At 39.9% G+C, this 68,280-nt stretch overlaps 7 protein-coding genes across 18 annotated transcripts in view; 4 read left to right on the plus strand and 3 right to left on the minus strand.

The window, feature by feature from the left end:
* Positions 1–662: 662 nt before the first annotated feature.
* Positions 663–10,037, plus strand: nme9 (NME/NM23 family member 9). 2 transcript variants are annotated; one of them, XM_034886556.1, is made up of 17 exons: positions 663–998; positions 1,099–1,156; positions 1,426–1,529; positions 1,712–1,783; positions 2,249–2,365; positions 3,196–3,280; positions 3,443–3,525; positions 3,611–3,703; positions 4,189–4,343; positions 4,674–4,870; positions 5,236–5,380; positions 5,451–5,558; positions 5,999–6,150; positions 6,258–6,402; positions 7,363–7,625; positions 7,828–7,911; positions 9,276–10,037. In XM_034886556.1, exons 1-17 carry the CDS (start codon positions 966–968, stop codon positions 9,344–9,346), a joined length of 1,965 nt encoding a protein of 654 aa, XP_034742447.1. In that variant the 5' UTR covers positions 663–965; the 3' UTR covers positions 9,347–10,037. The 2 variants fall into 2 exon arrangements, with proteins under 2 accessions (XP_034742447.1, XP_034742448.1); XM_034886557.1 differs by having other exon boundaries at positions 7,828–7,921; positions 9,276–9,381.
* A 139-nt stretch (positions 10,038–10,176) lies between these two features.
* On the minus strand, positions 10,177–21,658 carry smarcal1 (SWI/SNF related, matrix associated, actin dependent regulator of chromatin, subfamily a-like 1). 4 transcript variants are annotated; one of them, XM_034886528.1, is made up of 18 exons: positions 21,099–21,658; positions 20,860–21,050; positions 20,419–20,773; positions 19,875–19,925; positions 19,478–19,738; positions 19,319–19,369; positions 19,049–19,232; positions 18,641–18,791; positions 16,122–16,283; positions 15,943–16,008; positions 14,610–14,750; positions 13,596–13,814; positions 13,087–13,157; positions 12,771–12,873; positions 12,043–12,225; positions 11,122–11,222; positions 10,803–10,899; positions 10,177–10,638 (listed from the first exon to the last, which is right to left on the minus strand). In XM_034886528.1, exons 1-18 carry the CDS (start codon positions 21,208–21,210, stop codon positions 10,522–10,524), a joined length of 2,616 nt encoding a protein of 871 aa, XP_034742419.1. In that variant the 5' UTR covers positions 21,211–21,658; the 3' UTR covers positions 10,177–10,521. The 4 variants fall into 4 exon arrangements, with proteins under 4 accessions (XP_034742419.1, XP_034742418.1, XP_034742420.1 ...); XM_034886527.1 differs by having other exon boundaries at positions 20,860–21,658; XM_034886529.1 differs by lacking the exon at positions 13,596–13,814 and having other exon boundaries at positions 20,860–21,658.
* An 823-nt stretch (positions 21,659–22,481) lies between these two features.
* Positions 22,482–32,257, plus strand: march4 (membrane-associated ring finger (C3HC4) 4). The gene is made up of 5 exons (XM_034886577.1): positions 22,482–22,794; positions 23,171–23,893; positions 29,198–29,353; positions 29,723–29,915; positions 31,410–32,257. Exons 2-5 carry the CDS (start codon positions 23,477–23,479, stop codon positions 31,829–31,831), a joined length of 1,188 nt encoding a protein of 395 aa, XP_034742468.1. The 5' UTR covers positions 22,482–22,794; positions 23,171–23,476; the 3' UTR covers positions 31,832–32,257.
* Positions 32,258–38,410: 6,153 nt separating this feature from the next.
* Positions 38,411–49,484, plus strand: LOC117953457 (collagen alpha-2(VI) chain-like). 3 transcript variants are annotated; one of them, XM_034886522.1, is made up of 29 exons: positions 38,417–38,597; positions 39,648–39,687; positions 39,924–40,086; positions 40,937–41,547; positions 41,643–41,663; positions 41,754–41,819; positions 41,922–41,975; positions 42,068–42,112; positions 42,216–42,242; positions 42,338–42,364; positions 42,488–42,532; positions 42,630–42,683; positions 42,918–42,980; positions 43,913–43,975; positions 44,069–44,122; positions 44,226–44,261; positions 44,353–44,415; positions 44,968–45,030; positions 45,243–45,305; positions 45,448–45,510; positions 45,599–45,649; positions 45,727–45,825; positions 46,860–46,922; positions 47,023–47,058; positions 47,165–47,210; positions 47,293–47,445; positions 48,034–48,483; positions 48,573–48,611; positions 48,693–49,294. In XM_034886522.1, the coding sequence occupies exons 3-29, from the start codon at positions 39,927–39,929 to the stop codon at positions 49,292–49,294; spliced, it is 3,117 nt and encodes a 1,038-aa protein (XP_034742413.1). In that variant the 5' UTR covers positions 38,417–38,597; positions 39,648–39,687; positions 39,924–39,926. The 3 variants fall into 3 exon arrangements, with proteins under 3 accessions (XP_034742414.1, XP_034742413.1, XP_034742415.1); XM_034886523.1 differs by lacking the exon at positions 39,648–39,687 and having other exon boundaries at positions 38,411–38,597; XM_034886524.1 differs by lacking the exons at positions 38,417–38,597; positions 39,648–39,687 and having other exon boundaries at positions 39,927–40,086; positions 48,693–49,484.
* On the minus strand, positions 49,451–58,400 carry xrcc5 (X-ray repair complementing defective repair in Chinese hamster cells 5). The gene is made up of 21 exons (XM_034886544.1): positions 58,111–58,400; positions 57,697–57,810; positions 57,429–57,612; positions 56,358–56,406; positions 56,097–56,219; positions 55,656–55,832; positions 55,386–55,500; positions 54,963–55,101; positions 54,763–54,875; positions 54,568–54,630; positions 54,338–54,475; positions 54,151–54,241; positions 53,607–53,728; positions 53,178–53,374; positions 51,476–51,566; positions 51,245–51,314; positions 50,992–51,101; positions 50,632–50,728; positions 50,402–50,469; positions 50,013–50,087; positions 49,451–49,872 (listed from the first exon to the last, which is right to left on the minus strand). The coding sequence occupies exons 1-21, from the start codon at positions 58,123–58,125 to the stop codon at positions 49,858–49,860; spliced, it is 2,166 nt and encodes a 721-aa protein (XP_034742435.1). The 5' UTR covers positions 58,126–58,400; the 3' UTR covers positions 49,451–49,857.
* Positions 58,401–59,209: 809 nt separating this feature from the next.
* tmem169b (transmembrane protein 169b) lies at positions 59,210–63,554 on the minus strand. Of its 2 annotated transcripts, none has more exons than XM_034886586.1 (3): positions 63,535–63,554; positions 61,756–62,147; positions 59,210–61,452 (listed from the first exon to the last, which is right to left on the minus strand). In XM_034886586.1, exons 2-3 carry the CDS (start codon positions 62,027–62,029, stop codon positions 60,821–60,823), a joined length of 906 nt encoding a protein of 301 aa, XP_034742477.1. In that variant the 5' UTR covers positions 62,030–62,147; positions 63,535–63,554; the 3' UTR covers positions 59,210–60,820. The 2 variants fall into 2 exon arrangements, with proteins under 2 accessions (XP_034742477.1, XP_034742476.1); XM_034886585.1 differs by lacking the exon at positions 63,535–63,554 and adding an exon at positions 62,757–62,939.
* The window catches only part of LOC117953478, a 5,468-nt gene continuing 526 nt past the window's right edge, over positions 63,339–68,280 (plus strand). Inside the window, exons 1-15 of one of the 5 annotated variants that reach the window (XM_034886571.1) lie at positions 63,339–63,425; positions 63,544–63,650; positions 63,989–64,045; positions 64,169–64,295; positions 64,439–64,528; positions 64,626–64,813; positions 64,904–64,946; positions 66,509–66,620; positions 66,688–66,829; positions 66,902–66,966; positions 67,439–67,638; positions 67,720–67,855; positions 67,936–67,977; positions 68,061–68,088; positions 68,169–68,280. The exon at positions 68,169–68,280 is cut by the window's right edge and continues 526 nt beyond it. In XM_034886571.1, the coding sequence (XP_034742462.1) occupies positions 63,593–63,650; positions 63,989–64,045; positions 64,169–64,295; positions 64,439–64,528; positions 64,626–64,813; positions 64,904–64,946; positions 66,509–66,620; positions 66,688–66,829; positions 66,902–66,966; positions 67,439–67,638; positions 67,720–67,855; positions 67,936–67,977; positions 68,061–68,088; positions 68,169–68,280 (1,400 nt within the window). In that variant the 5' untranslated portion in view covers positions 63,339–63,425; positions 63,544–63,592. Of the gene's footprint in view, positions 63,651–63,988; positions 64,046–64,168; positions 64,296–64,438; positions 64,529–64,625; positions 64,814–64,903; positions 64,947–66,508; positions 66,621–66,687; positions 66,830–66,901; positions 66,967–67,438; positions 67,639–67,719; positions 67,856–67,935; positions 67,978–68,060; positions 68,089–68,168 lie in introns of all 5 variants that reach the window. The other 4 variants (XM_034886573.1, XM_034886575.1, XM_034886574.1 and 1 more) reach the window with 4 other exon arrangements.

Consider the following 68,280-nt stretch of genomic DNA (forward strand, 5'->3'; position numbering starts at 1 on the left):
AACTCCCAAGAGAAGACGGAGGCTACTCCTATAGTGTATTTTTTGGGTGAAATTGCCTAAATTACTTCAATACACTACTATAGCACTTGTATCAACACAAACAAGCAAACATCACACATAGTGCTTTCTTTAGTAGCTCAACACGTGCAAAATTGTAATGGTAATTTGTTGTGGCCTTGACCAAGACTGGGCAGAGATTAGGGCTGCGCAAAGACTGTATGTAAACTTATGAGCACCACTGTATCTTGAATGCTTTTTGTACCCAATAATCAACAGTGGTGGTTAACCTGCAACACGGCCTTTAAGTGTGAACTAATCACAAAAGTTATACAGACTTGATGATTTGTTGATGAGGAGCAACAGGAATTCATGATACGTCCTGCATTAAATCATCTTGATATATATGCATTAGTTAAACAAATATTTGCATATAGTATTTGATTTGTACCATTTTTATAAAGTGTTGACGCATAATCTTGCCCCAAAGAACGAACACATAATTTATGCAAGAATTTAAAAGAACTCGAGTCGAACAGGGATAAAGTAAGAGGTAAGGTTTTGTTTCCTGTAACGTTCCAGGAATAGTTTTGTAACAGCGACCCATGGGGGCGGTTGAAATAGAGAAGAAGAAGTGTAGCTCCCATCTGATTAGTTTAATGGCACACGGCAGTCAACATTAGCTCAACTGCGTGGCAATAAGGAAATACGAGCTGCTTTGGTGATAATTAATAACGACGCCAACAACACAATCTTACGTAGGTTACTGTCAGATGACAGATCCCCTGTGAGATGGCTCCAGAACCGGAAAGCGCCGTTGCTTAGCAACCAAGGGTCTAAACAAGCGCGAGCTGCATCTGAGTAGTTTAATTACGTGATCAGCAACTCGGCATACTTTATGTTAATTAAACCTATCTTTAAAATATCGCTTGCTCTTTAAAAAATAACCATTTAATTTGACCAAACAAATGGCGGGCAAGAAGAAAGAAGCGAGTCTGCAGGTTGGACAACACTGTCGTCTGTAATGTTAACATGAGTCCTCAATGTTTCACGGTAACTTTATGAAGCCCTGATATTAATTCGTTGTTTATTTTTGCCCAGGCTTCTGTCACAAACCAAGAGCAGTGGGAGGAGATGCTTGCAACCAAAGGCTTAACAGGTAAGAATTTTAGAAATAAAAGAATTGATGATATGTCAAATAACAAAAAGAAAATGTTTAAAGTGAATACAAACTGCCACAACACTAGGCATCTGTTCAATTAGTTACCGTTGTAACGTTATAGTTGTAACTTTAAATAAACAGTATGTGTGACTAACCTGGGTGTTATTTATTGTATGCTGCTGCCCCACTGTGTTCATTGGGATAACTGCACATTAAATGCTTGTACCACTCTTCCTCACACTCACACATGCACACACTGTCTATAGTTGTAGATGTGTACCAACAGTGGTGTGGACCCTGTCGAGCTGTGGTTAGTCTCCTACGAAAAATAAAGAACGAACTGGGTGATGACCTATTACATTTTGCCACAGTAAGCCCCAAGTAAACTTCATATGTGAAGAATTTAAATTCAAACCAATATTTGTGAGGTGGCAACCTTAAACTTGTGTCTGTGCGTGTGTGTGTGTGTGTGTGTGTGTGTGTGTGTGTGTCTGTGTGTGTGTGTCTGTGTGTGCGTGTGTGAGTGCATGTGCGTGTGTGTGTGTGTTGCAGGCTGAGGCAGACAACATTGATGCTTTGGAGAAGTATCGAGGGAAATGTGAGCCCACCTTCCTCTTTTATGGGGTGAGTGTGTGTGTGTGTTCATGCTTGTACAGTAAATGTGCGTGTGTATGTTAATGCTTCAGTATACATGAGCAATCAGCTATGTGTGTTATGCCTTTTTGTCCTTTTGTATAAAAATTCTGTCTTAATAATTTCACTCTGTGGTTATTTCTATCTATATTTTATATTTTATTTTCCTCTTATCCTAACTATCATGCTCAGAGGTGTGATGTAGGGGAGGAAATAGGGCCATAAATAGAGCTGTGATCACTCTGCTGGTGATGCAATTTACCGCCCGTTAATTCCTTTAGGTTATTAATCCTGTTTTATCAGAATTCCTATCCTTGAGCCTATTTTGTTGTTGTTGCAGACTTTTTAGCCAGGCCTGCTTTAGTCAAAGCATCTCTGTATGTCACTGCTTGTCAAGTTATATGTGATATAAAGAATGGTTAAAAAAAACAAAAGGTCCATGTGTTGAATGAACAGGGTGGGGAGTTGGTGGCTGTGCTGCGAGGGGCCAACGCACCTCTTCTTCAGAGGATGATTGTGGAGGAACTTGCCAAGGAGAAATCGGTCCTGGAGCAAGGTGGTGAACGCAAAGTGGTGAGCAGTAAGATACTCGGCACACGGTACAGTTAACCCTTCATACATACACTCATTTTAGAGCTGAACAATAGTTTTATCTCACAGCAGTTTGATTTGTTGTAGTAGGAAATGCAGGTGTTACTAATAACACCAGCCACGTAAGTCATGACAATTTTTACAGGATTAGGCTCTTGAAGGAGCTAAATGAAATTCAACCGTCATTGATTGTATTATTTACACCTGTACTTTTGCTACTGTAACATGTAAAAATGTATTGCTGGATAAGAGGCCCTCTAGTTAATTATGTTATTTATAAGTTAATCGGCTAACTACTTAGGCTAGTGATACTTGTTTTTTGCATTTTATTATGTTGTAGAACAAATATATACAAAAACGGAACCAAAAGACAACAAACTCAAGTCAAAAACACCTACTCTGATACACCCCCGTTGCTAGAGTTGCAAATAGTTGTCCATGCATGGCAAGATGAACTGTATAGACAACCGCACTATTAGATTGCAGTGAAGTCCATTTGTTTACTGATAAATGGACCCATTTTTCAAGCAAAAATGACAAACATGCTGTGTGACCATTTACTGCTTTTCTTGTCTTGAAAGAAAAGGAACTTTCTTTGGACTGTTGGTGGAACAAAATGTAAAAAGAAATAACCATGGGAAACACTACAATTACAGAAAATAACTGGCATATTAATCAATATTAGTATTAGTTAGTAATATCAGTAGTTGCAGCTGTATTTTATTCATTCATGAAACTAGGTATGCAAGTGTTTGTACACACCCATGTTTGACGGATTAAGTGTTTTTATTTGGTTTTGTTGTGTCCGTCAGGTTGAAGATGATGGTCTGGTGGATGGTGAGAAGAAAGACGAGGAAGGGACGCCACAGCAGTCAGAAAATGAAGAAAGCATAATTGGTAAGGTGGAAAAAAATGTAATGCTATTAGAGCTACGTGAGCATTATTGCTGGTAATGTTGTTACTGCATTTACCTTAGTCATTTACCAGCATCATCATGATTCCGTTCACCATTTAACCTGCATTTTCGTTCATCACTCAAGCGGTTCTTTTCTCTTGTAGTTCCTGCCGGGAAATCCTACACAGTTGCCATTATCAAACCAGATGCTGTTGCTCACGGCAAGGCAAATGAGATCATTATGAAGGTACACAGAGACTTACACTGACAAGATTGTCTCAAACCATCCTTCTGACATTAGTTCATTCTCTTAACATTACTCCCCTGGCTAGATTCAAGACGCTGGGTTTGATATCCTGGCCCACGAGGAACGCACGCTAACTGAGGTTGAGGCTCGGGATTTTTACCAGCACAAAGCAGAAGAGGTGTGGTGAGAATACCTAAAAAGATGTAAGAAAAAGCATTTGACAGATACAGAAACATTAATTGGCATACTAGTCAAACTGCTGATCAGTTTAAATTTAAATTCTGATATAACATTCTAATCGGAGAGCAAAAATCATTTCAATTAGTTTGCAATACATCACACTTCCATCTGCATTTTTGCACAGAGCTCAAAATAGATCTGCTGTGTTAGCAGCTTTTTCTTTTCTTATTCCCGCTGTTTGTGATAAGTCTAAATGCTTAGAGATTCAGAAATACAAAACATGTGAAGAAAAGGTGGCTAGGTGAAGCAAAAATGTTGATGAAATAATATAGTAGTATGGTATGAACCGTACTACTATATACTACTTTGTCACCTTGTAAATCTAAGTCCTGATTTATGACCGAAAAAAAATTCTAGTTTTATGTGTTCACTGTACATATGTGTATGCTCCTGTCTCTTTCTGTGTGTGATGGGGGTTTGTAGGCTTGCTTTGAGGACTTGGTGCAGTTTATGTCCAGTGGTCCATCCCGTGTTCTGGTAATCTCTCAGGTTGAGGGCTCAGCTAATGTGTTGCCAGCATGGCGTGAGTTCATTGGCCCAGCAGACATAGAGGAAGCCAGGACAAATAAACCAGAAAGGTTAGTTACTGAAATTACACACATGCTACATTTAGAAAAAGAGTTGAGAAAACAACAATGGAATTTAAACTGTAAGATACAGTATGATGAAAAGATCATTCTTGTGTCTTTGCATATAAGAAGACATGTTGATAGCATAGACATTTATTGACGCACCATTGATTGCAACAGTGTGAAACAATCTCAGGCTTAAGTCTGGGAAAGCAAATGGACAGCACTTTCTCGCTTGTTCCGTCAGACACACCCAAACATTATGCCTCTCTCTGGTTGAGCACCAGCTGAGTAACCATCTGCTTTCCTCTCCTTTCTCCCCCCCTTGGTTTCCTGCAGCTTGCGGGCACAATACGGCACACAGACACTGTTCAACGCAGTGCACGGTAGTGAGAACAGCGACCAGGCCAGCAGGGAGCTTGCCTTCTTCTTCCCCAACTTTAGGACAGCCTCTATAACAGAGCAGGATGGGGAGGAAGCGCATGTGGAGAGGACACTGGCTCTTATCCGGCCTGACGTTGCCAGAGAAAACAGAGGTGGGGCTTGTGCCAATTACACAAGCACAAGTACACATGCAAAGGTGGTTCATATTAACATGGTGTTACCGCAAGTCCAGTTTAGATTTTCTTAATTGATCACTGCAAACCAATGTGTCACACTTTCAAACTACAATATGTCAATATATCTATATTAAAACTGTGTGCCAGTTTATTAAGTACAACTAGGTATCTAATAAAGTCTAATACAATGCAATAAATAAACACTGCTAAAACAGTTTTTGAACATTATAACTTTCATGAAGGTAGCACATTTTTGCAAGCATGTTGTATTATACCACATTAGCTAGTTGTACCCAATAAACTAGCAAATGAATGTATATTGTATATCTATTGTTCTGCAGAGGAGATCTTGGCTCAAATCCACAAGTCAGGCTTCGTTGTGGCTCTCCAAAGAGAAGTTATATTAACAGAGGAGCAGGTCAGACAGTTTTACTTCCAACATGTTGAGGAGGACTACTTCCCTGCATTGCTCCGAAGCATGACCAGGTAACTATCACATGCTCTACAAAAACCTAATGAGAAGAATGTTACTGTAAGTTTACATTTATATTTCCAGTGGGCCAGTGCTAGCTTTGGCTCTGGCGAGAACGGGGGCTGTCCTTCATTGGAAGAACATCATTGGTCCTTCTGACGTTAATAAAGCCAGAGAGAAGAGCCCTGAATGGTAAGTGATGTGTGGCTCAATTTCTTTACACAGTTAAAAAGAGGTCACTGTGGAATAATTAGCAAAGATGAGTTTCCCTGTTATTATGCTTCTCATCCTACAATCACACAGAAAAAAAACTAGATGAAATTTCCGACAGAACTTTATCTCTAAAATGTATCTTTGTCGTGTGACTACACTACTTGTAGTGTCATTCAGCCTATGATGCACAATGTTCACTCCAGTTTCAGGGAATTCTTAAAGGCAGTCTCAAAATTATAGAAAATCACTAGCAGTAGAAGCAGACAATGCAGAATGAGCCAAAGTGAGAAAAAAGTACAATACAGTACACTACTTCGTCCAAAAATAATTCCTAGAAAAATGTTAGCTATTAGACATAGATGGTACATAACAGTCTAATCATACCTGTAAAGCTGCCTTGTGTATCCCTCATCACTCAGTCTAAGGGCCCAGTTTGCTGTGGAGAACGAGCCCATCAACCAACTGCATGGCAGTGAAAACCATGAAGAGGCAGAGCGAGAGATCAACTTCTTCTTCCCTAAACAAAAAACACTGGCAGTGATCAAACCTGATGCCATGGAGGAATACAGAGGTCCTTTCTGCTCATTTTAAACAATGTAAAAATGTACTTGTGTTTGTTTAGATGTGCACGAATAATAATATAATCTTCATAATGAATTTTCTATTCACTCTTAACAGAGAAAATTTTGGATGAGATCAGAGACAGTGGTTTCTCTGTAACGCAGCTAAAGGAGACGGTGCTATCGAGGGAGATGGCTGAGAAGTTTTACAAAGAGCACAGAGAGAAGCCTTTCTTCAACCAACTGGTGGAATTCATGTGTCGGTAAGTCAACACCTGTCCTGAACACAGCAAAAGGAGAAGAGCAAAGTGACGGCAGCAGACCTGCCCTAATTCCTGTTGCTGCTGGAAGTTCTAACAGCACTTTGTACAGTAATCTTAGCTGTTTAAAATCAAGGCAGCCTCAAGCAAGTGGGCAGGAAGTCCATCTCAATTTCATTCTTTGTTCCACCGCACATCAAGGTTTTAGAGTTATCTCTTGCTCCGATTAGTCCCTTCACTTGGTTGTTACACAACTGCTCGGATACATGGCCAGAGAGATGTGCGCAGCTGGGCACTTTGTCTTGAAAAATTTACTTCACTGTAGTTACATTTGTGAAATGTGTGTTCGTATAACTAAGATACCACTTTACATCCTACAATGTACTGTATTTAAGGATTAACATGAAGAGCAGTGTTTTTTTTGATACCCTTAATAGAAGATGTCCTGTTGTTGCTGTCGACAATTTAATTGCATTATCTGTAATAGAATTCAGTGTAAAAATTGTCTTTTGTCATGTGTGTTAATGTGTTGCTACATTTATATCTAAAGCATCAATGAGCACACTTTAGTAGATTGTTGAACATAGATGCCATTGACCAAAATTAATTAGTTAAATTAATAAACAAACACACAAAATAAGAAGGTGGGCAGGTTCATCACTCTTTCCTTCTAAGTTTGAAAGGTGTTGAATACACTGACAATGAATGGGTAAGGTTCATAAATCCTACAGTTTGTGTTAGCAATCACTGGCCATACTAGCCAAGCATGTATCATGAGTATAACATAATCCAACACAATATATTTGCAGTAGCACAGTCCCCTGAATACATAGTCAGACTTTACTAGTCTGAATAGTCAGACTTTACTAGTCTGAATACTCAGACTTTACTAGGAATGTCTTAAAATTAAGTTGTTATAACACAAAATTCAGTTACATGAACATCCTGTCATTGTTTCTTCAGGGGGCCATGTATGATGCTCGTCCTGACCAAGGAAAATGCAGTGGAGGAGTGGAGGGCCACTATGGGCCCCGCAGACCCTGACCAAGCTAAGGTGACCTCCCCAAACTCTCTGAGGGCCCGCTTTGCCTCCGACATCCTCCACAACTCAGTCCACGGCTCCTCCAGTGAGCAGCATGCAGAGGAGAAGATCCGTTTTATCTTCGGTGACATCGGCTCAGAGGCAGAGCTCACCGATGATGGAGAGACTGACACAACCATTTCAGGTAATCATATGACATGTGACATTTCCATCTGGCACACTATCTTGTTCCAAATAAATAAAGGAGATTAAAAATGTACAGTTTTTATTCGTTTTTTTAGCCTATTTCTGCTAGAAACAATATTTCATGCAGCTATATTTCTCATTGTTGAAAAGTAAAATACTGTAAACTTGAGACTTCAAATAAAGATACATTTTATTTGCAGCACAAGCCCAAGACTATTCTGCTGATGAAAACACAGGAATGGCAAGATCTTCAACTGAAGAACTGTCCAATGACCATCATGAAGGTATGAGTAAGTGAGTAAATGATTAAGTGGGTAAATTAGAAGAAAGTATTTCACTGACATGTTAGCAGTCCCAATGCAAGAACTTGATCCTTCAATGTCTGCATTTCTAGACTGAATACGTCATAAACAAACAACGGCTCATGTAGGCACACACAACCAATATACATTTCTTTACACCCCCAGCCCATAGTAACCCACAATCCATCCTGCACCAGTCAGTTTGAGCACAGGCAATCCTCATCAGTTTTGTAAGTTATTGGTCATCAGTCATCAGTAAATATATCACATTAATAAGACCAATGAAAAAGCCTCTGCGAGATGTAAATAATGGAAACTAGACAACACAGCTACTTTTGGTCTTTGTTCATGCTAGAATTGTACTTTGGGAGGAGATGCGGGTTTGGCCAGACCTTCTCTGTGTGGGCATCTTTCAAAGGATCCAGCTCCTGAACTGGGACACTTCAATTACTGCAATACTTCCTGGGATGTGAGAGTAGCTAGCAAGTAGATACGTCTCTCGTCTGACAATTCAGATAGCTTCCATGAGCTCAATTGGGCATCTCTTCTGATTCAGATTAAAATGAGGCCATTGATCTTCATAATCTTACTAACATCAGCTGAAACGGAGATGTAAACTGCTCTTCTAGTCTAGCTCTTTGGCAAGTATCACAGCTTGAAAATGCTTCTTGTAGCCAGCCAAGAGTCTTTCAAATCTTGTTTGCCCAATTGTCCTTACAAAAGTCTTCCAGTTCTTTGAGATTTCTGGGCTGTCTGTCATACACTGCTCTTTAAAGGTCTATCCATAGATTTTCAGTTATGTTGAGGTCAGGAGATTGTGAAGGCCATGGCAAAACCTTCCGTTTACGCCTCTTGATGTAATCCACTGGGAATTTTGAGGTGTGTTTAGGATCATTATCTATTTGTAGAGGCCATCCTCTCTTTAATTTCAGCTTTTTCACACATGGCATCAATTTAGCGTCCAAAATTTGCTTAAATGTTTATCGAATCCATTTTTACTTCTACTCATGAAATGTTCCCTCTGCAAATAGCTGCAATACAACCCCAAAGCATGTTTGATCCCCCCCCATGCTTAACAGTTGGACAGAGGTTCTTTCATCAATTCTGTTCATTAACGTTTGCAGATGCAATTTTTTTGTCTTCTTTATGAACATTATATACATTTTTACCTAGGGCGCCCAAACTTTTGAGCCCCACTGTACCTCTGCTCTGGGAGTCCTACGGCTGACAAATTTTACCAATATTACAGTTTTATTTGTTGCAGGTCCTTTCTGTCTAGGAAATTCATTAATTGGTGGTGGTTGTTATTCAGAAGACTGAAGCTAATTTTCCGCTTTACTTTATAGGTGACCCACATAATTTAAGTCCTTGCAGCCCACCGACAGAAGGAAGTGACGATCCAGACCACTCAAAGTGAATCAGCACCCTTACTTGTTTCTCTTGCATATTTTGTAACATTATGGAAACATTCAAAATCTGGCAATCCTCCTTAAATCATGAAATAAACAAGATGTTATATAGACACGTAGGTGGTGACCACATATTACTTAAAGGTAGTACTTGTAAACCTATCGAGTTCTGTAATACTGCTGACAGCAGTTGACAGTCTATAAGCTTTCTTGGCTTGTAACAGCAGCTGTAAACTGCAGACTAAGACCAGGATCACATAGTTACCACAAAGCAATTGATCACTTTACAGAAGCCTTTAGCTGAATCTAGACTTCAGTTCAGTCTATCTTGGATTGCCAACAATCTATTAATTTTACTACCATACTACTATGCTGTAATTAGGCTTGCATGTGTTTCCTGGTACAACTGAGGATAATACTAGTGTCAATGTGACTACTGTATGTGAGAATGCTAACAATATCAAGTTATAAAATTCACCACAAAGTTGTTGTTGTTGTTATTGATAACTTACTGGTAGATCAATGGGTACTGGGGTTTATAAGGTAAAGCCAGAGTAACTGTTACTATCCATCAAGATATAGATATCAGACATTTATTTATTTTTCTCTTAGTAACAAAAAATGTATAAGTTTGTATATTTCACATCTGTTAGTATCACTGAAGCATTGTATGGAAGCCCATTTCCATCAGTAAAAGAAAAAACAAGTTTAAAACTTATGTAAGTCATTATGAGAAATTTTCAGGAAAAAAATGACTTAGTATCTCAAAATAATGGGAAACTTTCTAAAAGTAACACATAGGCTTATGCAATTTTCTAGAACTTTTTCGTACTTTTTTAGATACTTATTTTAAGAATGTTTGAAATACTATGTCATTATCTTTGAGTGTTTATTATTTTGAGATACTAAGTAATTACTTAACTTCAAGTAAGTCATTTTTTGAGAAAGTTTCTAATTAAAACTTACAGAATTGTAAATATGCTTCCATATATTTGTAAGCTTTTAAAAAGAAAATGCATTTAGTCATGATAGGCAGAAAAAAAGGGAACGGGGACTTTCAAAACAGAGTAATGTTAATATAATTTGTCAACATGGAAATGTTCAGTCATCTGCTGAAATGATCTTTGATGCTCCTTTTGCTGTGGCTTTGTCCAACCACACCGTGGTGTTGACCAGAACTGTTTTAAGGCGGGGTGTTCTCCCAATGGTTCACAGCGTCCAATAAGATGACTTCATCTATGTCGTCATCTGCAGTGAAAGACCTCTGGAACATCTCCATGATGCTCCTCTGGTTAGGGTCCTGAACAAAGCCAAATAATCTGGTTTATATGACACCTTGTTTAAATTTAGCGAAGTGAGTTCTGTTGCACAGTTTAGATATGTTAATGCTCATGTTAATGTTTCATCTATTTAAAAACTGTTAACAGGATTATGGATGTATTTATATACAGATGCAGAGCTTACCTTAGAGTGGAAGCTGGCATTCACCGCTTTGTCTGAGAGGTTTGACTCAGACAGACCAACTTGCTCCAAGACATTCATTTTTTCCTGGATCATTGGCCTGGATCAATAAAAGAGAAACATCTTTATAACAATAGCGCAGATACAATACAATTCACTGCTTGTCACAATATGCATATCAGACGACTCCCATAAACTTCAACTCCTACTGTTACAGTTTTGGCTCAGTAGTGAAAGACTGATGAGTATTTGATAATAAAACTTTTTAAGCCTTTTTTTACTCCGTTTAATTGGGTCATTTTGACCACTGATTGACACATACCACAGGTGATCATCAGCTGTTCCCTTGGCAACCAGGTAGTGAATGTTCACATTGCTGGTTTGTCCAATACGGTGCACCCTATCCTCTGCCTGAACAAGAATCTACAGAAAAAAAAAATAAATAAAAAGAGCATTTGAGTTGCGTTAGCATCACCAAACCTTCTTTCAGCTGCAGTAAATTTTGATGAGTGTTCTGCTCAAGGAATAATATAAATAAAATGTAAAGTCATTATTCAGGCTTGAAGCAGCCAAAAGTTGAAATAAAAGCACTATTAGGATTCCTCATGGCTTTGGTTACTGGCACCGAGGTGAAGTACAGGAATCACTTTCTAATGAATCAAGCCTTTTTTTAGATTTGTTCCCCTTTACTCCTCAATTTTAGTATGCCCTTTTTGATTGTACTGTGATGGTCACATCTCTCTCACTGCAAACTCCACGGTTAGCATAAAGTGGGAAATTCCCATGATGCCTGGATGAAACAAAAAGCAGCAAAAAAAGTAAATCCCAATGTACGTATATGAACAGAATGACAGTACTATCCTCCCTTGTTCACCTCATTTCCTGCCTTCTAGCATGTATACAAAGTTTTCTACAATTCCCTACCAAAGGTCACACAGGGCAGACACTGCAGGTGCGCAACTTTGATATGACCAAAGCATTGCCAATTTACGTAAGTGTACGTAAGTACGTATTTGGATTTGTAGAATTTGCATTAATTTACCCACCTGAGGTATACAAGATAGATAGATACAACATTTGTTTAGGTCACCCCCAACTCCTCATGAGAAAAATCTGTCTATCTACACTTTTTACTTTCAAAATTGAGTCCCAAATGAAAATACTACAAAATATATTGTGTTCCTAATAAAAGTAGTCACAATGAGTACACATTATTTTGTGACAATAATTTTCCATGGCTTACCCCGGGGTTCCAGAAAAGCTCAGCAAAGACCACCAGGTCAGCAGAGTGCAGGGTGATACCCATGTTAGCTGCAGTGATAGACAGCACAGCCACACAGGTCTTAGTCGAGTACTGGAACTTCTCACACAGCTGTTGCCGTTCAGCTGAAGGAGTGGACCCATCGATACGGATGTGACTGACATTCTGTATGAGAAATTAAACGGCCAGAGTGGATTTGAGAAGCGGGCCAATACAAATCAACAACCCTTCCTTGTTAAACTTATAATAACAAAAAGTAGTAGTAGTACTAAGCTCAAATTGTTCCCTACAGCTACTAATAAGAGTAACTCCCACAAAAAAGCCAGTCTGGTTTAAAAAAAAAAAAAAAGAAAAGAAGAAAAAAATAAAGCACTCTACGTCAAAATTACATTAGAGTTGGATGGACCAAAGTTTTGATACCGATGACTCTCCTCCCCAATTTATCACGGTATACAGTATTACCACGACTAAAATGTATCATGTAAGGCTCAGACGGCGTCACCAAACTGTTGGCTTGTGCCTACACCGTTCAGAAACTGAAGACCAAACATTAAAACTGAAACACCTCTCCCTTCTCATTAGGTTGGAACCCCAAATGCTGCCAAACTGCAGAAGTTGTGTTCTTCTTTGAGACCAGGTCACTCAGTGCACAACTTGCCATCTTGTTTGAGTCATTTTTGTGCAGTCTATTATCAGTACATCTGACTCACCTTTTTTACTAGTTCGGTGACAATATGATCCAGGACTAACTTATGATGGGCGAACACTAGAAACCTCTCCCTCCCACACTCCAGCATGTCTGTGATGTACTCCCTGGCAGTGACAGAAACAACATAGCTCTGTTTCAACAAAAGCAGTGAAATATTCAGTCCTATGTGTACTTATTAAAACTCTTATCTTAAATCCAGTGCAGTCACAATGGCTTGACAAAAGGTTCAGATTCATTTTACATTTTAATCTCAGTGCTCATCACATTTGAGCTGATTCGACATGCTGATCCCAGACCATTAGAGGGTCTGTACTTACATAATGGCTTGCAGCTTGGCTTCAGCTGTGTGGTTATAAAAGATGAGCAGGGCTTCCTTCTCTTTCCTTTTCTGAAAAAAGCACAAGATAAGAACAGAGAAGAAATACTGATTGATGATTTGATAAGACTGCCATTACTGGGGAGCAGAGTGATAATTAACAATCACGCTAAGCTACATTCTCCCATCTGAATGTATAAATACTTCAAAATTGCTTGGATAATTTACAAGGTCAGATTTCTGATATTTTCAGCCAACATGACATCTTAGTCTTACATTATATTATTATATTATATTTATGTGTCATTTTGTCCAATTTAACCATTTTCTGGAAGGATTGATTCATTTTGCACTCATTTCTAAAATGGGAAGGCTGTATATGTTATGTATAATGTAATTTCAGCAGAGGCTAGTTTCTTAAGGTTTTTGAATACTTCCATTTAAAAACAAACACAAATTTTGTGTCTTTTCTAGCTTTTCCCAAGACTGAGGTAAACATTTGTAACTTACATTGCTCTGTTCACTGGCCAACTGCTTGGCAGCAGCTGACAGAGCAGCTTTTATGCGGGCGTTGATACCATCTATGGTCACTGTGACGACCTTGCGTTGTTTAGCAGGAAGCTGGGAGAGGACGTCGCACTTAAGGCGGCGCAACATCAGACACTCCTCCAGCAACAGCTTCAACTCCCCAAGGTTAGATGAGCCTGAGTAGTCCCACCCCCAAGGCATCTAGAGAGGAAGGAGATAGATGAGAAGAATTTAGTAAAATAATAGAAGATGCTGGGAAAAAAGAATGGAGCCAACATACTTATATGAGGCTCAAGAGCAGGTAACAATACCCTTGGAGTGTCAAACGTCAAGGTTCTTGATAACTATACACATGGATTAGATTTAATGCAACTCCAGCCAGAGACTGAAAAGACCGAAAAGCTCAGGTTTCCGTCATAGGAAGTAAACTGGGATAACTCCAGCTGGTCAGAGTCTCTAGGGGGATACCATGTTGATGTGACTTCCATGGTAGAAATAATTTTACAGAGCAAAGCCTCCACAATCTTTAAAATGAGTCATGACCAAATTAAGAATGTAATTGGCCTTTAAATCACATAACGTGTTCCCTACTTGAACACACCAAAATGATTTAAGGAGATTAGGTTGCAAGAGCAGAGCAACACAAGGAGAAGCATGGAGACAAAAAAAGAAATCAGTGGAGGAATCTGCTGAAACCCAAAAATCTGATTATTTGTTCATCAGATGATTTATTCAGTGTTCACCATCATACCCTGACTTAAAGTTTCAACTTTATAATCATAATGTTCTTAGCAGACCTGTCAAATTGTCCCACCCCAGAGCAAATACTTGACATCTCATTCAAGGAACTGTAGCCTATAAATATGGCTGAGGCGGATAAATAAATATTCACTAAACCAACACCTAAAGCCTTCTATGTTCTGAGGTCTACTAGAATTACAGCTCGACAGTATTAAGCATCATACTTGGACAGACAATTGTTGAGGCTTAAGCTACCTGTGTGGCATTGCAGTAGCGCATCCCAAACTCATGGAAGCGAGGGAAGAGTGTAGGTCTGACTGCCAGAATCTGGGTGTAGAGCTCAGAGGGTCTGGACATTGCAGGGGTCCCAGACAGAAGAATCACTCGCTTTGCTGCCTGAGAATAAAAAAAACAACTCTGATCAGAGCACTGCTGAGGGAGTCTAGCTGACAAAGCAAAAATTCAAACCAACATCGAGCCAAATGCTGAAATGTTTTGGCTTCAGCTGGTTTGTGGATCTATGTTACCAGGCAACATACATAAATGCAAAACAATTTCTCCTCTCAAAAACAGTAACACAGGGAAAACTGTCCAATAGTACAGGGATCCTATTGGAACCTGTGGCAGATGGTTGAAATGGTTATTCAACATTTTTGAAAACATGTAGGGCAACAACTGCCTTACAAGATTTTGTGTTGAGCGGTTTAATACCAAGTAGATATACTTGGCCCAAAGATCAGTAATAATGACCATATAAATTAAATGTATATCACATGCTCTATGTTACAGTGCTTGTCATGTAGCAGAAATAACTGTTCTGTTGCTCAACCGTTGCCCATTGAAAATGATGCTTACTTTGGAATGGATTGTGGATACATTTTGGTTTATTTGCACACATACTGTAACTGCAAGGTCCAGCCTATGTTGTTTAAGGCTTTGACAGCCAGTTGTATGTAAATCTGGATCTTGTTCTATGAGTTTTAAGGAATTATCTGGACAATTTTACTTGCACAACCTGGAACCCCCACAAATCTGATTTGTGACCTAATGTTAGAGCTGGGCAATATATAGAAAATTAAATATCACAATATGTTTGACCAAATACATCGATGTTGATATTGCAGCGATATTGTTGAGTTGACTATTGGTGCTTTCACAAAATATTTACACAATGAGAGTTTAGATAAATAATCATCAATAGTGTGGGTAAAGGCAAATAATAGAAGAGCTAAAACCATTTGGTAAGTTCAGAAAATGACATCACTTTACTGTCATGTAGCCTTTAAAACCAGGACAAGAAAACCCTTACTCTATGTCATATCACAATAATACAATATCCAAAACTCAAGAAGATATCTAGCTTCATATATCGATGTCCATATAATAGATAAATTGCCCAGTCCTACCTAATGTAAAGGGTTCCCAGGTTTTACCAAGCAAGGTTATACCTTGCCACCCTCTGAATCTGCTTCTTTAAAACGGACAGGTAAATGTCACTAACGAGTGAAAATATAACCTCTTTGGCGTATGTCCCAAAATGAGTCCAAATCCAATTAAAACATGAAATAAACAAAAGAAGAATAACCACCTTCAGCAGAGGCAAGGCTGCTTTACAACGAGCAGTCTTCATGTTCTTCAGAAAGTGAGACTCATCCTGCACAGAAAGACAAAATCAAATATGTTGTCTATAAGATACAGTTATTCCTTTTTAGGGCAAAAAAAAAACAGCCATTTCTAAACACTGCACAGTTCAATCACACAGCTAACCATGATGAGAACATTGAAGGAGTTTCCTGGCTGCTGCTTGTCCATCCTGCTCAGCAGATCGTAGCTGATGATGTTGACCAAACCGGAACGCAGATTGTCTTTGGCCTTCACCACCACGTTGATGCGTTCAGGACTCAGGGAGGGGAGCCAGCGTCTGAAGGCCTACAGGCATAGATACGTACTCATATAAGTCAGAGATGCAGAGTGAAACTAAATTGTAGAGATGTAAAGATGCATTGATCAGTTGTCAACTATTAAATGACTCGCCAACTGTCAAATATCGCTAAAAATAAATCGATTAATCAGTTTGAGTCCTTTTTAATGAAGAATAAAAAGGTAAATAATAAAAAGTTAGTTTCTTCACTCCTCTAAATGTCTTTGAGTTGTGGAAAAAACAAGACATTTTAGTATGTCATCTTGGACTTTGGAAAACACTGATCAACATTTTCCACCATTACTGACATTTTATAGACCAAACAACTAATTGATTAATTAGCCAAAAAATCCACAGATTTTTCGAAAAATAAATATAATAATTAACTGCAGCCCTACAGAATAACAGAACTGGTGTTCAGGCTGTACTTTTCCCCTACCACTGGGAAAAAAAAGTCTGATTCTGTCATTTTCAATGGCCACCACAGATAAATTCAAAACTTTTGTGACTGACTGCTACTTATCACTTACAATTTATTCTATTATACAATCTATTACCATCACAGTGATCCCATTTAGAAACCAACCAACCATGCAGATGGTTGGTTGTCCAAACAGCCCCAACAGTTGAGTGTTTTAAGTCTTTTTATTCTTTGGCTTTTAACTCCATGTGTTGTGTTGTCCTTTGATGGCTCTCACTGTTTTATTGTATTTCAGTATTTATTATTTTTATCGATTTTTTATCTTTTTAAACCAGATGCTCTTATTTTGTTTTACAATATTTTACATTCATTGTTTTGTATGTTTGAGTTTTCTGTGCAGCACTTTGGAAATTTTTTGTTAGTAAAATGTGCTATACAAATAAAGTGGATTGGATTGGATTGGATAAGAAAAATGTTCCCTGTGGCCCAAATGTTTCTGACAGTTCACTTATACTTGCTTTTGATTCGCCTGTCAACATGGATTAAACTCATTAGGTTAGAGCTCCTGTGTTGTGCAGTAGATGTGGCCAACTGCACAAGACAAACAGTGCAGATAAAAGTCGAGCCAGACGACTAAGTGTCCTTTAATGGGCCAACATCATGCGACTAAACCCTCCTCTGCGATTCCAACCCCTGATTGGCGGGACTGTGTTTGATCCAAAATATCTATTTAGAGAGACGGTTGTCTTTTCTAGGTAATAGACAGAAGGCCAAGTAAAGCTCTTCTCAAAATGTGCTGCTACAGCCTGGAGATGCTGCTGTGAGTTAAGCAGAGAAGAGATGCAACCAAACATGACACAGTCAGAGAAAAAGGGAAACCTGAGAGGAAATTTGAATATATTGAAATTGTGAAAGGACAACAGGGCCAAAAAGGCGCCAATATTTTAATGATAACAAGTGTGGGCCCTTCCTAATGACCTTGTGGTCTAACACCTTTCTTCTGTGAGATCAAATTAAAAAGGCAGAAAAAAACAGGTTAGTCCTGCACAGTATTGGAAGAAAATGACTTTTGCTTTATTTTTACAAGATGACATAAATAGCTCTATTTAGAAATACGAAATCATTCTCAACTACTTTTGTAAGAGAGTGCATCTACATAGAAAATAAAAAAACTAAAATGTTCTTATGTGAACCATAGTTTGTTGAAATGTAATGCTTTACAAACACCAAAGCCATTAAGTGCTGTTACTACACTTCTGAAGTAATTTTGGAGAGGGAAATTAGGTAGAAATACGCTGGTTTACTAGTATGACACCATTGTATTAATGTAATACTATCAATCCAGGCTAAAGTGAATTATATTAATAATGCATGCATGTTGCTTCCTCTAAATTTTAGGTTGTAGTCGACTAGCAAGTCCTTCTTTGGTTGTTTGATAAATTGATCAACAGATTGTGACTGGTGGTTGGCTGTGCATGTACAGCCTGTGTTAAGCTATATCAGCAATATCAGGTGAAGCAAATCTTTATGAATGATATAATTCCATGAAGTAACCAAATAAATAAACTGTTCACATCTCCATTATAAACCAATGCTTTGAAATCCAAATTATCATCTGCACCCATGAGATAAAGAAAATGGAAGCACAAAATTCAATACTGCCATCTCCCCTACTGAAGATAAGAGACCTACAGAGTACAAGCAGTCCTTGGGGAAGAGTATTAACATTCTTCAGATGCAAATGAGCTTTAGCAGAAGAAAACTGCATTAAAATGTGTAAGGGAGAGCTTTTGGCAAAAGAGATTCAAAGAATATCCTTAAGAGGGTGCCTGCTGACTTAATGCAGACCGATAATGACACCATTAAATGGAAATAAAGTGATAAACTCTAACATCTACCAAGTAATGTACCATTTTTCTTCTAACACGCAGAATGCTTTTTTACCTCGGCCCAGGTGAATCGCACAGAGGAGGGAGCCACCACCAGCAAGGGCCACTCGGATCTGTAGTAGGCTGCTATACAGATGGCCTGCACTGTCTTTCCCAGACCCATGTCATCTGCCAGGAGGAGACGGCCTTGTTTGGACACCGCAAAACTACAGGGAGACAGAGAAATGCTAAAAATTAAAACCTACAGCAGGACAGTGAGTGGAAATCACTCTAATCCAACCTTATTTCTGCAAACTTGAAGCCACAGCACAGAGCAATGGCACAAAAATAATGGTTTATTATAATATTATCTCTTCATTTTATTACAAGACTAGTAAATTATAGATAAATAGCTGTTTCCTTATATTAAGTTATTGGCTACACCAAGCACAATGAGCACCAATAGCTGCCCCAAGGTACCTACTTGACTCCTTCCCTCTGGAAGGGCATGAGGCTGCAGGTTAGCGAGGGGTCGATGCTGGAGAGGTCTGCTTCAGGGACGGCTGAAGACTTGGCTTCAGTCCCGTCAAACCTGGAAGAGAAAGCCTGGACTACTGCCCTAGGCAGAGGCTCCACCTCCACTGCTGCTATCCCACCGAGGAGATCCACTGGGTATGAAACACAGCCCAGTCAGACAAGATGGCAAATATAACAGAGACAAAAACAAGTAAATTAAGCAAATGCTGTAACTCACAGAGTTTCTTGTAATCCTCAATTGAAAAGCTCCACTTTCTCGTTTTCATGTCTGACACAACAAGTAAATAATTGATCCTGTATCAGAAGTCATTAAATGCAGATACAACATAAGAAAAGACTGTCAGGAAGACAAAAAAAGTGAATTGCATAACTTTACCATAGCTCTTTGTTGGCATCTGCTTGAATGCTGCAATGATGTCGACATGGTAACCGACGTTAACCTCAAACTTCGTCGGAGACACCAGGACGCACTGGCCCTGGACAGTGGCTCCAGGTTTCTGCCAGCCGTTACACAGCTTCAGCAGCGCCCCCAGCGTCGCACCGTCACAAGCTCGGCTTGTGGCAGCCGCGACGTCCATTGGCTCCATTCCCTCCAGAGGCCTCAAAGACACAGAGGCAATAGCAGCTGCTTCCACCACTGCAACACAGGGTAAAGACAGAGGACATGCAGCAGCAGCAGCCCAAAGAAAATTCTGCCATGCCTTCAATTTAGGCTACTACAGTTAGGAAAAAAGGAGTGCATGTTCCCACGAATATTGCCCTTATGTTCAGACTTAGCTGGCGATAGTCGTCCAGGCTGAAGTTCCACATCTTTGTGGCAGGGTCTAAGACAGAAAAGAACACTTTATTATTGTAAAAAACAGTACACACACAGAGATACACTTACAAAACCAGACAAAAATCCCTAAATGGTGAAATTTGGTGTTCCTATTTAGAAAATCAATATTGGGTAGGACAAAAGATTTGAGTGTCTGGCCTCTTAAAATATAATACGGTCTGATACACAGCCTGATTTGGTGCAGAAGGGTGCATAACCATCGTCTACTGAGTTGCTGTTGTTTTTGGTGTGATGCAAATACGTAAAATTACTCAATCAGCTCGAGAATGTTGACAGTATTTGTTGTCTGTCTTGATATGGTTTCGAATATCTTTCTCAATTTTCAGACACTGATAGGCTTTATGGTTAATTACTCTAAAAGAAAATGTTGCTCATGTATTTATGATCCAGTGTTTGCCATATTTGTGGTGGGGCTGATGAAAGTATTGAGCATCAAGACCCAGCTGCCAAACAACATAGTTTCACAGGCACATACTAACCATAGTTCTTTGAGGGGATGGATTTGAAAACAGCAATCAGCTCTGTGTGGTACCCCACTTCTACTCTGAAGCGGCCTTCTGTGTGAGCTGCACATTTCCCTCTTACGGAGATGACAGGCTTTTTTGCAGGTACAGCATTCAAAGATGATGAGTTGGAGGGCAGCTGTGCCACAGGACTTTGGACAGGTTTACTAGTTTGCTTGTAGAATGGGCCTACTGCGCCGCCAGAGCTATTAGACGTGAGGTTAGGTTTGGGGTGAACAGGTTGTGGCACACCACAGCTTCCTCCACTAGACACAACAGGGCTGCTCACATGCTGATTTCTTGTGTGTGGAAGTGGGTCAATGACTTTTATCTACAAGCAAAGACAAGGAATTGGCAAATAAGTTCTTATTTTTTCTTCAAACAATGCATAATTGAACATTACAGCAAAAATCTTACCTGTCTCGTAGAAGCATAGTTACTCTGGTAGATTTGGTTGCTAGTAGCAGATAACTGCTGCTGCTTTGGGCCTTGCTTGTAGTTATTCAAGCTAGGTGAGTCTTTTTTGAAGGGCGGGACAAACAGTTTTGGTGCAGAAGCTGTGTGTTGAGCCAGGGTAGCAGGATCCGAAGCAACGCTCTGTTTAGAGGGCTGTAACGTTTTCGGCACTGAAGATCTGCTGCTGAGGCCTGACGAGGTCTGGGTATCGCTGCTAATAGTCTGTCCAAGTCTTTGGGCTCTTCTCTCCAAAGCCCTCCGTCGGTTTTCCTCAATCTTTCGCTGCTGCTCTGCAGTCAGCTGAGTGGACATGATGAACTTTTCAGCAACTAGCGTTACTCGCTAACGTTACCACGAAGTCATTCACAAATGTAAACGATTATCAGTCACACTCCGAGTTGGCCTGACATCTAGTTACCTACAAGCAAGTGATCCATTCATCTGGACTAATGTCAGCGGTACAATTATCGTTCTTCTAAACGTTCGTAAACTTGTAACGTTACTGTAGCATCTCCTGCTAACATCAACTCTGCCAGCTAGCTAACGTTGCTAGCGTGGCAGCGCCAACAACATAAGCGTAGCAATTAATCGTCAGCACTTTTAGACATAAATGAGTATTCATTCGTGGAAGAGCAGATGATGAACAACCGTGTGATCTAAAGACGGTAAAGTTTGTACGAACGAATCAGGGAGAAACAGCTTAAGCTAATTGACAATTTGCAAGCTGATGGTCTGCCGCGCAGGAAGTGACGTATAAAAACACGAGGCACGTGGAGGTGTTGGTTGCTTGGTGATGTGAAGATATGTTGTATGTGTATAAAAACGTCAATAAATACTATACAACGTATTTAATAGCTTTAATTTCTAGAAAATCCGTATTCATGTAACCTGGGGAGATATCTTTGATATTTTAGCTTGAAAGAAACAGTAAGAAAGAAAGAACATAAGGAGCCTATTATCATCACAGAATATTTGAATTGTAATGCATGCAAATTGCCCCATGTGTTTTAGTATTGGTTTATATGCATTACTGATGCATCAAGGCCTTTTTCCATTTTGCTAACCCACAAAAAAAACATTGATGCTATCAGTAATCTACAACGTAAGACAATAATAAAAGGGGCAGGTATGCATTACAATTCACTTTTAAACATGCTAACGTTGTGCAATTAAGATGGAAATAATTACCTTAAGTAAAGAGTAGGCTACCAGTAGCATAGGCTTACTACCTTTGCCAACGCTTGGTTTGACTAGTGATGGTCTTTTTTTATATTGACGAGAAAAATTTGGTGAAAGTGCTTTTAATGGCTGCTTAGTTTAAATCTAGTCCGCAATCTACCTATCTGTCTATCCAGGCCTATATCTAGCCTAACCTACAAAAGTTTAATTTTAAAATGTTCTGCTCTCCGTTTGCATGGTGAAAGGTAGGTTATTACACATCTCCTTTTTTCAAAGAACAGTAATGTGACCTTTAACTTAATGCCTCTTAAAAAAATGGATGTCTTGCCTAAAAGTTAGTAAACCATGTTCGTGCATTTGTCTCAGTTGTAATGAGTTGGCTGCTTGCATCACTGTGCGGTGGTGACGTGTGGCGTCTGGGAGCTGTCCCAGGAATCATGGTGCTGAAGCTGCAGCACCGATTCAGCAGCCAATGATCACAGGAGAATGCGGGGCTACGGCTGCTTTCACCCTGAGCAGGACAGTCCGACAATCGTCTTGGATTTTAACGGGGGGAATTAAACCCATCGTTTTGTTTTTGTTTTAATATGGAAATTTGATAATTGGGGATGTAAGCTTCACGCAGACTTGTCACCGACCTGCAGTCTGGCAGGAGATCTGGAACAAAAAAAAAATCCTGAAACTGTGAGTCGTATAAAAATCGTGGTAGCTCGCCAGGTAAGACCGATTTCGCTTCATGCCACGCCATCGATTGACTTGATTTGCTTTGAGAGCCCACGATTTTTACAGCAATCTGATCGTTGCTGATTTAAAATGTGTCTTTCGGTGTTGTTGGAATATTTGATTTTAAAAGAATGAGCGCTGACATTTTGTTAGTCCTATCAGTCCACTGCAGCCCAAAGGCAGATTTGATTCTTGGTTTCGCCACTCGTCGTGAATCTGGAGGGAGAAGCCTGTCTAGATAGTTTAGCCTTTATAGAGTAGGCAGACCATTAGGGCCATGCAATGACAGTGGACACTGAGTGAACGAGCCATAGCCTTATTATGTGAATGCATATTTATATCAATCTGACATTTGACTTTCCTCTTTTAGCTGTTTCATTTATTGAATTTAATGGCTTCAGACACTTGTTTGCATCGATGGGATTTGTTTGCCTTTTGGATTTACATTCTCGTGGGAAGACAATAAAAGACTTTCATTTGGAACAGCTAATTCTAACATAGACACTGATTGTGAAAGGCTGCTTTAAACCCCAACGAACACTGGAAAACGCACCCCCACCATCCCATCCCACACATTTTAAGAAGTGTTTGCTCATGACGGGGACACATACAGTAGATACTGTTTTCTTCCTGCACCTTTCCATGGTGCTGTGAGTTTGTGGCGGAATACAGCTTGATGCTGCGCAGCCAGGGCATGCTGAAGAGCCGCTGTTGCGTCCTGCTCGGTGACCTGAGGGTGCTCCTACTCGGGCCACCGCCGACACCACTGCCTCCGCTGACCCCCATGAGCGTCCAAGCTACTGAAAGCCACGAAACAAGCGTCACCGTCCCCGACAATAACAACACGCTAACGCGGAGCCACCAGCAAGCAGGGGACCGGATTGCCCCACCTGCAGCAGGAGCCACCGGGCTACCAAGCGGAGACAGACCCGGTTGGGTTGATGCTGCAGAGCTGTCGGCTGCCCTGCGCGGCTGCGGCAGCTCCTCTGATGACTGCTCAAAGGGCAAACTGGAGGAGAGGTATTCTCTCACCAGCTACACAAGTGGCTTCAGGACTCCCTTGTGCAGGATCTGCTTCCAGGGACCAGAACATGTAAGTCAAAGATTGATAGCAGTGGGAGGATAATGACAGTCCTTGTCCCCATGGTTGACAAGTGTGGATGATACACAAATATGCAGTAACAACATATTATAGTCATACACTGTGTATTCATATTTACGCATTATATGCATTAAAACATCAAATAATACCTCTCATTCTGATGCTCATGAATGCACCACCTTAATATAGTGAAAATGATAAGATGGGGAGAGAAACAGGACAGAAAAGCCTTCACACTGCATGCCTCTGTCTTCGGAGCAATATTGATGATAATGTCACACTAGAATACATCAATCAGGAGAGGAAAAATGTGAAAATATGGGTAAAATGTGGTTCAATTAATAATATGAAATGATCAGAGAAGCAAGTTCTTAGTAATTTGGAGACACATTAGTTACACTGTTTGGCAGGGACTTTGGGACCACATTGACAAATATGTCACACCTCACCAATTCGCATTGGAGGCAGGAAGGATTACAAAAGGTGTGAAGCATGATAACTGAGGTGTAGAACATATAACTTTCTCTCTGGCAGTGTACTCATGGTTGCTTTTCCTTTACCATAGCACCAGCTTTAATTTATAATTTCATGGTTATTGTGTGGTCTATAATCTCTATATGTTTCAACTCATTACTCCAACAGCAATTCTATGCAACATTTCACCTCTGAGCAAGATTTTGTAATTATTACAGACATTGGGGTCTAGTTTTGAGATTGGGAGACAAGGCCTCGTCCTTTTTTGTTGTTTTTTTCTTCCAAAAACTCCAGATAGTCAGCACACTCCGCAGTGCATACAAAGTACCGCCTTCAGGATTTTCAGTGTTTCCCATGGCCTCCTCCAACTCACATCATTGATGCTTCCCTGAGACATTGCAGCTAGTCAATAGCACTTAATTCCATGCCGTCTTATCAGTATGCAAGTTCTGTGTAAATGTGTAAATGGATACAAGGAGAATGAGACTCCATTTGATAAGAGGGATGAGTGGACTGTTTGTGTGTCACTGTGTGATACAGGCAGTGGGGACATTAGTTATCCTCTGCCCCTCCCCCTGCGCCCTCACCCCAGCCTCCAGGATGTCACATAGACCGAGGCAGCCAATATCTGATCTGACAATCCACCTCAAAAACATTTCCATCCCCAAGGCTGAGATACTCAAGACAGAGTAAAGAAGGGAATGAGAGACATTGCTTTTCTCAAGCACCCCACTAGAAAAGGGCCTTGAATGTCTGACACCAGAGGCACCATTGAAAAATGGTTGTAGTCTGATTTAATATGACACCAAACAATGTAATAAGTCTATGTAATCGGATTTCTGTCTATGTTGTTGGTGCCATTTTCTTTGAGGTGCCCGTTGTTATCCCTTTGTAAGTCCTGCTTTTTTTGGGATAGGTTTGCCTCTTTTTTCCAAAGTCTGTCATGATACAATACTTGCATGCCCGTTGAAGGTGTTGGTCACTGTTATCACTCCTCCTCTTCATACTGGCTGTAACTTTGAATAACATCCAATTGATAGCAACAAACAAAACCTAGATTCTCTCTCCCTGTCACCTACATTCGATACACACATTGAAGTGATGTCTAAATGGCCATGGAATGATTACAGAGAGCAATACCTTTTATGTAGACATGAGAGTTTTGTATTAAGATAAGGTAAAAATCTTTGCCAATCCTTTAAGCCAGTCTACTTCTGTTGGAGTTAAATTCCGTTCCAAGATACACACAACGTACAGTATAATCGACAGCTGTAATCATAAGACTGATAAATATTCTTTGTTGTCCCCAAAGGAACAGTAATTAAGCTCAAGTCAGTACCAAACTCACAGACATTACATTATAAATGTATCAAAAGCTCAGGTATTCATGTATTTTTGTATAGCCAACCTGAGACATATTTCAATCCATCGGTTCTATTTAGCTAAAGGTCAGCGAGAAGCCTTACAGGGGGCCCGAACTTGCTTTCATGGAGCGTTTTCTATATTCAAGCTTGTGCTTTCAAAGTTGATCTTGAGCTCATCCCTTTAAGAATAGGCAATTTATCTGCTACATCTTCAGATCATAGCAGTTTCAGGTAATAGTCCATAGTGAACATAAAAATGGATAAAGGAAAAAAGTAAAGGACTATATCTGTGTGCTATTACATTAAAGTGTCCTTTGGGTCTGATGCTTCTACTGTTTTGTCCTCACTTGAGCAGCATGTAGAGAATACGCGAGTCCCTGGTGCGTAGAAAAAAATTCTGTCCTAAATCACAACACAGATGATGCACTCGCATAGTGCGTTTGCCTGAGACACAATGAGAAGGCTCGAGGGGTCAAGCATCATTCTTTCTATATGGTCCCCCAGTCCCGAGGCATTATGCGCTCTGTACTCCATCAAATGTACATGGGATGGCTCCTCTGCCATTTGTTTAGAATGGGAAATAAACTAGTACATGAGCACACTGCATTTTTTGGGCCTTGCTGATATCTATGAAGAAAGGAGCTTTGAATTCATGAACTTAAATTATAACCCATGGTTGCACTTTTATTCAATTACTTTTAAAGGGCCATTAACTGTCACTGTAGGCTTAATGGTGCCCGTAAAATAAGCAATGAGTGGAATGTCTCCGAGCATATGTTTCATGAGCAGTCAACAAGTAAATAAATGTGATGTTGTGATGTGAAAAATATTTGACCTGTAATTTGATTTTTTCAGTGATTATATTTCCTCTAACTTGATGAATATGTTGAAAATGTGCATCTGAAGCAATTTTTCAAATGACTACAGTATTGCAGGCACTTAGTAAAGAAATGCTTATGGCCTGAATGTCATTGGCTATTGTAAAAATTGCTTTGATTCAGCTTCTGTGGGCGGTACTTTATTATACCACAATTTCCTTTGGCCTAGAGTTAATTAAGTTCACTTGCATTGATTCTAGGAGCTTAAGAAATGTGAATAGCCATCTCTAATTTACTTTTGTGTTGTTATATACATTTGGAGTGGATCCAATTTTATAAGGAGGAAATTAGGTGCACTGAGATGTTTTTAGCATAATGCAGAGAAACGGAATAACATGGCCAACGGTATCAGTCTTATCATCTTTTTAAAACGTTGTTCTATTGTAGTTTTTTTGAATGATCGTTGCTGTTTGATCAACAAAAGGACAATTAGTTATCACTTTCTGTATGCGTGGGCAGTAATGCCACATTGATTATCAGTTTATCTTGCTCTCTCTCCAGCCTCGGTTGTACTGGAATGATCTAGGTTTCAGCTCTTGGCTGCAATCAGGCCATTCTCAGTGTGTGGTTGGAGTCTCATTGGACAAGGCAGAAGTGTTCTGGTGCTCCTGCCAATACACTCCCACCCTGGCCATCTGTAGATGGGCCTTTTCTCCTCTTACTCCCTGCTTTTCTCTCCGTTTTCCTCAATCAGGGTGCTGCTCCGTCTGTCAGCACAACGATGCCGTGGAGAAATAATTTGGACTGTAGTGACTCTCATACTGCTCAATGCCGTATTCATAGTAGTGGACATGGGGTTATTTAATATTTGATTAACAATATCTTGGTTCAGAAGGTGAATGCATCAGCTTAGAGAGGTGGGAGAGCTTTCTTGCAGCACAGGGCACATTTTTATTTTTCAGTCCCATCAAGATTAAAACATCCATACAAGAAGGTCCTGCTTTGAATTTTATAGATCGTAGTTTCTTTTACTGCAGGTCAGGACGTCAAAAAGATGACAGGCCTACATCTTTTGGGTCCTTATCCATCCCCAATATGACAAGATATATTTTGATGAGCTTGGGGCCCAGGGTGATTTTAAATCTCTCATTTGTTCCTCAGGCTGAATATGGCTATTTATTCAGATGAGTAAGGCTTGGTTAGGCTGAGCACATATTGCTGTTAAGTGAAAAATCTTATAATGCCAAATTTATTGAATGTCTTATTATCACTTTAGCTGATAGGTTTCAGAGTCTAAAACTGTGATTGTTTTGGAAAACCTGTCAAACCCCATTGGAAAAGCTGAAAACACATGTTGGTCAAGTTACACATCAGGGTTCTAAATCTCAGAAGAATATGTTCTTTTTCAGTAATGCTTTGTTAAATATTCACATGGTTCAAGAGTTCACAAATCTACCTCTAAGTCCCAGTTCAGGAGTAAATGGATAGTATTGCTCAAATGCTTCTTCATAACAGATCTTTACTCCAGCAACTTTTGAGCTGCTGAAATTAATGTTTGGTTTTCTTTCAACTACCTCTTTAAGATTCAGGCTACTGCAGCATAGAGGTTAACCACACTATATAATAGTTAATCTGCCTTCTTTGAAATCGCTCAAATGTAGCTGTCACCATGTGGATGTAGGGGACTTGAAATGTCCTCATCTGACTGACTGAGTGAGCTTCGAAATGTCCTACAAGATGGCCACTATGACAAATTACCACATACTTTAAAACAACGGTTTCAACTATTGGATGTTGTTACATATATACTCATGAATACTTGACAAATGCAGGACAGCCAGACAAGTTTTTCTTTTCCCCTCTTAATGGATTAAAAAGCAGGTGCAGGCGGAGAGGGAAGGCACTGAGAGAAGAAATTGGAGAAAGGAAAAATAAAGGAGAACATTATGCACTAGAGTAGCATTTGGTCTTAAGTTACCATGTTTAAATCTACAAAAGAATATTTATTGTATGTACCAGCTATATTCCCTTTACGAGCTGCAGTATTTGTGTTCATTTTGTGTAAGTATTTTGCAGTTTGCTCTTTACAAAAGCTTCAGTGACAAATCCTCTACTTTTCAACTGTAATAGTAATCGACAACTCAGTGTGAGACAAAGGGTTAGTGCGTTTGTGCGAGCGTGCGTGTATGTGTTTGGGTGATTGTGTGTGTGGGGGGCATGCAAAGCTCTCAGAAAATCAATAAGCCAGCACAAAGAACTGCAAATATATACATGTATGTATAGTGTAACCTTCAGTACATAGCATCTACAGGGAATAAATGCGATGAGAGGATTATCAGCATTGTGAGGCAGAAAAGTTTAGCTTGTTGTTGTAGTCAGCAGCATTTCATTGCATTCTATGTGCTTCCACTGTAAAATCTAACCACATATGCATCAGTGTACGACTCTATTCTTCTTCATATACATCACAGCACTGCACAGGTAGCTGGGTTCATGTTTCACCAGCAGCTGCACAGATTGTCTAAACAAGCTATCTACTGAAAGTAAAAATATGAAATATGTGCGTATGCATTTAAATGAACTGAATTATGAAAAACACTTGTCCTGGGTTGCAGGTATTGATTATCTCTCTCTCACAGGGGGAGCTCCTGAGCCCATGTCGGTGCAGTGGATCAGTACGTTGCACCCACCATCCCTGCCTCATCAAATGGATCAGCGAGAGAGGTTCCTGGGCCTGTGAGCTCTGCTACTACAAATATCAGGTCATTGCCATCAGCACCAAGAATCCACTACAGGTGAGCTGTAGGTGTGCAAGGCAGCACTGTAGACATTTAAAAAGAAAAGAGCAGGATGAGATGCCAAGATGTTTGAACCTCTATGGTCCATTTGCTGCCTGAAATAAACGTCAACACATCCAAAACTCTGCTGCCTAAAGTCCTCCTCCTTAACCACAAAACCCTCAATAACCAGGTTCCTTCCTACCTCACAGACCTGTTTTTTGCTTTTTTTGAATTTATGCTTTTTATCAGAGAATGCACCCATGGATTGTATCTTCCTCTTACATAATGTACTTGTTCTTGTTTTGTGTTTTCTTAAAATTCAGTAAGGTTAAAAGATGAATTACAAAGAGCTAATCTGTTGCTGTGGTCTGTGTCTTCCTGCAGTGGCAAGCCATCTCCTTGACAGTGATAGAAAAAGTGCAGATAGCAGCAGCCATCTTGGGCTCCCTGTTCCTGATGGCCAGTATCTCCTGGCTGGTGTGGTCGTCTTTCAGCCCCTCAGCCCGCTGGCAGCGACAAGATCTGCTTTTCCAGATCTGCTATGGCATGTACGGCTTTATGGATATCGTCTGCATTGGTAAGGTGCTAGATTTCGCATCAGTCCATTACTTGTTTGATATAATTAGATCCTCACAATTCCTCTTGGAATTAATGTGTGCCTTTTAAGATTGAGAATAACAATTAGTGTGTCCAGAAGCAGTTACAGTACATCATGCATTCAACAGGCAAACTAGACATAATGTCAAAGGTTTTCATCAGATTAAATATTTATACATGCCGGCATGAACAATTTACACTATTGACAATCAATACAACAAATCAATACCATTTCTCATCAATATGTATGTGGGGAGTGCTGTCATGTTATACTGGCTTACATTTGTACTGTACACATGATTGTTTGGTCACTTTTAACAACATTTGTGTACTATCTATTACAATTAACTTACTATATTAAATAAGATGAAATGCTTAACCAAAGTTTACTTGATTAATCAAACATAATAAAAAGCTTCAACGTCAAATTCAGGCAAACTTTTGAAAATCACCACGCGCTAATATAACACAGAAAAAAGGTGCATCAAAGCATTTTTAACCATTTTCTGGATTTGTGTGGGTGTCCAAATTCAAATTTGTAGCATCCCCTTTAAGCCCGCTGTCTTCCTCTGGAGCCCGGGGGCCGGCATGTTTTGGATGACTGTGTGATGGCATCCCACATTAAGCAAACTCTGACTGCCACTGCAGCAGACAGCAGGATAAGAGGAAGAGGAGATTGATTGTCTCCGGTTTGGTGGTGAGGATTGATTGTGGAGTCATTAACTCTGCACTTTACAGAGATTAACTTGTCACCTGGCCTGACTTTCACTTATCCACAGAGTTGGAGAGAAACAGAGCTGAGGAGAGACAGGATTTTATCACTAAACTCTGTAAATATAGAAGAGGTTGGCAATTATATGCGTCCATTTGTTAGCAGACGCTATTTTATTATACACGTAATAAAAAAATGCTACTATTTGAAATTGTGTGGTGTGGTGATCCAGTTCTGAATACTGGCTGTAGTGATGACAATGGTAGAGAAGATTTTCTGCTTAAGTTAAGCAGGCTACAAAAAAAAAGTTTCCCCCCTACATGACTTAATTAAAATGAAAAAGAAATGCAGTAAGATCTTGGGGTCTAAGCATATTTTGTTACAGATTGATTTCAATTTTCCAGATACCGCGTTCAATAAACATGAATCAATAAGCAATTTTAAACTGTCATAAGATGTTATCGAACAACACCAGAGAACAAATGCATTATTTTTACTAACATAAATCCAAAAGTGGAGAGTATTGCTGTATCCTAAGTTGTGCCATGTCTACAATTTTTCTAAGTAATAAAAATCATATCTGAGGTTTATGGTGCAATACTTTAAAGATGAGTTGTTTTGTTCCGCCATATCCTCAGCTAATATGTCCTGCAGGCTTTAACACAGTGAATCTAGCACCGCAGAGACATATATCACATTGTGGTGTCATTAAGACTGCTGCCAGACAGTGACATTTTCTAATTGATGCTCTGATTTCCACAGCACTAATTGTCCACGAGGGACCTTCTGTGTTTCGTATCTTCCACCGCTGGCAGGCCGTGAACCAGCAGTGGAAGGTCCTGAACTATGATAAGTCTTTGGACAGCGATGACCTGAAGAACACCACTGCAGACAGGACTCTGTCTCAGCCCAGCCCAGGCTATCAGACCGGGGTAGGAGTGTCCACCTCCACCTCTTCGCTGATGGTGGTAGCCTCCACAGCTGATGGCTCAACTTCTACAACCGCGGTGACTGCCACAGGAGGACTGGAAATACATGTGGACCCCAACAGCGGCAGTGCAGTGCCAGACCAACACTATCCCTACAACATCCTTCACCTCCTCAGCCACCTCAGGCAGCCGGAAGCCCGCAGCCAACCCAGCAATAGCACACGAGAGCTGGTCATGAGAGTCACTACAGTCTGAGGAGTCAGTTGAGAGACCTTATCTCATGTGGAGGTGAAGGATTTATGAACCAGCTGATAATTGAAAAAAAGTCCTATCTTAACTGCATTGGATTAATACCATGTACTTGTTTGTCTTAAAATGCATCTCTGATTTCCTTACATGGATTGAATAAAAGTCAAAGTTGTTGGATTTGCAGAATTGGTTTCAAAATTGTTATTTTGGATGTTTGGGGTAAATAATATTTGCTTACATGTGCATAGATGTTCATTCCTGTTCTTTTGAAACTAAATATTGTGAAGAGAATCTAAACTCAAAGTTCTCCTTACTATTTCCAGACTACTATTTTAGATTCAGAGCTTTTCATGAGAGAAAAGTGGACTTTTAGATTATCTTTCCCCTAACATTTTTACCTGAACATCTGTCTGTTTTACATAACAGAGATCATACAAAGATGTGAAAAAGAACCTTCTAAAAATTTTAAATCGGCATCTGGATCTGCATCTGCATAAAAGCAACTTTCGCAACGTTTCTTTATTGTCCAGATGTATTGCATACATTGTAATAGATAGATATATTGCAGCTGATTGGATAATCTTTCATTGGAATTAGACTGTGTACAATTCCCTGTGACAAATAAAATTGATTGATTGATTGCTGAATATAAGCTAGGAAAAGGTATCGGGGCAACAGCTATTTTCTTTATCATTCTAAACAAGTGGCAAGATAAACTAATTTATAAACCCTGCTAAATCAATGCAGGTTTGTTGCACTCTTTTATACTTTGTCTTTGAGGAGCACATTTTACTTACTGACAAGGCAAGGCAAGGCAAGGCAAGGCAGCTTTATTTGTATAGCACATTTCAGCAACAGGGCAATTCAAAGTGCTTTACACAAAATCAGTTAAGCAGATAAAACACAGGTACAAACAGTTAAAAATCATAAGCATTAGAAACCCATAAAACACATGAATAGACAGTTTAAAACAAAATAGAAACATTAAGACACATAAAATACAAGAATAAAAGTTACAGTGCAGCAAAGGACGGCCATCAGCGAGTTTGCTTAACTGCTTCTGCCAGTATCTCCATGCAAAGCAGTGGTGTCCCTTGTAGTCCATTAAGCACATATTCATGTTCACATTTGGCTTACAAAGCCAGTGATTTTCTCTTGTGTTAGGTCCCAGATTCAGATATGCTCTTTGATAAATCTCCACAGTTAGATCTGTGAGGCATGTTGTAGGAGGGACGAAATGCTGTTAAAAACAAAGCGAGGCAGAGATGGGGGGGTAATAATGTTACCTTTTTTTTTTACAACTTGAACTCACTGATTCTGTGATGCTGTGCAGAGAACACTTTCATTACTCTACAGTCTCTCATTTTGATGCCGTCTCCCAAAAAAAAACGGTAATGCTAATAATACCCAGTATAAAGCCCAAAGCTGATACAACAGCATGAACATATATCAAGAGCTCAGGAGCATCAGATGCCTTTGAGCCTTTTCCAACATGCATTACATTAGAACACATCATTAGCTCAAAATACATCTGGTATTAATGAGGAGCTCAATGTCGTGCAATTTCATTTTATTGCTGTAGGTGTTTGCAACTGTAACCTTGTCTCATCAATGTAACACTGGTAACTTATTAACAAAGAATATAATTACTGTAGACTTTCAAAGAAAAACAAAGCATCATCAGGAAGTGCATTACCTGCTTTATGTTTAGCTTTTAGTATTCCTCCTAATTAATATTCACATTACCTGGTGCATGTTCTGTTTTGAAACTCTACTCTTCCTCATCATAATCAAATGCCAGGAGTAAAGAATCTGCAGAGAATCAGGTATCACCGTGATTTTCTGCTGAATTATTTAAGCCTGATTCAGTGCTGATATCAATGGGTGGGAGCTGTTGGATAGAGCCAACTCGTAAAGAGCTGGGAGGTTGCAGAGAGTTCATCATCACTTGGCTTGCCTCAGTTTTCTTCGCACTCTCCAGTCTCTTTGAACTCACAACGCACACACGTAGCTATGATCATATTCACAAAACAACCAAATGCATAGGAATTTATCACCTTTGTATTGCAGTCTTTCAGGATTGAGCAGTTTCAATTTGTAACCCAGATTATATCTATGTAATGCTTTGGAAATAACATAGGCTATTACATGTTGAAATAGCCTATGTTTTGGAGCCGGGAGTATACAGCTGTTTCAAACATGTCATTTTTTACAAAATACTTCATCCCTTTGAACGTGTGCTTTCCATTCATAGTTTACATAATTTATGTAATCACTGGAAACTCCAACACTCTTCTCTCATCAGGATTACAGTAATAATATGTTTTGCAAAATTGAAACCAAACAGAGCAGAACTACTAAATTTTAGCATGAAGAAAACATAAAAATTCTTTCATGAAACTCATAAATCAGTTTTTCTATCAAATGATAAAGCTTGTATTAATCAAAGCATCTCAGCTAAAGCAAATAATTGAGGCACGTTGCAAGCCTGCATGTACGAATTTCACATGCAGTAATTTCAGACAGGTTGTCTTTCTCCTGGTTGGTTCCACAGTGTAATAAAACCATTGTACACACTGCTTTCATCTGCAGCAAATAGACCCAGAAAGATTTTTGCAGACGATATACAACAATGAAGCTTTGAAACTAAAGTGCATACAGCTAATGCGCTCCTCAAGCAGGTCATCTGAAGTCAAAATTAGACGAGAAGAAAGCACCACAGTCACTCCCTGCAACTTCTCCTCTAGCCTACTTCTGAAGATAAAATGAGTCTTTTTGAAGTGCTGCTCATTTTCATTAAGGTGAGATGAAATGACAGGTGTGAGATGATAACCACTGATGCACCACAACACCATACCGTGGCTTATAAATCTGAAAACACCCATTACTTCTAGTAATTACTTTATCTGGGATCACAAATGGACTTTTACAAGTGAGGAACCAATTGAAAAGATGAAAGGCATTCTGTAATTCTGTACTTCACTGGTCAAAAGGATACTGTATAATAGATATGATTTTCAACAACATATTTTTGTAGCTTGTGTTCTCCCCCTGGTGGCTCATTGATGTACTGCTCTTCAGGACCAGTTTTGAATTCACACGTACGTAGGCCTAAGTAGTAACCGATTTCTGGGTCCGGACCCAGCCAACTCTTAGTATGAACTTTCAACATTGCTCTTTAGTCTGATTTACAGTTGCAGTAATTTAATTACAGCTACAAGCAGGAGTATTCTGTCTTTCTCATGCGTGTTGCGTGTCTCTGTAAACAACAGAGCAGAGATCTTCAACAGGGGGTCTGGAGCCCACAGGGGTCCTCAGAGTCACTGCATGGGGGGGCTTGACATTTTTTAAAATGTTTTTCCAAAAATTAAAATGTCTTAACATGAATCCAACATATTACTAGCACATATAAATTCCCACTGATGATAGGCGTACTGGCCTATAGGTGAGGACAGCCCTAAGACAGCTGTCTGCAGATACAGTTATTTCTAAGGATTCGGTGTGCCACTTCTGTGTATAACATTAAAAGATGATTCATAAAATCATGCCCACAATTACCATTTTAGTTGCTCAGTGTTCCATTCACCATCAAGTTATGTATAAAGGCTTCAGGCCGTCATAACCATTATTTTAGGCCCAGTTTAATATGCAACTTCATTTTTATACAATATTAGTAGCAGGATTAGTAGAATGACAAGACACAGCAAAGTCATTGTTAAATTAACTCTGATAGTGTTAAATTTAACAGCGGGAAAGTGTCCACTCTTTTCAGGGTTAAAATGTTTTTTTGAAAGTGTTAATATGTTTCCACTCATCTAAAGTGGATTCAACCTAGTAACTAGAAACAACGCTGGCCAACACAGAGTGTTATTACTCTACACCAGTGTCAATTCTAATACCAGACTCCAATTTAGTAACACTAATAGGTGTAACAAAACTTGCACTAAGGGTGTAAAATGTTGTGGACAACCTTCTTTTTACCAGGAACCCAGGAAGTTGTGGGAAAAACAGAAGACAAATCAACAGTTTTTTTCAGTGCCCTCCAAAGTACTGACCAAGACTTCTGTAATGGGGCCAAATTGAAACATTTTAAAATAAAACTTCTCAAAATGAAGCCAACTGATTATGACATAATCAGTTGGCTTCAATTACATTTTTTTGTGTTTATATAATGTTTTTAAAGTTCTTTCCATGCACAACATGCACTTTATGTAAGTGGACCAATCTTGCTAATACACTGTGGGAAATGTGTCATTAGAAACATTACATTGGATAGGTACTTTGGAATCAAATTGGTCTGGATATAGATTTAAAAAGCTTAAGATGATCAAAAACCAGATGTCTAAAGTATGGAACAGCTGGAGGGAATTGAGAAGACAGGTTTGTTTCACACCTAATGTTCAAGACAAAGCAGACTTTTGTTGAATGGCAGTACAGTGTGAATGAAAGGCTTTAGAAAGCAAATAATCGACAAATCGAAAAAGGCAATGTACAGCCAAGTCACTATAAGGTGAAAAACGGAACCCTTCCCAGGTGTGGTTGAAAAGGGCTCAGCCCTTTCTTCTGAGGGCCACTCCATGTAAGACACGGACCGGAGTTGTTGCTTTTGACAACCTCTTCAAGGCACATCTCTCAAACTAGGCCACATGCCTCTAATTGTCAAATCCCAAAAGTGTCAAAGCCCCAAATTTCCCTGTTTGACATTGCTGTGTTGTTTTGCTCGCACTTTGCATGACTGGGACCTATTCTAAACAACGTTCAGTATCTGGACTATTTTTATTAAGTACTATCCAGATCAGGCATGCCATTAAACTCCATTTATCACTTCCACATTTGTAAGGGTTTTCTGCATGCTGGAAAAACGCCTGTTTTTCAAAAGGTATTGATGTTTTTTAGCACATTTTTCAACGTGGTTCTTTTCTTTGTTTTGTTTTTGACAGGGAAGATTTCACCAATCACTTGAGGATCATGTTTTGTTTTGTTGTGGTGGAGATCTGGCATTTCCAAGTATTTGATCAAGGAACTAGATAAACAGCAAACGGTTTATGTGAGGATCATATCTTCTCATCTGTTTTTTACAGTACTTATATGCCGGGAAGTTTGAAACTACCTCGCAACTGTATATACTGGAAGAAGTTGGATTTGTAGATGTTGTTCCTGCAGTAGTTTATTTTAAGCCTTATTTTGGTGCAATCATGTGCTGGTGCAAAAGTCCAACATCATTGTGAATTTTTTTTAACATTAATATGAGTTCCCCAGCCTGCCTGTGGTCCCCTAGTGGCTAGAAATGGTAATAGGTGTAAACCGAGCTCTTGGTATCCTGCTCTGCCTTTGAGAAAATGTTAGCTCAGATGGGCCGAGCTGGAATTTTGCCCCTTTTGACGTCAAGAGGGGTAAGGTTACCTCCCCTTTCTCTGCTTTGCCCGCCCAGAGAATTTGGCCCACCAATGAGAGAGAGACATCACAGATTTCAAACAAACAAAGTGGCATTTGGTCAAGGCCACACCCCCAGCCTTGGGAAAACTCACAGTGAGGTTTTACACTCCACAGTCTGTAAAATGCCTTACATAACATTTTCACCAAAGTATATCTGTACTTGCTTTTAAATACTAAAGTCATGAGGACCCCTGAGGGACCACGCCATTGCAAAGTGGACATGTCTCTGCCCTTGATTTATTTGTTGTTTTAACAGAGAGAGAGAGAATAAAATCATGGATGCCTTAAAAGACATGACTTTTATAATCTATCTACAGCGTCTGAATGGACAAATCTCCTCCAGGAAACGATGAGAAATTGATTTTTTCTTGTAGCAGTCTAAACTCATCATCCAGTGGAAGTATCGTGTTAACAAATGCAGCAATAGGCCTAGAAAGACAGTGAAGAAGCCGATTGCTAGTAAGTTACCATGGAAATAAACAGGTTTCACTGTAAAGAAAATTAGGCTTTGCAAATCTTTTATGAGGAAGGAAATGTTTGTTAGACCTAAAGGATAGGCTACACACAAAAGTGGAGCAAGTGAAGAAAAGCCCTTACTGGAAACAGAAAAAAGTGTGGTTTAATGTAATTAATGTAATTCAGGATTAATGCACTGTTATTTTTGCTAAATCAATTATCAAAAGAGGTTGATTGCCTAATTGACTGTTGATCAACTCACTGATTAATCAAATCATTATTTCATAAACTAACATTTTTGGATAGTTGGAGCAGTAACATTCCAACATGGCATCTCTAGTGCTGTATAATCTTGAAATATAAACAGACGGCGAGTGTGTGCAGCTCTCACCATGTAAGGATATGAAGCAGTGGACTTGAAGTGTTTGTAAAGCTGCTGTTAGGAGAGAATCAGTCTGTGACTCCCACTTCAACCCTGCCAGATCATGCAGATACATATACTGTTGCATGCTGTGTACATGTATTTGTATTTACTGAACCCTTTTTAATTCCAGAATCACAGCATTGTTTCGTAGACCGTGCTGTCTCTTTTGACTCCAGCTGCTGTGTCAAACACCAGACACTGATAAACCTCAACTCTCCAATGAAATTAGTTCTGCATGCGTGTGCGTGTGCGCGCACCCCGGACGCGCTCGTGCGCAATTTAGATAAAACGGGCGGCTCCTCGAACAAGAGTTGATCCTGACTGTGGTCGCTGATGTGGGAACTTTGTGATTGAGATGATTATCTTTAGTTTACAGTCTCTGGTAATATAGCATTTTATGACAGTCTCAACTTGCAGCTAACAGTAGATTTGACTTAAGGTAGCACAGTCGCAGCGGTGAGTAAAGTTTATTTTAACTTTTCCAAAGGTTTACTTGTGTGTAATCACCGACCAGATCAGCTCAAAATATGAAGCAATTAGTCTTCTGTTTATATGTACTTGACTTTATTTTTTACAGTTAATTTATAAGCAGCAGTGGTGTAACTAAGTGCCTTTGTACTTACAGTAAGTACAATTTTGAGGCACTTTACTTGACTCTTTTAACTTTCTGCTATACTTAATACTTCTACTCCACTGCATTTCAGAGGCAAATATTGTAGGCTACTTTTTACTCTACTATATGTATTTGATCGATCCCGAGGGGAAATTCAAAGCAGATAAGGTATATAGAGTAACAATAATGAGCTCCATCTTTACCAGCTTCAACATTAAAGTGATGAACACATTCATGCATCAACAACTATAATCCAATAACATAATATAATGGGCCATTCTGCGGAGTGAGTACTTCTGGTACTTGGAGTATATTTTGATGTCAATACATCTTTAGCCAACTTGTATTTAAGAAAACATTTAAATGCATGACTTCTACTTGTAACAGAATATATCTCTGCTGGTATTGCTACATCACTAAAGTACAAGATCTGAGTATGTATTTCTGTTGTATATACTGTCCAGTAGTTTATTATATAGCAGTACATCTTTTTTTTAAATAAAATATTTATGTGTTTTTAGTGTTGAATATAAATCTGTGAAGTATAACAAGTAACTCAAGTAAATGTACCTACATGAACATACATACAGAATTACTATCACAACTTTCAACAATACAGCTGTCTTGGCTTCATTTTCATTTGATATCATTTTCATCCATCTTTATGTTTTAGGAACCCGAGCTTTGGGGTTACACTAAACCAACAGATTAGTTTGTAGCTTATTAATTTGTAATTTGTTGAAATTTACTTTCTGCTTTTAGCCAAAGTAATCCTTTCCTACAGTACACCGCGCGGTACACTTCTTCTTCAGAGGGCTCATTGTGGGCCCTCCTTACACAAAATCTGAGCTTCTGTTGTCTTTTTGTGTTTTATCATTCTTGACTTGAAATAGTTTGGGAACCACCGTTCTGGATGTCAGTTTCACCAAACAGGTGGGATTCAACATCTAAAATTTCCATTTAAACTACAATTTTTAATGTAAATATTGACCTCATTTTCCACAGAGTGTGCGTATTCACTACATTGTTTAAAACAACGCCAAACATTCCTAAGCACTGTGGAGACTCACTTGTTTTGACAGCTATTTCCTGCATTTAAAAGGAGTGTTACAGTAAACAGTTAGTGTTCAACGACTCTCTTCTCTTTCCTTGTCTCTTTTTTCTTGCAGTCAATGGCGATGATTGCAGGGTTAATCTTTCTATGCATGCTCCAAGCTGTAATCCCTCAAAATCTAATCCCTCGTGGACCCAGGCCAATCCCAGGGCGAGGTGACAGTCCAGGACCAACTCCACCTCCACTTTTACCTCCACCCAGACCTCAAGATTGCAAGAGTAATTTCCATTCATTTCTTTGTAGCCCAGTAGAATATGATTGTTATTTTTTTAAGAATTGAGGCGTTATCATGTATTCAATGGTGGAAGAAGTACTCAGACCGTAAACTTTAGTAAGTGTAGAAAATACCACAGTATAAACATACTTAATTATTTAATATATTACTTATGTAAAAGCGCAGAAGTACTGTACTTAAAGTATCAAAAGGAGGGTTTGAATCTGGTTTATTGGCATCTCTTTAAACCAATCACAATCGTCTTGGGCCGTGCTAAGCGCCGAGCGGAGCCACAGTGCGGCTGCAAAATAGCCTCGGGAAGGAACTTGTTTTGGTGAAATGTTCAAAGGTTGTTTTAGTCGTTTAACAGAAAACTCAGATTGGACAGGACAGTCTAGCTAGTTGTCTGGATTTACCCTGCAGAGATCTGAGGAGCTGTTAAGCATAGTCCTCGTAAAACGACCAGAGTTCAAAAATGAAAACACAAAGAAAGCAGAAGGTAACTGGACATCTGAAAAAAATGACATCCGGCGGAATTTCCAGCAGAACGAGAGCAATTCCTGGGGTGGAACGTCATGGATATAAATTAACCATACAGTCAAATGTTTGGCCTGTTTGCTTGAAAAAATTAGTCTACAATTGTCAAGATAGGGGGGCGTCTGGCTCACCCAGTGCGAGCTTTCGGCCCGTGTTGGCTGGGTCCTGCAGCGGTGCAGGGTTCGGGTCCAAACTGTGGCCCTTTGCTGCGTGTCATCCTGTAGTAAAATACAGTATTTCAGTAAATATTGTAACTTTCCACCACTTCAACAAAGCAATAAAGATGTTTACTCTTCTGTTGATGTTCTCTCCTTCAGATGGGATAATTGACTGCCCCATCAGGCTGTTTTTCACCCTCGACACCTCAGAGACCATTGCCTTACAAGAGGCCCCTCCTGGGAGCCTAGTGCTAAAAATAAAGGAGTTCACCAGTATGTTTGCCCAGAGGCTGGGTGATGAGGAGCACAGGGGCCAGGTCAAGATCTCCTGGTCCCTAGGAGGCCTGAACTTCTCTGAGACGCAGCATATCTTCAGTCAGTTCACAACCAAAGAGAACTTTATTAGGAACCTCAATCTGGTTGATTACGAGGGCAAAGGCACCCACACTGACTGCGCCATCAAAAGAATGACTGAGCATATGACCCAGCACTACTCAGGGATAAAAGCTGCCCTCTTCTCTGTGGTAATCACTGACGGCCATGTGACAGCAGAGCCATGTGGAGGAATAAAGGCGATGGCAGAGAAGGCCCGTGAAAAAGAGATCCAGATTTTCTCAGTGGCAGCATCCAGGAACATCGATGAATTAGGGATGAAGGATTTAGTCGGCTCTCCTTCTGAACTGTACCGCGATGACTACATAGCTGTGGACATCGTTCAAGGAAGACCAGAAATAAAGACTGAATCCATTGATCGCATCATAGAAGCCATGGTGATCTGAAATATTTTGGGTTTACATTACTTTACTTCATTATTTACTTCATCATTATCAAGTATTTTTCACTTACTGTTGTGTTTTCTTTGCAGAAACATCAAGCCTTTTTACAGGTAATAAATAAATGTTCTGCTCCCAAATCTCTTGTTTTTATGTATTATTTAACATTTAATATTGTTCTGTTGTCCTCTTCGATCTTGTAGTGTAATAAACATAGGTGCTATGAGACTCCTGGGCGCCCTGGACTTCCAGGACTTCCAGGTCCAAAAGTGAGTATGGAAAAACAAAATCAAAAATATACAAACAATCTATAATCCTGCTTGTAGCATAAATTGTTTTCTTGAAATGTCAATATTTCTACTTATTTCTAGGGAAGAAAAGGAGACACAGGTGACCCTGGGTCAAGTGGTGAAAAGGGTAAACAGGTAGGTAGAAGAAAGCGTAGATATTACACAAAAATTCTGTAAAACACAATATTGCATCATTTTAATGCTAACTATAATGTATTACATTACAGGGTGATCCCGGCATTGAAGGTCCAATTGGACAACCCGGTTCAAAGGTTTGCTGAGGCTCTGATTGATGGTCTTGTGTGACACATAGCTACATTATACTAAGTGTTACGTCTTCATCTCAATAACATGTCCTTATGTGCTCTGATATAGGGGGAGACTGGTTGGAAAGGGGACAAGGTCAGAGATCAATCTTTATATAATCCACTTTTTCTGTTCGTCTGTCAAATTGAACAAAAGGCTGTTCAATTAATGGCGCTTCTTTACCTCGTCAGGGTGAAATCGGAACAGTTGGAGCAAAGGTAAATAACGGTATAAATATTATGCTTGCATATATTTTATACCCTACTACATCTGACTTTGTCAATGCCAATGTGTGTGTACTGTAGTTCATTTTCTGTCTTCACTGACATCCAAATACTCAGGGTGCGGCAGGAGGAGCTGGCATGAATGGAACTGACGGTCAAAAGGTGAGTCTTCACACGACAAAGTCAAATATAATGTACACAATGAATCTAATCTGTTCAGTATACTGATATGACATCATTGTTTCTGGGAAATCTCCAGGGTAAAATTGGACGAATTGGAGCTCCTGGTTGCAAAGGTGATCCAGGTGACAAGGTAAGTTTAGCAGTGTGACAGCAAAAAAACATTTTGCTGTCCATGTTTTTTTTTTTTATGTTTTTAAATGTTAAATGTGATATAATTTGGTTAGATTATTAATATGTCAAATTCTACTCCAACCATCCTATTTAATGTATATGTGGCTGGTTAATTTTACATTATGTCAAGCATATAGCTATAAAGATTAGTTTGCTGGTTTACTGAACTACTTTTGTTTTTTGTTTCTTAAAGGGACCAGATGGTTACGTTGGAAATGTTGGCGACACTGGCCTACCTGGTGACAACGGAGTAAAGGTCTGTGTTAAGTCAAAACTAGCATCTTTCTCTCCCCTTTAAGATATCGGCATATAAAAACATGACACGCTAGCTGCACTGTTGGAGGCTATACACAGCTAAGTGCTTTTGAGCTAATGCTAACGTGCTCACAATGACCCACAGTTATCATGTTCACCATCTTAGTTTAGCGTGTATTCTAACATTTTCTAAGCACCAAACAAAAAGTACAGTTGAGGCTGATGGGAATGTCAGTAGTTTTATGGGCATTTAGCAAAGTATACAACAGATAAGAATATAGACCTGATGATGGCCCCAGAAGAAAAGTGAAGGCCTCACTAAAGTTATTACAATTTATCCTGAGAGGGACAAGAAAACAAGAAACAAAGATTCTCAAAAATTCATCCAAATATTGTTGCGAGATTTCACTGAAAATCATAAATGTCAACCTGCTGGTAGCACTAGAGGAGAAGTTAGAGGATCACCAAATTCAGTAGGATTTATCCTCTGGGGAACACGTCTGTACAAGAATTTATAGCAAATCATTAAATAAGTGTGAGATATTTTTTTTAGTGGCTGGAAATAGTGCAGGACTTTAAAACATTAGCCTACAGAATAAAAAAACTGTTGAGAATAGAACACTTTGGAAACTCTCATTAGCCATGCTAGAGCTCAAAGGACGGCACTAATTTTGGTCATTTGCCCCAGAGTGAAATATTTTTTTTTAAACTTTAGAATCAGAGGATCAGTCCCTAAGACTTTGATGGTCCTCTGATCTTTGAACTTGTTTCACTAACAGGTCAGAATGTTTAAGACATGATAGATCTAAAACTAGAAATGGCAAAATGTTTCATTATATTATGGTTCCCGTAGACTTTTAGACATTTAATGCAAATTAGTTAACGTCTTCAGTCATGGTTGTTTTATGTTTGTTTGTTTTACGATTTGTTTAGGGTGACCCAGGCCTCAATGGAAAGCCAGGTCCCCCTGGACTTGCGGGTGACCAAGGACCAAAGGTGAACTTTAAACAAAACACAACAGAAAACATTGTCAGAAAAGGAAGATTCTCCTTTACCGCAAAAACCAAATCAAGCACTTCTGTTGGTTAGGGTGAAGAAGGAAATGCTGGAAATCCAGGGCCACCGGGAGAAAAGGGACCTCTGGTACAAAACATTTATTTTCATTCTAATTACTTTTGTTATATATTACTGTAAGTAAATGTTACAAGGCTTCTTGATTCTGATTTTAAACTATTACCTCTTGCAGGGAAGTCCTGGCAAGCCTGGACCAAAAGGCGAAGGGGTATCTCAAACATTTTTTTCATTTTTTTTAAATATTATTTTGAGAATTTGACTTAGTTTGTTATAAAATATTATTGAATACAAATTAACAGGGAAGGAGAGGAGATGCTGGACCAAAGGGAGGACAAGGTCCTGATGGGCCAAAAGGAGAGAAGGTAAGTTTGGCTCAGAGATAACAATATTTATGTATACTTTAATTACTTTTATTCTTGGTGTAGGTTTGTTGCAATGAGAGCAGTCATCTTTTTAAATACCAACCTGGCAAAGCTACGGAAAGTACAATACTACAGAATTTCATCTGAAACTAGACTCAGTGTAATATGTTATAAAAGAAAAACATGCAGCAGAGAGAACCTGATTGGAGAGAGAGCTGGTGCTGGTGATCTGAGAGCCAAATACATTATTGTGCAACACTAACAAATTGTAGTGGAAGAATTCAGCAGCAAGAGAGGGGGGGTGGGGTCAGGGGATCGTGAGAGAGAGAATTCCTAAGAGTATATTCAATATAGTTCACACTACATAATATTCTTCCAGAAAAAGATCATAAACATTTCCTTGCCCATTAGGACTTGGCTCTGTGTTGCTATAAAGCATTTCTTCACCATATTCTCAAGAAACTGTGTCCCATATTCTGTTGAAACACAATAATTTGTATAAATTTGATGATGATTGATGGTCTGGTGCACATGAATTCTTAATTTTGAAAGGGAGAACGAGGGCCCCTGGGAAGCAGAGGTCGTCCCGGAGAAGACGGACTTAAGGGTGCAAAGGTGAGGCAATCATACTGTGGGTGGATTTCGGCAGAAAGAACATAGCAGCTTAGCCAGTCTTCCTTAGAATAACCCAAGCCAGTTCTCATGAAAACCCTTCTTCCAAGGAAATCGTTCTGCAAAAGAAATAAAGCTTCACCAGTGTGAGTATGTGGGCTGGAGCAGAGGGGGATATTGTTTGATAATGTTTTCTCTCTTACTTTCTATTCCAGGGAGACATAGGACTGCCAGGTCCGAGGGGTCAGCCAGGAGAACCAGGGGCCCCAGGAGGAAATGTGTGTTCTTTAGAATTTTAATCATCAACACTATCTGCCTATTTTCAGAGCTTGTGTTTGGAGTGGATTATTTACCAAATATTTGAGTGAAATGCGCGGTAGATGATAAAACCTATATTGAAAGTTTCTTCTGTGGTTGCAGGGCACCGTGGGAAATCCTGGAGATCCGGGAACAAGGGGAGACTCTGGGCCCCCTGGACCAGATGTGGGTAGAACTTTTTTTGTTGATCACTTTTATCATGTAAAATGCTCTAACATTTTGTGATTGACACACTTTTCTTCCTTTTTAAAAGGGTGACAAAGGAAGACCGGGATTTAACTATCCTGGATCAAGAGGATCCACTGTACGGTTTCATGTCTACCTCACAAAATGTTGACATGTGTTGCATACTTGAGTCGAAAGTAACTCTGATCTTTCCAGGGAGACCGAGGTGATCCAGGTAGAAAAGGACCCAGGGGGGGCAGAGGTGAATGTGGAGCCAAAGGAGAACCTGGAAATAAAGGATCACCTGGAGAACCTGTAAGACTATTAACAAAATGTTGGAGGTGGAATTTAGTCGTCAGTCAGAGCAAGCTATGTTTTGAGCAGAGACATGTATTTTTGATTGACAAAACAAAAATGGATGTTCATGATGTGCAGAGAATGCCTTAAAATGTACATGGCGTGTTTGCCCTAAAGCTGCCTACACGTAATGAGAGGTAAAACCCTGAGGTAAAGCGCAGAGCATATTGCGGCACCGAGACAAAGCGCGGCGCAGAGAAACATCATTTTTGCTTTTGTTGCCCCTTAAAAGGTCAGCAGCAACAAGGTCAAATTTGAAATAATTTGGACTTTAAGCACGGCGCTCAGCAGCAATTTGGAACAATGCGCCATGCCCAGGGTAGCGCTTCCTTTGAGTTGTCTCCACTGCTCTCCTCATAGGAAAACAATGGCACAGCCAGCGCATCATGCATGGATCATGTGTACGTGGCTTAATTGTTTTTCTTTTTATTAATCCAAGCCTTTAGGTTTCTCTCTGAGATTACAATACATTGAAAGTGGATGGAATTTGTTGCTAACAGCATTTAATTATTACTTTTGGAAGCTCAACAGGAACACATCTTTCCAAAAACAATGTCGCAGGTACTCAAGAGAACATCAAAAACATCACTGTGACCACTTTTCACTGGAACTCTTTCTTCAGCAGTTCCAAAGAAAACTTCCCAGGCAACTCTGTGGATTGTCCTGAGATCCTCAGACATTGTTTCTGGAAAGATTTCTTTAAAGTACATTTTTATTCACCATAAAGACAGTTTCATTCACCTCTGTTGTATTGGGATTGAGGTAGAAATCTAAGATGTACAGAGTACTGTAAAACCTCAGAAAAATATTTACGTGGCCAGGTTGGCTCAGTGGAAGAGCAGACACACATGAACTTAGAGGTTTATGCCTCCTGTCAAAAATGAAAGGCGGAACACCCCCAAAAATAATCTTAATAAAAAAATATTACTTCCAAAGAAATTGAACTTCATTCAGAAATGAGTCACTTCCACTGAAAACACTTTTTTTCGTAGGGGGATCCAGGCCAGTCAGGCGCGCCAGGAGAGAGAGGACCCAGAGGCAATCCTGGAACCGATGTAAGCAACAGCACAACCTCTCAAATAATGACTTCTGTGCGTGCAGTTGCAATTTGAGATCCAATTACATTGCACTCTCTGATTTTGTGTGTCCGTGCAGGGGGGCCCAGGACCAGAGGGCGATCCGGGGCTTAATGTAAGTCAACTTAAAAAAGAATTACAGTTTAGTAAATACTTTATCATACATGTATATTCGATTTCCTTGGTTGTATTACTTCTAACATGCTCCCCTATCACTGCAGGACTGTGATGTCATGACTTATGTCAGGGAGACGTGTGGTTGTTGTGGTAAATACCATCACTAATCAAATACATCTTCATCATCCTGTACATTACAAGAAACTGATCTTGTTCTTGTCTTTTGTCTCAGACTGTGAGAAGCACTGTGGAGCTCTGGACATTGTATTTGTAATTGATAGCTCAGAGAGCGTTGGGCTGACAAATTTCACCCTGGAAAAGAACTTTGTTATCAACACTATCAACAGGCTGGGATCTATGGCCAGCGACCCTGCGTCATCAACCGGTACAGTTGAGCAAAAACACACCACAGACATCCCTTCAAATCCTTTTGCAGACACAGTTTCAAGTAACAACATAGTAGAGATTGCCATAAAAGATTAGCCATTTCAGCGAAGTGAATCCCTTCATCCACCGTTGAATCTAAAGTTAGAGCCAAATTTACAGGAACCCATGTTGGCCATACACTCTTCATACAGTTCAGTCAGCGTAGCATATTTTCAGACATCTAAAGTGTAACCACTTGATATTTCAACTTCATACTATACTGATGTGAACACAAAGCCAAACATTATACATAGTTTTGTATTAATGTTTCTGTTCACACACCCACAACTTAAAAATTTGAAGGATTAGGTTGGCAACATTTTATATTTTTATATATTTGTATAATAATACGTGACCGAAAATGCATTTTAATTTAAAAAACATCTTTTTTGACCCATTTTCATAGATTTTCAAACTGGGCAAAGCATTTGCAAAGTATTGACAGACCAATTAAGACATTTTTAGTTGTGGTCTTTTTGTGGGATTTGTTAACAACCTGATGTGTAACAGCCTCATCTGAAAAATTTGCCATCTCTACCATTTCTAGGCACAAGAGTTGGAGTTGTACAGTTCAGTCACAACGGGACCTTTGAGGCCATTCGCCTCAATGACCCAAACATCAACTCTATTTCTGACTTTAAAACGGCAGTGAAGGAGCTAAAGTGGATTGCCGGGGGCACTTTCACACCCTCAGCTCTCAAGTTTGCCTATGACACACTCATCAGGGATGGCAAGAGAGCCCAAGCCAAAGTATCTGTGGTGGTGATCACAGATGGCCGATATGACCCCCGCGACGGTGAAAATCTGCTCTACCTTTGCAACAACAGTGTGGTGGTGAATGCCATTGGGGTTGGTGATATGTTTCAAAAGAAACAGGATGATAACATCCTGGGTTCGATCGCTTGCAACAACCAGGAACGCGTCACTGCGATGAAGCGATACGTTGACTTGGTGGCTGAGGACTTCATAGAGAAGATGGAGACTGTGCTCTGTCCCAGTAAGCCTGTACCAGTACAAACAGCAGGATGACAATACTGGTCCTTCCGACCATTTGTCTAATCTATGTCCATTTGATTTCTCTAACAGATCCTGAGATTGTGTGCCCTGATCTTCCCTGTAAGAGTGGTAGGTATTATTCATGGCTTGATGATTTGTTCAGTGGTACTGAGTGCTGCTCATTGTATGATTTGTTTCCTTTCATTACAGAACCGGATGTAGCACCATGTGTCCAGCGGCCAGTGGATTTGGTATTTCTACTAGATGGCTCAGAGCGACTGGGGACGGAGAACTTCCGGCATGTCCGTGCATTTGTGGAGGAGGTGGCAGAAAGACTGGGACTGGCCGAGAGCCAGACTGATCCTACGCGAGCCCGCTTGGCACTGATAGAGTTTGCCAGAAAGAACGAGGACCACGTGGCCTTTCCTCTCACACACGAACGTGATGTCATTGCCGAGGGCTTAGCACGTTTACCTTATCTGGATTCTTCTTCAAACATAGGGCATGCCATCCTCAACACCATTGACAACATCTTGGGTAGAGAAAATGCCCGCCAGACTAGGCGCAACGCAGAGGTTTCATTTGTTTTTATCACAGACGGCATTACTGAAAGCACAAACTTAGACGAAGCGATTACTGCCATGCGCAGAGCCCAGATCGTCTCCACAGTGGTAGCCACAAGAAGTGACATTGACCAAAATGTCCTAGTGAAGCTGGCCATGGGTGACCAGAACGCCATCTTTAAAGGAAAAGACTTCTCTGCTCTGCCCCAATCCAGTTTGTTTGACCGTTTCATCCAGTGGGTGTGTTAAAGAGAGAACACATGGATGTGAACATCATAGTGGTGCTTCTTCTTCTTCTTTTTAAACATGAGTTACTAGTTTACTACAGCTCAGTCACAAAAACTGTATTCATCTTCAAAATGTTGTTATACTGAAACAAAAATAAATCATCATCAACCATTGAGCTTTAAGATAATAAACCTGAAGTTTATTGGCAGTACTTTGGAGTGATTTCTTCTGTAAAGTCACAAAGGGTATTTAGTGCACATAAATCTTGAAATTTAAAGCACTCACTGTATCCAGCATTACTGAAAATAACCATGGAATTATAACAAGATATTCAATAATATTACAATCATTTTGACATTTAGGACAAAATGCATTTAAAGCCTCAACATTAAGGCCTTGCAAAAGTTTATAGTACTAGTGTAAACTTTAGCTTGGTCAAACACCATTCTGTGCGGTTTGTATGCGGTTACACAGTGTCCCAAGCAAGAGGCAGAACAATGGACGGCTGAATTTTTTTTAAATGACAAGTTGAATGATCGCATTCTTCTGCATGTCCACTGCAGACACTCCAATTGCCTCCCTTCTTACATCATGTCCAGCTGCACAGGAAGAGAAAAAAAAAGGTCTTACTAGGTCGTCTTGCAAATAGACAGGAAATGGTCTTAATAGGAGTTTGGGGCACTGGAACAGTTGCTTATGTAAATTCTTAAAAGGTTACATAATATAAGGTCACACTTGCCAAGTCATCAACATCTCCAGTATCTTCAACTTGTGGCGCAGCTGCCTCTTCTTTCTTTTCCTCAGTAACCAGAAACTGAGGACAAAATAGGCGTAAGTAAGTAGGAGTGCCTTCTCAAGATCACCTTTATTTGAAATATAAAAAACAGTTGCTGTTTTTGCAACCGTTCACACCCTTGTGTTGTCCTTTGTGTCACGGGGACTGATTTGGTTTATTAAAAGCGTTTGAGTGCAGGATGGGTCTGGGGACCACGAAAGGTGAGGTCCCTGCCAGTTCATGTGAAATGGCATTGTACGCGATGGTCACCGGGGGCACTGAAGCTCAATGCCAAGCCAATATAGAAAGTCGGTGACCCGAAGGACAACAAAAGGGTTAAATAGGAGGGTCACCTGATTAGCTTCATTTTTGGATACAGTGCTTCCTTCAACCTCGTCTTTACTGATCAGAGTGATGGCATCTGTTAATCAAAATCAAAAAATCAAGTCCAAAATCACCAAACTCCTTTTTGCAGACTTTTGATACAGGGCCGCATTGCATTTTTAAACATTAAGAATATCATCATAAGGGAGGTGTGATTTGAGAGTAATCCTGCAGCCTTGAACATATAGGCTTATCATACCTTGAAGAAGCAGGTCCCAGAAGACCTCGAGCCCTCTGTTTGGAATGCTTCTTTTCAGGGACTGAAGGTAGCCATTGTACAGATTGGCATCCCCCAGCTGAAATACAAAAGATATGAAACATTTAAAACCTACTTAAGGGCCTCCTTAAAAAAGCACATACCGAGACAAGAACTGGCCTCGGTTCTAGGAGTGAGATATATAACAGTCTCATTGTGATCTTTTGATTGACTCATAAACTCCATAGCAAAACCCAAACTATGCGTTTGGATATGTCCAGATTATTTCACATAGACTCTCATAACAGAAAAATCCACATCATCAGGTATTTCCCAAATAAAAGATAGTGAATGTTTATTTACCTTAATGGACTGCTCTCTAAAAGCCTGGATACAGGTGATGCTTTTCATGTAGTAGTGTGTGTTCTTGTTGCTAAGCAACTGCTCTATCCTGCGAGTCAGTTGCTGACAGACTGGAAAGGACACGGGGGTCACCACAACCAAACACAAGTAAACACACAGGCGAACATGAATCAAGATGGTTTATATTACAGATATAACAGAAAAGATGTTTATCAGACCAGCTCGCCAGAGAAAAAAAAAAACTGGACCTCACCCTCTCCAAATGGCAGACTCTTCTTTTTTATCAGAGTACGGAAGTCTCTGGCTGGATCCACGCTTCCCACCTGGATGAGTGTTTAAAATGAGTGAGGACTGAAGTAAAATGGACACTTTAAAGCATGCCTGTTCAGACAAGTGGTGAAAGAAGTTATTTGGAATAGATGATTTTATAGAAAGCGGTTATCTCTCTAGTATTATTATACAATCCAGCTCCCCTGATTCTCACCGAAGTCACAGAGCCTTCGGCAATGTCAGCCAGGCTATACTCGTCCTCTTCTTCGTCCCCTTTTGCCTTCTTGGCATCTGGCTCCTCAGAGCTGTAAATGGAAAAAGGGGTCAGTTAGAATACTGAAAATAGTTTTATAATCAGTAGAACCTCTGCACAGACACTTACACAACACCACTGAAAGATAATAAAATAAGCAACGCTTTAACACTATCTATATTTTGAAGACAACTACAGCATGACTAGTCTCGCATTGCCAGATCTATTTGCACAGCGCTTTGGAGTAAGGTCCGGCTCTACCATACATACATTCCCCAATAGGAAGAAAAAAACAGCTATGAGCTGTTTGCATTACTTTAAACCAATGACCATCGTCTGTAGAAGAAATAAATCGTATAAGGATAAAATGTCCTTGGATGCTGGGATGGCCTCGCCTCCTCCTCTTGTCTGGCATGTGTAAGATAAGACATTTTCAGAATTACTAGAGTACAAAGTGCTACTGATAAACAATTAAAACAAAACACATCTAATAATATATCTTAGAGTAACAGACAAATCTTTAGGCCAGGAGAGAGGTAGGGAGCGAGGGTGATTCTGAGGCTGGTGCACATCTTGTTAGCTTCTCAGGAGACAGAACGTCTAAACTATGTCCAACTGTTCATGTTCAAGATCAATACTTTATTGCCATGTCAACATAGTTGATTGGAATTTGTGAAGCCTCTGGTTGGCTTTGCTTATAATGAGGTTGGCGTTGACCTCCCACTTCTGGGACTGACATATGGTGGTGCCAAGAAATTTAAAACTGGACACTCTCTCCACTACCTTGCCTGTTTTTCCTACAATCTATGATCAATTCTTTTGTTTTGTTAACATATCAAAATAGGTTGTTGCTCTTAGACAATACCTCTAAGGCTGCCACTTAAGATGTTTAGTCTGACTCACAACTGTCACTAATCAGTCCTACTACTGTTGTGTCATCCACATACTTGAAGATTTTAACATTATCAGAATGGGACACAAGTCATTCAGTCAGCAAAGAGAACTGATTAGCCGCAATAGACACCGTGGCGGAAGGAGGAAACCTGGAGGAGGATAAAAGAGTAGGGCAGAGAGAGGTCCCGAGTCAGACCTGTAGTGACTGTGTTGGGCGGCTCTAAGCTCCCGACGCAGAGATGGTGGCTCTGCAAAAATTGTCTCTGGAAAGAGTCTTGTTTTGGTAAAACATTTGCACCCCGCAAAAGAAAACGCCACATACAATTTAACTACTGTAAAGTTAACTGTTCACACAACACAGTAACATGAGCAATTTAAATAAGATTCTTACCAGGGTATCGCCCTGGGTATTTTGCACATGGAAAATTAAGTAAAAGCCGTAAATGGATTTCTTGTACATCTTTACAATTACTGCCTGAAAGACCCAAGCAGGCCTGTCTTGTTACTCCATACATATTTCTTCAAAACTTGCAATTTTCAGCGTGTAGCTTGCTAGCTCAAAGTTTGTTGTCGTTTCCCCAGGATTTGTGTTTGGAGAATAGCAACACAAAGAGAGCGGAAGGCGGGGCCCATCCGGCCAAATATCCGGCGCGCTGGCTGTGAAGCAATTATACCAGGAATGTACGGTCGTTAGCCCAGACTACAACATAACTAACAACCCTGTTTGTAACGTTCCAACACACACCACCACTCACTTAATCAAACTTACTCTTTGCCAAAAATCTGAGCACTAGTCTTGAGCTCCTTTTTCTTCTCCACTTCGGTCAGAGGAAACTTCCTCTTTATCTCCTCTAGTGGAGCCTGGCAACGTTCACTGATCACATCAGGGCGCTCAAGAGCAGCCTTCAGCCATGGCTCCATGGGGGGAAGAGGGGTGCCGGGGCTTACTGCCCGATGATGCAGACACTGAAAGAAAGGTTGGGTAGAGGAGGAAGACAGACCGTGACTGAGGACGGAGGCAATCCAGATTAAATATCAACAGCCTCTAGCTGATGGAGCTCTAGTCGGACAGATGAAATCTTCTTTTGCCGATGACTTAAAAAAAGATACCCTTCCTTCAAAACCTCACCGGCTTCAACTCAGAATAATTAAGTAATAGAAGTAGTTTATCTCTGGAATACAAACCGTATTGCAGTACCTGGAAGTGCCTCTGGAAGGCAGGGTTGGGAATGTGGTGGACCTTGAACAAGTCCTTTTGATCATCCCCCGCTACCAACATCATGGAGTCAATAAGAGAGTCAACAGCAGCCAGCTGGTTGTCTAGACAAATCACATAACACACAATGCCACTCATCTCGTAGTGAACTTATTTATCTCTTTAAAAAGAGACACACAGTGCGAGTGAGCTGAGCTGCAGCGCCGGCCGGCATCAGACCTGCAATCCTGAACCAGTGCCACATTTGAGCAGTGGTAGTTAATATAGACAACGTGTGTGTGCGTGTGTGTGTGAGAGTAAACTACATACAAGGAACCTAGTGAAACAGTGTGAAAATTGCAACAGCTTTTTGCACTTGAAGGGGGCAACAATGTCACTTTCACAACTGCAGGTCTACTGTAGCAGCTGCTGCTGCAATGATGAAGACGATCAAAAGGCTCCCTCTTGTGGAGAGTCTGCAGTCAGTTTACCATGAATGTGTGAGTTTGTAAATTAGTTAAAGGCAGTTTTGTGAGGTGTTTTATACCTGATGGAGCGAACTTTTTGTTGTTTGCAAGAGAAGGAAATACAAAATGTCTGAGGTCTTCCATGAAGGGCAGCTGGACGTACATCAGACACTATTGAGGGTGAGAGAGAGAAAATTAGCTCCGTGCTATTTGACCCAGATTCACTTTATCTACTTAAACAGCATGTTTAGGAGTAAGTGATCCCACCTCATAGTCCCGCTTGATGCAAGGGAAGGCTGCTCCTACTTGAGGGTTGCTGCGCCGGTCATAAGCGTAACGTACAATGGCCACCATGTTGAGTTCATCTAGCGCTCGGATGAGAGCAGACAGCGCCACTCCTGCATGCTGCTCAGACAGAACAGTAAAAAAACGAAAAATGAAACAGGTCAGTATCAACACATAGTCCCCAGCAATGTGTAGGGACTCTCCATTCTCACCTCGTCATCCTTGGCAGGAAATATCTTGATGACTTGAGTCCCCATGAACTGATGGCGTCGTACCTGCAGGCAGACGGTGAAAAGTAACAGTTGGTAAATCTAAAACACCAGCTCAGTCTAAAAGGTTTAGGTTTACTTCATCTGAGATTTGTTTTAAAGGCCATATACAGCCCACTAGCACAAACAGTATAATACCATGTTCTGTTTCGAGAAGCCGAGAACAGCAAAGCACTTCCCATCATGTTTGTATTTCATCTGGTCTTGATCTACTTTGGAGAAGGGAACAATATCACTTCCGTAACGAAAACCTGTGGACGAAAAATAAGCATTTGGTCACAGTGTTATTAAGTTATAAGTACAACATTAAGTAATCTTGTTTCAAACAACTGTCTTACCTTGGATAGTATCATCCTTCTGCACCTCTGTCTCATTGTCATCATCCAGACAGTAGACAGTCTCTCTCTTCACGTCCTCTTTCTGGTTGGTTTGAGCATCAACTGTAGTCCACGTTTTCTTCAGTTTCTCTTCTGTCACCTGGAACACATGGGGAGTAGTATTTGTGGATGAGAAAACCTTTATGTGACTATAACTGTTGAGCTGTCACCTGGGTTTTTAAATGAGACAATAGTAAAATGAAAGAAATTTGGAGGATTACTTTTACATACAGTAAGTTAATGAGCAAATCATACATAAACTGCTACAAGTTTACAATACTTAGACAACAAGTACAACACTACCACATGATTATATGTGGACATATCTTTGTTCAATAAAGCTGTGTACTAAGCATGTTCAAGTGACATTTACAGTAAACTTACTGCTTTGTATCCAACGATACGGATGGGCAGACAGCTGCCGATGGTCAGCTGACAGGGCCAGGCCATAGGTCTCCTCTCGATGCGCTTGAACATGCACAGCTGCTCAATTGCTTTACTACAGCGGGAGGGAAAAGTGGGACACCATGTCATATGACATCATCAACTAATAGCATTTACTACTTTTAAATGTAGAAACACCCTGTGATGCAGAGACAAAAATATGTGAAGAAGAAAGAAGTGAGACATGACAAATATCCCAAGCAGGCCAACCTAAAGGAGTAAATTTCTTCCAGGCCGTCCTCCTCATCCAGGCTTAGCATGATGTGTTTCACCATGTCCAGGCCCCTCTTCTGCTCCTGGGATAGACCTTTGCCCGTGCCTGGCTGACCAGGGTCTCTTCCATCCGCATCTCCTCCACCCTCCTCATCGTCCACAGAGAAAGGCAAACTGAAAAGGGTTTGGTGGAAGAAAGGATACATAGGTTTGTGTCAATGCTATGAAAGTACCATGGAAGGTTTGAGCAGAATAGTGACTTCCAATAACTGTACAGTAAGTATTAGGACATTTGAATAATTATGACAAAAGAACTGACGCACACAACTGCATTACTATTCTCGTTATTTTATAACTTCACTGGACACATTTGTGGGGCTTCTATATACAAGTTATTTGCTTCAAAATTACATATTGGTGAATTTGTCTGAACCTTACAAAAACTGCAGGGTAATGCCAGCTTTTTTTAGGTTTTTAATAATAACGTCCAGCTGCTCTGAGCTGGCCTCAGTGTTCAGGTCAGTCAAGAAAACAATGTTGAGACGATCACACTTCTTTTCCCTGAAAAGAAACCCAAAACACAATGTCATTAAAAAGATAGAATAATCCCATCAGCTAAATCAACATTTAAATGCATGGAAATCAGTTTTTCATTTGTGAATCAGGACAATTGTGAATAAGATACAAGCAACTTCTCACTTTGTTGCAGTCTGAAGAAGATCCATACACACAACAAGAGCATCCAGCCCTGTGGAACAGGAGTTAAGGAGGTAACAGACTCTCACACACCATCTCGGACTATGATGCTGGACACAAAAGGATCTGACGCATGATTAATGTCAAAGTGTTTGGTCTTTACCTAGCAACTCTATCAGAATTGTTAAATTAAAGGCACATTGTGAAAATAAAACTTACACATAAACACAGGAGAGACAACTTTAGACAACTGATTCCAAAACACTAGACATCATTTGAGAGGATCTAATCTCATAAATCATTAAATTATACATTTTAATTAATTAATATCAATGATTTTGTCAAAGTAAAATTGATCATTTCCAGTTTTGCTGATGTTTAATTTTAGTTGTAAACAAGTAAAACACGTTTAAAAAAAACGTATTTTTGTCCTTGAAAATATGTATATATACATATATATATACACAAGGACCAAAATAAGTTTGTTTTTTTAAATATTATATAAATATATAAAAGACCTAAGCTTCTCTTATTGGTCAGACTAAACAGTTTTAAACACTACATTTAGCCTGAAGATATGAACCCTGTAACCTACAGACAAATACAAATGTCTGCAGAGATAAAGGTTTATTGAAGGACTTCCTGTAAGCACTGCGTTACTACAAATAAACAAAAGCCTGGGGGTGTGAATGATATTATCATTATTACATCCTATATCACTGTATAGTGTATGTGAATTTATATCAAAATATTAAAATGTATTGTCATATAATACATTTTCTGAGAACTCTATTCAAAAATTGTTAATGTTTAAAATAACCACCCAGAAATGTCTGTTTTGACTTTTGTGGAAAATGAAATACACAACAAAACAAGGGGCTTAAATCACATTGATGCAAGAATCCCATACAAATAAAATAAAACAGTAATTTTAAGGTGGGTCTGATCAAATAAATCTGGAAACGCTAAGCATTGTGTAGATATTAAAAGAGTATTAGATGTAGCCTTACTTCACTTACCGTACCTACTAGGTTAAATGATAAACTGATCAGAAGTATGGAGCAAAAAGGATACAATCAGCCTGCTGACTCTCTGGATGGATCTGATTTTCTATTTCCTCCAGAAGCTCAAAATCAGGCACCATAAAATGACGATGCACAGTGATGTTCTGGTACTGGTCATCCTTGTCCAGTGGGTTCTTGGTGGAGTCTGTGCCAAACAGAACTAACGCCAGTTCATCCTTGGTCTCTGCAAAAACCTAGTAAAAGACGTGTTTGTCAAATATAATAGTAGATTTTATTTGTAATTTTTTTTTTCTTCCAAATGCGTTGTTGTATTTTACCTGGCGCTGGACAAACTTCTGGATGACTTTTTTGGCAAGATCAAAGGGAGGCTCTTCGCCCGGGGCAGAGTTGGACATGGAGAACCCAACATCCATGCACAACACCAATGCTGACTACCGTAAACAAACAAAATAACGCATTTTTTATTTTTCAAAAAGGTATTACTTAAGGCACCCTACTGTTCCCTATCGTGGCAGCGTTAGCTTCATTTTTAACCATACACCGTTAATATTAAAGATACAGTCTAGGATCTCAACATGTCTTAACATGTCTCCAACGTTTAGCGCTCTGAAGCTCGATGACAGAGAACAATTTGTTTCTGACGCTTAAAAACTGCCCATTTAACACGGCTGACATTCGCTAACAAAGCTGAATGCAGGACTAATTACATTATTTAAGAGATAGTAACTTACTTTGGCACCTGCCATCTTCTTTATTTCCCTCTTTCAAAGACTGCGTGTTACTCTATTATGGCTCCGGAGAGAAACTATGAACGGCAAAAACGATAACGTAGTTCCTTAGTCCCTGTTTCAGTGATATTTGTTCCGCAGTTATCTTAAACAGCTTCACACGAGAGCTGCTCATGGCTCTTTGCCGTAATACCATATGCGTAATACTGTACCTATTTAACGAAACATACAGGAAACTGTTACAAGCTGCGATAATGACATTTGCGTTGTTGCGGTGGAATGAAATGTAATAGCACAAACTCCCTCCAGTGTTTCATATGGCACTGTGCAGAGTTAAATTATGGGCGTGCGTGGTCTCTTGTACAAATAACTCCTTTCACGGCTGGAGTCAGAAATTCAGAAATATTGAGGTCAAATAAAAATGATGATATATAAATAAATACATATTAGCAATTAAATAAGAGTAATGAATAAATACAAACAAACAATGATCAATAAAAATACAAAATACCTAGTCAACCCAAAACACTCACTCTCCCCCAAATGTTTTTACTGGCTTGTTTATGAGGTTTGGACCCATAGACCGTGCTCTGTGTTTTTTTTTTAAAGATTATTTTTGGGGTTTCTTCCCCTTTGTTTCAGAGTTGCAGTGGATAGATAGGAAAGGTGGGAAGAAGATGGGGGAATGACATACAGCAAAGCGCCACAGGTCGGATTTGAACCCGGCCCAGACAACTGCAAAGGCCTCATCCTCTTACTGGCCGCCCCAGTGTTCTGTGCTTTAACCTTAAATTGTTTTAACATTAGTTGAACACAATCAGACTGTTAGACTGTTCAGTACAAGTTGATACATAAGTGTTAACCCTGGCATTGCCTTTGTCTGTTTTGGGGATTTTCTTCAGTCAGCATCCCAGTGTAACACCAGGGTGCCAATAATCAGATCTCAAAGCACCCAAACCCCAGACAGCCATCTGCACCTGGTGTGCACTATTCAGGGTTATAGGCTGACTTGGTTTTCTAGGATATTATAAACCACACATGCACCAGTGACCTGCTTGTTTTCTTTTCCACAATGTAGATTTATAAATGTTCACATACAGTAGTGATGTAATGACAAACACTTTATTTCCTTTGTGTAATTCTTTACTTTGCATCCTGTGGTTTCAGAACATGTACTGTTTAATACAGACTCAATCCACAAACACTGATCCATGTCTCTGTCTGCACGAAAACAAAATTCAATAACTCCACCCAGCCAATCTGATCATAAACATTTGAATCACCAAATATTTAAACCTAATTGACTTAATTAATTCAAAAATAACACCTAGGCGCAAAAATTTCAGGAAGACATAAATATTTAAAATAAATTAAATAAACATTCAAAATATGACTGCGGAACTGTAACAGGAATTCTCAGGTATAAAATTAAAGTGAACTTCATTTTACTTGTGTGTGAAACAAAACGATAAAGACTATAAAAGTAGTTTAAGATCACAAATGTCTGTGAGGATGATGCATTCAATATGAAAAAAAGACTTTTGTCAGCTTGTTCTGACTATGGCTTCAAATTATGGCTGAACTGATGGGCCAAAAAATAGAAATCCCTCTTCCATTGTTCATGGGTTTATGTACTATGTACTTGATGTGTACATTTAGGTGACAGCACACAGCAGCAACACATGTTAGCTTAAATATAATCTGCTTCTATGCCCAGACACACATGCATGCTGGCGTAGTTCTTAATGAAACACATCTTGTTAGGTATATGCACCAGGTAAGCACCGTATCATCCAGAATAATTCAGTTATAACAGGATAAGGCTGGTAATACTCAATATATTCCTTATTGTCAACAAAACCTAGGAAAGGCCAAAATCTACCCTGGATTAATCCTTTTAACAAGCGAAGCCTGACGTGTGTCAATTATCTGAGCCAAACACTTCCATTGTTTTCTAAAAATGATCACAGATCAATGAATATAAAGCAATTTCATCATTACCCTGTAAAAACTAGACACTGACACATAACCCTTAACAAGACGTAACTCATTTTAAGGTGCTTATTGTTTTAGTCAATATTTTTCTCAATTGTGGATATTTCCAACCAAATCAGTAATCTAATTTCCACAAAGTAATTGATACATGGAGCCCTTGGGGCAGTTGTCCACTTTTCCCAGTTGGTAATCCAGCCTTACTTCAAATACAACTTCACAGAGTGATTGTGCTGAGTTAAAACAAGACAGTGTTGCCTCTGAAATGCTTCCTCTCTTAAACTTAATACATTTAATTACAGATATTTACAGATGAAGTGAAACTTGGTTAAACTTTTGAGTCCTAAAATATTGTGTGTTACCGTGTCCACAGACAGTCAATCTATGCTTTACTACAGGAAGCACCAAGGCCTACATGTGTCAAAATGTTATGAGTAGGATTCAGTAATAGGAGGATAAACATACAAAAGAACATTACCACTTACTTGCTCAGAGGAATAATTATTAGTGATCTGGCACCAATAATTCTTTACAAAATTTGCAGCAATAGTTCAGCACTTTAGGACAATTCAGGCAGTGTTTGATTAGTTGTAATTTACAGAAAGGTATAGTGAAACGGCTTTAACTGACTTTCCTGTGACTGGGTTAAATGAGACACAGGCCTAAATCAACATGTGCCTTGGACCTCAGCCCCCCCCATCTCTCCCGCATGCCCACACTTTTACACTGATGATGTCTGGGCAAGTTCACTGGGGGCTTTGCTCTCCAGAGTGCCAGAAACGGTGTCAGAGTCAAGCAGCTCCACTATGCTATAGGGGGAACAGTCCTCCAGTCCCAGCTTCCCACAGGCCCAGCCGCAGAAGCCTTTCTCCAGGTCTCTCACAGCTTGCCACCACTCACTGAAGGCCCAAGACACCTGCACCACGGCGGAATATAGAGCCAGAGAGAGCGCCATGGGCATGATGAGCATGGGGTAGAAGATGATGAGGAAGGGGCATATTGTAATCTTGTGCCAGAACGTTCGTTCCTCATTGTACACCAGGAAGACATTGTACCAGGTGAGAGTGCCGTAGTAGAACGAGGTTATAAAGGAGAGGAGGAAAACCACTGGGGCACAGGAGATGCTCCACAGGACGACATGGGGTCCCTGGCACACACCTAAGCTGCAGTTGCGTTTGGAGCCCTCTCCTCCCTCACACTCTGCATCAAGACGCTCCCTTGACTTAGCCAGATCCCTAAGTTCCTTCTTTGTCAACGTGAGATGAATGTCCACCACCTGACCCTTCTTCTTTCCTCGGGTGATGGTGCCTGTCAGGGTGACGTAGCGGCTGTCCGGAGGAAGGCTCCATCCTCCTGTTAAGAGATAATTAAGAGATAAAGATAGTTACCTATATGACAAACGACAACAAAGAAAATAGCACGGCAAGCAAACAAGAAATGTGGTTAATAAAAGTTTTTACAGTTCAAACATATTTTATTATTTAGAAGGGTCCATACTGATGATTTTAATACCTTAAATCCTTCTATAGTTTTAACATGTAGTCAATGTGAAAAGAGGAAATTGCACTTTACATGTTGAACAAATCACTGCGGCACTTTCCTTTAGTAATATTAAGTGGCATGATTTACATCCTATAACTCGGACAGCCCTCTCACCTTCTCCTGTAGGTGTGCAGAGGAATTTTGCACCCTCTTCTGTGCTCCTCTCTACTCCCTCCTCACCGCCTTGGTCCTCTCCAGGTGCCCTCTCCATTTCAGAGCGGTAAACAATAAAGGATTCTGGACGCGGGTCTTTCTTCTTTCTCCTTTTCCTCCTTATTGAGGGTCCCACTTCTCCATCGTCCACGTGGTTCCCGGATATATCTGATCTTAAGGAAATCATTTGAGGGCTACCCTCTCCTTCAGTTTGAGATTCCTCCACCTGTGCCATGCTCTCCCCTAATTCAGTAAACCTTTTAACTCCTATAGGCTACTTTTTGACGGGTTTTGTATGAAGACTAACAGTACAGTCCTGTGCAGCACACACCCATTATGTTGAAGTGCTCAATCTAATGACAATTCCAGACACACATAAACCCACACACGCACACACACGCGCACGCACACACAAAAGAGAGATAGAGTGACGGTTTGTGTTTTACAGTTACAATAATGCATTCATATGTACAGTAATCCTGGCCTAGATTCAGCAGTCACCTTTTCAGTGATAATGACTAATAAAAATCTACTAAATTAATTTCATCAATATAATTCATCAAATGGGATTATGCATCTGAACAGACAGAGAATAAATCGCTCTAGATTGATGACAAACAAAGCGTATTTCTTCAAAAAGGGGGGTTGTCTCGCTTTTGCATGACTGCGTAACGATAGGCTACTCTGTGGATATGCGAGCTCAGTCTTTCATTCCACTCCTTTACGGACATAATGACATAGAAAAATACACCACTGATAGACGGATTGCAGGGATTTTCCAAAAGAATGCATCATTTGATAAGAGGAGGTAAAATCGACAATGCAATCCATTCTTCACACAGCTGATCCCCTCCCATTTAAATCCCACCCATGGCCGCTCTTTTGTCTGCAGACGCGAGCCGACGGACATGGAACAACCTGTATAAACTCGTAATAGATCTCCAATTGAAATTAAATCTTACCTTGACTGGGTTGGTCCAGGTAGATAAAATATACAGTGTGCGAAGCGGCGGAGCCACACATCGCTGTGTTTTTGCCGATACAGATGCGCTAACCCTACGCAAAAGGATTTCCAGAATAGCACTAAACCCGCCCCTCAACCATGGTCCTCCTGACTGCATGGATGTATTAAAAGAGCCTGACTGCCATCAAAAAACAAATAACATGCACAAGAACTAACGTTACCGTTGCGCTACTATCTAGCTAAATATCCTACCTACGAATGCCTTTTCACAACATTTCACTATTTATGTGTGCTCTGGGCGCCGTACGTTTTGTAAAGTTTAATTAATTAGTAGTGAGATATTATACACAATAACTAAAATATACAATAAACAAGTAAAAAATGTTATGACCATCACCTGCTGTGTGATCACCTCCAGTTAATTGATGTCTATGCTAGTATCAATTGTATTGAACTCAAAACGACCTTCCTGTGTCTAATTTTAGCTTGTTAGCCAGTGCAGAGGTTTGCTGAAAGTGCCATTTAAGGGTGCACGGATGGTTCAGATGGTGGAGCGAGCGCCATAGGTTTCTTTGACACAGCGTGCCCGGGTTACTGCGGCCCTTTGGTGTATGTCATTTCCCCCTCTCTCCCCTTTGACGTCTTCGCCCAAAAATATCTTTGAAAAAGAAAGTGACATTTAAAATAAATACGTATAACGTTGTAACAGTCCCAATTAAATTAATGGGTTATGACATGAACGCCTAATTAAACCCATAATCGACTTTAATTAATACCGTTGTTTTAACTAGGAAACGTCTGAACCGTTGACAGCAGCAGCAGACTGCTCTAAAAATGAACGACCAACATCCTCTTAACGTTAATACTATTGACAGCCTCCTCTTTCAGTTTGGTGAGTTTAATACTATTGACAGCCTCCTCTTTCAGTTTGGTGAGTTTATCTAGTTATTGAGTTCATTAGGTTAATAGTTGTAGTTTTGTTTGCTTGGCTTCCAATGTAGCTAGCTAGCTAAGTTAACGTGAAAGTTTTACCGTTAGCTTAACGTTAGCTGCTTGGCTAATGCCGTTGTCAGTCAAAATCTATGTTAGCTCGTTTTGGGGTCAAACTAGATAACTAGTAACCTAACTTGAGCTTATTCAGGAAAGGAGATAATAACACAACTTTATTACTAATAATGATATAGATAGTAGTTCTTTCTAAATAAGATAACTGCTGTTTGTATTTGACAGCTCTTCAAACTCGTGAGCTTTCCCAAAAGAAGAATGAAATCAACCAACAAATTAAAGGTAACGTACTAGCTAGACATTTCGTATGAAAGACAGGCTAACAAGTACATCGTTCGCTAGTTTACCATATACAGTGTGTATAATTTAATTTTGATGTGTCCAAGTGTTCACGTTTGTCACCAGTTTTTAGAGCTGATACTGCTGAGAAGAGGTCTTACATTGAAACAATCCACAGAGATATCAAGAAACTTGAGGAAGAAATCAGGGCAAAACAGAACACTGTGATACATAATAAAGCAAATGCCAGAAGGTATGATTACTATGTAATCAATGGGACAAACTATGTTGGACCAAGTTGCTGATAGTACACAATTTAATTTAAAATAACAACATAAACAGTACAGTGAAGTTTTGATATTCTTATATTACTGCTTGTCATCCATGGAACTTTAGCATGAAGGTGACTAACAGCCTGCTTCTTCAGTATGAGCAGACACTGAAAGCAGAACTGGAAAGCAGAAAAGCCAGCTACAACCATGACACGTGGGTTCAGTTAGCTTTGGTGTTTAATTGCACTTCATATATTTTTGTGGGCAATAATTAACAATGCTGAACTGTTTTTCATTTGTAACCCAACAAGGGAAGTCTACGAAGAGAGAATTGCAAGCTACAGGAAGACATTCCAGTTGCATAAAGAATATTATTACCAAAATACTTATGCTCAAAAGCTCCTCACGCTGCAGGCTGAAAAAGAGGAGATTGAGTGTAGGATCAAGACTTGTGATGAGCAATTAACAATGAAACAGAAGGAGCTGTACCATCTTGCTGGTAATAAACTTTTTTTTGTATCAACTTGCTCTGGTAGAGCAGAAATATTTACAGCTCTTGATACAGTTAATTAAATTTCTGCCTGACCAGGTCCAGCAGTTGATTCTTCTTCCAGTGAGAAACTACCAGACAGGTATCTTTCAGTAACTCTTATACTTATATGAGGAAAATAAGTATTTGAACACCCTGCTATTTTGCAAGTTCTCCCACTTAGAAATTATGGAGGGGTCGGAAATTGTCACCGTAGGTGCATGTCCACTGTGAGAGAAATAATCTTATAAAAAAATCCAAAAATCACAATGTATGATTTTATTTAACTATTTATTTGTATGATACAGCTGCAAATAAGTATTTGAACACCTGTCTATCGGCTAGAATTCTGACCCTCAAAGACCTGTTAGTCTGCCTTCAAAATGTCCACCTCCACTCCATTTATTATCCTAAATTAGATGTACCTGTTTGAGGTTGTTAGCTGCATAAAGACACCTGTCCACCCCATACAATCAGTAAGAATCCAACTACTAACATGGCCAAGACCAAAGAGCTGTCCAAAGACACTAGAGACAGAATTGTACTCCTCCACAAGGCTGGAAAGGGCTATGGGGAAATTACCAAGAGGCTTGGTGAAAAAAGGTCCACTGTTGAAGCAATCATTAGAAAATGGAAGAAGCTAAACATGACTGTCAATCTCCCTCGGACTGGGGCTCCATGCAAGATCTCACCTCGTGGGGTCTCAATGATCCTAAGAAAGGTGAGAAATCAGCCCAGAACTACACGGGAGGAGCTGGTCAATGACCTGAAAAGAGCTGGGACACCCGTTTCCAAGGTTACTGTTGGTAATACACTAAAACGTCATGGTTTGAAATCATCCATGGCACGTAAGGTTCCCCTGCTTAAACCAGCACATGTCAAGGACCGTCTTAAGTTTGCCAATGACCATTTGGATGATCCAGAGGAGTCATGGGAGAAAGTCATGTGGTCAGATGAGACGCACATGGGACAGGGCGACTGCCCTGTATTAAGGAGAGGATGACCGGGGCCATGTATTGTGAGATTTTGGGGAACAACCTCCTTCTCTCAGTTAGAGCATTGAAGATGGGTCGAGGCTGGGTCTTCCAACATGACAATGACCCGAAGCACACAGCCTGGAGAACCAAGGAGTGGCTCTGTAAGAAGCATATCAAGGTGCTGGCGTGGCCTAGCCAGTCCCCAGACCTAAACCCAATAGAGAATCTTTAGAGTGAGCTCAAACTCCATGTTTCTCAGCGACAGCCCAGAAACCTGACTGATCCAGAGAAGATCTGTGTGGAGGAGTGGGCCAAAATCCCTTCTGCAGTGTGTCAAACCTGGTGAAAAACTACAGGAAATGATTAACCTCTGGAACTGCAAACAAAGGCTACTGCACCAAATATTAACATTGATTTTCTCAGGTGGTCAAATACTTATTTGCAGCTGTATCATACAAATAAATAGTTAAAAAATCATACATTGTGATTTCTGGAATTTCTTTTTTAGATTATGTCTCTCACAGTGGACATGCACCTAAGATGACAATTTCAGACCCCTCCATGATTTCTAAGTGGGAGAACTTGCAAAATAGAAGGGTGTTCAAATACTTAATTTCCTCACTGTAGATACAAAAGAATAATGACACTTAGCATTTAGCAAAGCTCTGTTGTTCACTTTTCTTTACAGTGTTTCTGGCCAACAGCCAAAAGCAGAATCAGAGAAACAATTAGATCCTCAGACAGAGGAGGAAAGTAATTTTTCCATTGACATCTCTTCTCTTCATCTCAACCAGTCAAAGGTACTAAATACTAATGCCTTGTTAAAGTTTCAGCATGTCCTGTAGCCACTTTGATAAATCTAAACAGATCTTGCAGAATGGTCGTAGAACTTTCATAGAGGCAAACACTGAAGAAATCCATGAGGAAAACAAGGTCCAGCATACTACCGCCTTCAGCCCTTCCCCAGAAGTAGAAAGCAATGAGCTGTGGTTATGTCATCCGTTGAATGGTAAGTAGAGGAAACACTGCTATGTGACTCCCACAATGTGACACAAACCACATCAATATATGTGTTTCTTAGAACAAACACAGCCAGATGAGATGCACACTGAGGAGCAGGAAACTGGACAAGAGGACCAAGTCTTGGTAATGTTATCTTTTATACATAGACTGTCCTTCAAATGGCCTCGTGGTCCCCTTGGTTTTAAAATGTATATGCACACACACACACACAATACTATGACCTAAAAGTCAGGTAATCTGGGCGTCTGCTGAATGGATTTGGACAATATGTCTAAACCTTTCTCTACAAGTGTACTCAAATAACTGACGATAATCCACAGATTTCACCATTTACAGTTTTCATTGAGAGCTATTTCCTACCAAAGTATGACTGCCAATGAAAGCTCTTTCCATCAAGGTCCCTGAAATACTTGACTAACTAATTACATTGTGTATGTAAAGAGATGTGGCAGTGGAAATTCTATTTAAATTTTTTTTTTTTCATTGATTTATGTAACTGGAAATTTGTTGTATGCTGTTAATGCTTCTTCAGACAATTCGACTTTTCCGGTTGGAAATACTTTTACACTCGCAGTGTTTTCTGATATATGAACAGCAGCCCACTGTATTAGCTATGGACGGGGCAGAGGAGGACGAGGTGGAGGAAAAGGTAGTTATTGATGAAGAGCAGGCACCAAGCGAAGAGGACAACGAGGGAGTCAATGCGTTTCCTCACTCATCATCTCAAGAAACAACTCCTCAGTCATCCCCGGCAGGAATGACAGCTGTGCCTTCCACCCCATCATTTCCATTTAAGTAAGGCTTTCTCTGACCAGTCCAACACTTTGAATCACTGTCAGGACAGCCACTGAGAACTGTTTCATTTGTTCACTTCAGCTTTAGCCATGCCAGCTCCCCACATCAAGGCACCTCTCATACCAAATCTCCAGCTTTCCTGTTCTCTCTGAACTCTGATCCTAGCACCCCGGGCTTCTCTGGGTTTGGATTTGACGTGTGCTCGCCACAGGATGAGGTAAGGAGCGAGCACATGGAATAAGGGATTTGACAGACCTTGTTTCTCAGTTTTGGAATTACCTCCTGGTTTCTTTACAGGAGTCATCTTTCACTTTTACCGGCTCTTTTTTCAACGAGAAGGTACTGCTTTTGACTGTAATTCCTCTTTCGTTTATACAGTTTTAGTACAACAAAAATACTAAACTATGTCCCTCTCTTTTCAGAAAACCACAGAATCAAAGTCCTCAACCTGTAAGTATCAAATCTCTCTATTTGTGTGGTGTGTATTGCATGCTTTGGAATACAGGTATGTACTGTATATGATTTTGCAGGTCCAGAGTTCTTGTTTGGCCAAGCAGAGCAAACTGAAGACTTCCAGTTTGCCTTTACTCCCAAGAGCCCTCAGGCAACTAACAAAGATACCACCAGGGATGATTTTCCATT

Source organism: Etheostoma cragini, chromosome 11 (assembly GCF_013103735.1).
Source record: "Etheostoma cragini isolate CJK2018 chromosome 11, CSU_Ecrag_1.0, whole genome shotgun sequence".
Classification (NCBI taxonomy): domain Eukaryota; kingdom Metazoa; phylum Chordata; class Actinopteri; order Perciformes; family Percidae; genus Etheostoma; species Etheostoma cragini.

Excerpts from the sequence above, each read along its gene's own strand:
- nme9 (XM_034886556.1), top strand. The coding sequence starts at position 966 with ATGGCGGGCAAGAAGAAAGAAGCGAGTCTGCAG. Across the intron at positions 4,871-5,235 it reads CGTTGCCAGAGAAAACAGAG|AGGAGATCTTGGCTCAAATC; the intron begins GTGGGGCTTGTG and ends ATTGTTCTGCAG. Across the intron at positions 5,381-5,450 it reads TTGCTCCGAAGCATGACCAG|TGGGCCAGTGCTAGCTTTGG; the intron begins GTAACTATCACA and ends TTATATTTCCAG.
- smarcal1 (XM_034886527.1), bottom strand. The coding sequence starts at position 21,210 with ATGTCCACTCAGCTGACTGCAGAGCAGCAGCGAAAGATTGAGGAAAAC. Across the intron at positions 19,739-19,874 it reads GGACGACTATCGCCAGCTAA|TGGTGGAAGCAGCTGCTATT; the intron begins GTCTGAACATAA and ends CCTGTGTTGCAG. Across the intron at positions 12,226-12,770 it reads TCACCGAACTAGTAAAAAAG|AATGTCAGTCACATCCGTAT; the intron begins GTGAGTCAGATG and ends TTTCTCATACAG.
- march4 (XM_034886577.1), top strand. The coding sequence starts at position 23,477 with ATGCTGCGCAGCCAGGGCATGCTGAAGAGCCGCTGTTGCGTCCTGCTC. Across the intron at positions 23,894-29,197 it reads GCTTCCAGGGACCAGAACAT|GGGGAGCTCCTGAGCCCATG; the intron begins GTAAGTCAAAGA and ends TCTCTCTCACAG. Across the intron at positions 29,916-31,409 it reads TATGGATATCGTCTGCATTG|CACTAATTGTCCACGAGGGA; the intron begins GTAAGGTGCTAG and ends TGATTTCCACAG.
- LOC117953457 (XM_034886523.1), top strand. The coding sequence starts at position 39,927 with ATGGCGATGATTGCAGGGTTAATCTTTCTATGCATGCTCCAAGCTGTA. Across the intron at positions 42,533-42,629 it reads ATGGAACTGACGGTCAAAAG|GGTAAAATTGGACGAATTGG; the intron begins GTGAGTCTTCAC and ends GGAAATCTCCAG. Across the intron at positions 47,446-48,033 it reads CGACCCTGCGTCATCAACCG|GCACAAGAGTTGGAGTTGTA; the intron begins GTACAGTTGAGC and ends TACCATTTCTAG.
- xrcc5 (XM_034886544.1), bottom strand. Across the intron at positions 54,876-54,962 it reads GAAGGATGATACTATCCAAG|GTTTTCGTTACGGAAGTGAT; the intron begins GTAAGACAGTTG and ends TTTCGTCCACAG. Across the intron at positions 50,470-50,631 it reads CTGGGACCTGCTTCTTCAAG|ATGCCATCACTCTGATCAGT; the intron begins GTATGATAAGCC and ends TTTGATTAACAG.
- tmem169b (XM_034886586.1), bottom strand. The coding sequence starts at position 62,029 with ATGGCACAGGTGGAGGAATCTCAAACTGAAGGAGAGGGTAGCCCTCAA. Across the intron at positions 61,453-61,755 it reads CTGCACACCTACAGGAGAAG|GAGGATGGAGCCTTCCTCCG; the intron begins GTGAGAGGGCTG and ends ATCTCTTAACAG.